Source organism: Parambassis ranga, chromosome 4 (assembly GCF_900634625.1).
Source record: "Parambassis ranga chromosome 4, fParRan2.1, whole genome shotgun sequence".
Lineage (NCBI taxonomy): Eukaryota > Metazoa > Chordata > Actinopteri > Ambassidae > Parambassis > Parambassis ranga.
Window position 1 is genome coordinate 578864 of NC_041025.1, and position 72089 is coordinate 650952.

General features: G+C 41.3%; 2 protein-coding genes across 3 annotated transcripts in view; both read left to right on the forward strand.

Annotated features, from left to right (window-relative positions):
* The window catches only part of herc2 (HECT and RLD domain containing E3 ubiquitin protein ligase 2), a 46945-nt gene extending 27578 nt beyond the window's left edge, over positions 1-19367 (forward strand). For both annotated transcript variants that reach the window (XM_028403232.1, XM_028403233.1), the window contains exons 61-91: positions 1096-1177; positions 1307-1478; positions 1561-1705; positions 1869-2094; positions 7420-7591; positions 7872-8058; positions 8717-8860; positions 9516-9707; positions 9800-9953; positions 10057-10164; positions 10249-10380; positions 10520-10678; positions 10840-10958; positions 11163-11288; positions 11390-11545; positions 11650-11964; positions 12090-12304; positions 12403-12580; positions 12671-12832; positions 13298-13389; positions 13480-13619; positions 13850-14037; positions 14169-14366; positions 14448-14531; positions 14822-14963; positions 15078-15272; positions 15442-15554; positions 17234-17424; positions 17514-17619; positions 17700-17912; positions 18508-19367. In XM_028403232.1, coding sequence (XP_028259033.1) covers positions 1096-1177; positions 1307-1478; positions 1561-1705; positions 1869-2094; positions 7420-7591; positions 7872-8058; positions 8717-8860; positions 9516-9707; positions 9800-9953; positions 10057-10164; positions 10249-10380; positions 10520-10678; positions 10840-10958; positions 11163-11288; positions 11390-11545; positions 11650-11964; positions 12090-12304; positions 12403-12580; positions 12671-12832; positions 13298-13389; positions 13480-13619; positions 13850-14037; positions 14169-14366; positions 14448-14531; positions 14822-14963; positions 15078-15272; positions 15442-15554; positions 17234-17424; positions 17514-17619; positions 17700-17912; positions 18508-18780 — 5079 coding nt within the window. In that variant the 3' untranslated portion in view covers positions 18781-19367. The remainder of the gene's footprint in view (positions 1-1095; positions 1178-1306; positions 1479-1560; positions 1706-1868; positions 2095-7419; positions 7592-7871; positions 8059-8716; positions 8861-9515; positions 9708-9799; positions 9954-10056; positions 10165-10248; positions 10381-10519; positions 10679-10839; positions 10959-11162; positions 11289-11389; positions 11546-11649; positions 11965-12089; positions 12305-12402; positions 12581-12670; positions 12833-13297; positions 13390-13479; positions 13620-13849; positions 14038-14168; positions 14367-14447; positions 14532-14821; positions 14964-15077; positions 15273-15441; positions 15555-17233; positions 17425-17513; positions 17620-17699; positions 17913-18507) is intronic.
* A 5899-nt stretch (positions 19368-25266) lies between these two features.
* On the forward strand, positions 25267-58825 carry oca2 (oculocutaneous albinism II). The gene is made up of 24 exons (XM_028403688.1): positions 25267-25496; positions 26875-27126; positions 30143-30244; positions 30757-30954; positions 31061-31118; positions 31812-31884; positions 32273-32430; positions 32521-32603; positions 32769-32922; positions 33207-33278; positions 34970-35035; positions 35268-35324; positions 35907-36031; positions 36791-36929; positions 41821-41953; positions 43207-43354; positions 43674-43731; positions 43876-43984; positions 50021-50148; positions 50389-50448; positions 51194-51298; positions 52352-52445; positions 53008-53101; positions 57902-58825. Exons 2-24 carry the CDS (start codon positions 26885-26887, stop codon positions 57987-57989), a joined length of 2544 nt encoding a protein of 847 aa, XP_028259489.1. The 5' UTR covers positions 25267-25496; positions 26875-26884; the 3' UTR covers positions 57990-58825.
* Positions 58826-72089: the final 13264 nt, after the last annotated feature.

Consider the following 72089-nt stretch of genomic DNA (forward strand, 5'->3'; position numbering starts at 1 on the left):
TGAGTTCAATATATGAGAGTCACAGCAAAGGGCCTGAGACCCCGTTTACACATACACGGGTATCTGTAAAAACGAAGTTTGTGCCTTTCATTCACACATAAACTGAGTTTTCGCTTGTAAAAACGAATCTTTCTAAAAACTCCAGCAAAAGTGGAGATTATGGAAAACGCTGTATTCACATTTTAATTTGTGAACGTGGCAATCTGAACACTTTTCTGTAGTACGGCTGCCAGAGTAGGCGTTTGCATTTCTGTTGGTGTAAGCACTTTTTATGTGTTTGCATTTGTAAAATACAGCTCCTCCTTCTATGTAGAGGAGCATGTTGGACATGTTGGATCTCGAGTTTCAGCCGGCTATGTGTACGGGGTCTGAATACTTAGGACCATGTGACTACTGGGGCCATATTTACAAAGATTCTTTTGCGCTAAGAGTTCCACTCTAATTCTATTAGAATTCTATATACGTCATAATTCTGAGAAATTATGACATTTCCCCTTCTTTAAACGGGGAGAACATGACGGAACGACAGAGAGGAGAAACGTTCTCCAAACTATGAATAACGCTGAACTCATAAAACGCTACAGATTAGAACGAGCGGGAATAATGTTTGCAGTTGAATATGAAGACTACAAATCTAAGTAAGGACTCTTGTGTTAAAAGTGATTTTTCTGTCAACCAATCACTTCTAAAACAATGTGTCACACGCAACAGGGTCAACCACACTCACTAAGATAAAACTTGTAGTCTGCTCCTTCCTCAGAGTCACTCAGCATTTGCATTTATTTAATTTAACTGGTGTGATATAAGTTCTCATTAGCCATTTATACTGCAATAATCTTAATCGTGTGTTGATTGATTAGGTGTGGACCTTAGTACTAAATGCCATTCCTCTAGTGATATAGCTATACCTAGATAATCCTTCCATGCTTCTCGCTCAATTGACTTTGATATTATTTACAGCAACTTACTTAACACTGTAACCTAACTCTATAAGCATAACTGTAATTTTATTTCCTGCACGATTGAAGTTTGTAAACTTGCTGTAAAATAACTAATTTGGATTTGATTGTATCTGACCGACTATCCATCCCCTAGGTGAAGGTGCTTCTCGGACACCGTGTTATCCAGGTGGCATGTGGGAGCAGGGATGCTCAAACTCTAGCCCTCACTGATGAAGGTAATTTGTTAACCCACAAAAGACCAAGGTTTTGATGATTATTCTGTGGCGTACTTAAGTGAAAAAACTTTAAAATTACCTTTCTTTTCTTGTTTTTTTGTGTCTTGTTGGTCATTTGTGTTTTGTCAGGGTTGGTGTTCTCTTGGGGTGATGGGGATTTCGGGAAGCTGGGTCGCGGCGGCAGTGAGGGCTGCAACATACCCCAGAACATAGAACGGCTCAACGGGCAGGGTGTCTGCCAAATCGAGTGTGGAGCTCAGTTCTCCCTGGCTTTGACTAAGTCTGGAGTAGTATGGACTTGGTAAGATCAAGTAACAATATCATCATATAATCATTCATCATCTGCTCTTATGCTTTCCTGTGACTGCATGCATTGCCAACAGGGGCAAGGGTGACTACTTCCGACTGGGCCATGGCACTGATGTCCATGTGAGGAAGCCCCAGATGGTGGAGGGACTTAGAGGGAAAAAGATAGTCCATGTTGCTGTTGGAGCATTGCACTGTCTGGCTGTCACAGACACAGGACAGGTTTGTAATCTACAGCGTGTAATGTTTTTTTTTTCTCCTCCTGTACTGAGTTGGTTTATCGTCTATCTTTTATACTTCAAATGTATGACTAACTCTGACCTTTCCTCCTCATTCCATTTTATGCACTATTTTGTAACTAATCAATGTTTTGTGCCTCTCTCAGGTGTATGCTTGGGGTGACAATGACCATGGACAGCAGGGAAATGGCACCACCACAGTTAACAGGAAACCCACTCTGGTTCAGGGTCTTGAGGGACAGAAGATTACTCGAGTAGCATGTGGCTCCTCCCACAGCGTGGCATGGACCACTGTGGATGTGACAACACCCTCGGTCCATGAGCCAGTTCTTTTCCAGACAGCGAGGGACCCCCTTGGAGCATCATATTTGGGTAATATTCCTTTTCCAGCCAGACAATGTATATGTGGACAGTCAATCTTAAGAATTAGGTGCCACCTCTGCTGATGTCACCAGAATTTACTAATTTTATTTACTTTCGGCACTTTTATATGCTAGAATTCTGAAGTCACAAAAGTTCTTGTTTTTTGTGGTGCTGTGGTAGGGACTGTATGCATCAGAATCAGAATTCCTTTATTTATCCCTGAGCTGGTAATTAATATAGTATTATAAAGAAGTAAACGGTGGCATAGAATTAAAATATAAAGTAAACATCCCAATCCCTGAGTTTTCTAAAAGAAACATATTTACCACTACACCTTCACATGGTAAAGAGCTTGATTATACAAGAACATACAAGAACAACTATGTATTACCTGTGTACATGTCTGTGTGATCATTACAGTACAGCGTTCTGTAGTTTAACTGTGACAGGCAGGAATGATTTCCTGTATCACTCTGTGATCCAGCGTGGGAGTAGGAGTTACTCAAAGTCAAAAACAAAACAAAGTTATCCACCATGGCCCTGTATTCACTCTCATCACTACCAGTAATACCTCCAACCACTGCAGAGTTATCAGAAAGTGTCTGGAGGTGGAGGGGAGGTGGTAGAGGAAGGCAGAGAGGATAGTCCCCTGTGGAGCCCCGGTGTTGCCGATCAAACTGTCTAACATACAGCACTGTAGGCGTACATACTGTGGCCTGCCAGTCAGATAGTTCATGGGGCATTAACCTGCATCACTGTCAGCTTCACAGCCAACAGACGTGTCAAATACACTTGAAAAATCAAAAACATGACTCTCATAGTCCTTACAGGCTTGTCCAGGGTGTAAACTCTGTTAAACGGATAGATGTTGGCGTCCTCCACTCCGAAATGCAGGGGATCTAGAAGGGGTTGGACTATGGGCCAGAGCTGTGCAAGGATGAGTCTTTCCAGGGTCTTCGTTATGTGTGAAGTCGGAACCACAGGCCTGTAGTCCTTTAGGTCGCTGGGCCACGTCTTTGGAACAGAAATGAGGCATGATGTCTTCCACACCGCTTGGGCTCTCTGAAGACTCAGGCTCGGGTATGAAGACATGGTGAAGCACTCCACTTAGCTGTGCTGGCACTAGGTGTGAACCCCAGGGTCCTGAAATCATTAGGGCCTGCAGCTTTGCCTGCATGGAGTCTCTGCAGCTCTCTTCTCACCTGCTCTGTGGTGAAGGTCAGTAATGTAAGGGGCAGACCCTTTACAAGAGGCACATAGTACGGGGAGAGTTGTCGTGATCTGACCTCACCAGTGGGGGTACTAGGGGTAGAGCTGTAAGCATCCCCTATATTAGCATACAACAGGGCTACAAACTGAGTGAAGGTGGGAAGAGATTTGTTCAGGTTGAAGTCACCCGAGATAGCAATCAAAGCGCTTGGGTGGGTATCTAGGCTCTGGTTTTATAGCTCAGAGCTAGTGGTTTTGATAAATGGTGTTGGAACAAATGTACCTGGCTCAAACTCAGAGAATGGCAAGTTATTTGTGAACATTCTGCTGTGGCTTGCCTTGTGAGTCTCCAAACTACGGTACCAGCTATTCTTTTGTTTTTCAGCCATTCTGATGTAGATTTGCTGCTGTGTTTTGGATCATTGTCTTGTTATAAGACTTAGTTTCCACCAAGCTTTAATTGTCAGACAGATGTACTCACACTTGTCTCTAGGATACTCTGGTTTACAGAGTCCACATGGTGGACTTAATGACTGCAATTTGCCCAGGTCTTCTGACAACAAGACAAATCCAAATTAACACCAAAGACCCAGCAGTGAGTTAGTCAGCCTATTCTACCTGTGACTGTAACTATACCTATCAGCCTTACACACTATAGTTTAGACTTTGCTAAACAGAGGTTTTAAGTCTGGTCTTAAAGGTGGAGGTGGCGTCTACCTCAAACCCAGATTGGCAACTAGTTCCAGAGTAGCGGTGCCTGATAGATAAAGACAAGTAAGCCTGCACTGCGAGATCTGAGTGTTCTATTGGGAATATATGGGGCTAATAGATCTTGTTGATATAATGGAGCTAGTCCATTAAGAGCCTTGTAAGTAAGAAGAAGGATTTAAAAGTTTATTCTTGATTTTATTGGGAGCCAGTGAAGAGAAGCTAAAATGGAGGCTATATGATCCCTTTTAGAACTAGCTGCTGTGTTCTGGATCAGCTGCAGGCTATTAATGGAGTAATGTAGACATCCTGGTAATAGTGAGTTGCAGTAGTCCAGTCTAGAAGTAACAAAAAAAGCATGGACAAGTTTTTCAGCATCACTCTGAGAGAGGATGCTCCTGATCTTAGCAATATTATGGAGGTGAAAGAAGGCGGTCTTAGAGACCTGTTTAATATGAGATAAACGGAGAGGTTCCTTACAGTCATACTGGAGGCCAAAGTAATGCCGTCCAGAGAAAGAATGTTATCAGATAATCTAGTAATCCTAATCTCATGTTCTAATCTGTGTAGCTAGATGCTGTGATCTACGGTGTCAAAGGCAGCACTGAGCTCTGGGAGAACAAGTACAGAAGTCTCTGATGCCATGAGGAGGTTATTAGTAACTTTAACCAGTGCTAAATCTCTTAGATTTTCTTATGAAAATAATAATAATTTTTCTTATGGTCCAAATCTGCTCTTAGGTGTGCTGAATCTGAATATTAAATCTCACTTGATCATGAATGGGATGCGTGTGGCCGATTGTTTGTAATTAGCATATGCAATACCCACTAAACATAAAAGAACAGGTGTTCTTGGGTCTGATGCAGTGACAGATATCAGTAAATCAAGATAATTTGAAAGTTGTTTCAAATTAATCTGCTGAAACATATGTTTGTTAGTGTTGTTGATGTTTGTTACTGCATGTTGCTGAAAAATGAGTTAACTAATAACAAAACATGTCACAGTGTGACTGGCTTGAAATTCCTCTTATATATCAATTAAACAAAAAAAAATAAGATATTTTTCAACCCCAAATTAATGATCAACCATAGAATTAGATTGTATTAAATCTTATTGTCATCATAGTGCTCTCAAACACACACAATTTTATCCTGTTTGTCAGAAACTCCTGATACAAACGGGCAGACAACATTTTTTTCAGGCTTGTCCTGTTCTGGTTGGGATGTCTGCTGGTCTGTGGGTGGTGTGAATCAAAAGTAGATATTGGTCTGTATGTGTTGGTTTCCTGTAAACTCCAATGCTTAGGCACCTGTCTGGTTCAGTGTGAACTAGACAGTCAAGAAAAGCCAGACTGTTGTCTCTGACAACCTCTGGGGGAACTGGATGTTTTTGTCCACTACATTTATGTGTTTGGTGAAGCGTTCCACTTCACTTCTTCTGATCTTAACCCATGTGTTATCCACGTATCTGAACCGGTGGGATAGAGATTTTCCTGGGAAGCTAGGGCACTTGCCTCCACTACTTCCATGTATAGGTGACCCCATGGCACGCACAGCCACGTTTTTGTCTGTAGAATTTGCCATTATATTTGAAGTAGGTAGTGGTTAAGCAGATCACATGTGTGGTCTGGGGTTAAGAGAGTTCTGTCTGTGATTGTGTTGGCCCAGGCCAGCTGTTCTTTCACAAGTTCCCTAGCATTTGTAGTGGGAATGCATGCGAAAACAGAAGTTACATCATATGAGACCATGGTGTCATCTCTGTCTGTTTTAAAGGTAGGGTGGGAGATTTTGAAAACTCAGTGAGAGTCAGCCAGATTTATAAAGTAAACACACGCCCCTTTCTCTCGGAGCTCACCCTGAAGCCACGCCTCCAATCACATGGACATGCATTACCTGAAGACGAGATGCGGTCTGTGACTTCGGCCATCATGCACGTACCTCTCTGGTGCGCGCAGAGCAGGAAGAGAGTGACAACCAGCCCATACTCTGCGCAGGGTCCACCCGGAGGATTGGCTGATGTTTTTAGTGTTGAAGCTTCCACAGATGATTCATATTCTTAGTTTTAATGAGAAACTGCCGAACTAATCGGTTGCTATCGGATTGTAAAGAGAAGTTACACTAATTTAACAAAAAGTGCATCAGAATGAAATCTCCTACCCTACCTTTAATATGTTTAACTTTATCAGCAAAGTCCTGTGAGTTGTGGACATGGTGTGAAGTGTTGTCGACCAGTGGAGACTGGCTTGAAATTCCTCTTATATATCAAAAAAAACCCAAAAAATAAGATATTTTTCAACCCCAAATTAATGATCAATCATAGAATTAGATTGTATTAAATCTTATTGTCATCATAGTGCTCTCAAACACACAATTTTATCCTGTTTGTCAGAAACTCCTGATACAAACGGGCAGACAACATTTTTTTCAGGCTTGTCCTGTTCTGGTTGGGATGTCTGCTGGTCTGTGGGTGGTGTGAATCAAAAAGTAGATATTGGTATTAAAGGTAGAGTAGGAGATTTCATTCTGATGCACTTTTTGTTAAAGTTAAAGTGTAACTTCTCTTTACAATCCGATAGCCACCAATTAGTTCGGCAGTTTCGCTTTAAAACTAAGAATCTGAATCATCTGTGAAAGCTATAAAACAGCGCAGAGTATTGGCTGGTTGTCACTCTCTTCCTGCTCTGCGCGCACCAGAGAGGTACGTGCATGATGACCGAAGTCACAGACCGCATCTCGTCTTCAGGTAATGCATGTCCATGTGATTGGAGGCGTGGCTTTGGGGTGAGCTCCGAGAGAAAGGGGCGTGTGTTTACTTTATAAATCTGGATGGCTGCTAGATATTTAGCCACATTATATGTGACTGAATTAGTACTCCTTACAATAGGTCTACAATACAATATGACTCTGTGGCAATAATGAGGTCAGCCACTGGTGTCTGTTCAGGTGTTACTGCAAAATTGAGACCTTTCACCAGCACCTCTTTTTCTGACTGATTCAGTTCTTTGTTTGAAAGGTTTTTCACCCACTCGCCCAAACTGAGTATCAATATGTCTCATCCAGGTCATGTTCTGTCCAAGAGTTTAAAACAAGGCAACTGGACAGGATTTTTTAAAGACGTTTCACCATGTTTTTCCTCCGAGTGGCTTCTTCAGTTCTGCTTCTGTTCTGGTGGGAAATCTGGGACCGTTTCATGTTTGACTGTGTGTTGAAAAGTCAAGATATGTTGAGTTTGTCTTTTTATTAATGTGTTTTTTTTTGTTTTGAGTGGGGAGTGAATCTTATTTTATTTTAACCTAGCCAAGGAGCCAGCTCTTTACTCAGTCACTACCTGTTGGTGCTTGTATTAACATCTGTATGTCACAGCTGGGTTTTCATGTTATAGACTGAATGTGTCTGAGTTTTGGTTTGTACGCTGCAGGTGTCCAGTCAGACAGTGACTCATCAACAGCAAGCAATAAGATGAGTGGACAGAGCAGTGTGAAGCCTAATCGGCCCTCACTAGCAAAGATTCTCCTCAGTCTGGATGGTAACCTGGCCAAACAACAGGCTCTGTCTCATGTCCTCTCAGCCCTCCAAATCATGTATGCGAGGTAAGCAGTCTGTAGCTTTTGAAATATCTAACTTTTATGACCTTGGAAGACTTGAATGGAAAAAAAAATGCATTTCCTTTTTTCAATTTGAGTATAGTACAGTGGAACAGACAGACTAAATATGAGTTTTGATAATGGTCAACTAAAACTATAACGTCATCTGTACATGACAGGGGCCTGTCATATGTGAAAAATGTGTATGATCTCCAAATAATTTAATGTGTGCACTGCCAGTAGTAGTAGTATTGTTGTGATTCAATATGTTTGTGTTTTTACCTAGGGAAGCAGTAGTTGGTGCTCTGATGCCAGCCAGTATGATCCTGCCAGCAGAGTGTCCGTCCAGCTCACCTGTCCCCCAGTCCGACTCCTCATCTTCATCCAGCATAAGTGATGAAGAGTGTCCTCCTATCCCACTTGAAGCTGAAGAACGGATCAGCCCTAATCCCTGGCAAGACAAGAAGGGAGAGGTATGAACCTTAATATAAAGTTATGTTATTTTCATTTTGAATTCAGAGCATCAGTCTGCGTTTCCTGCATTATATTACTTTTTTTTTATTATCAGCTATTTTTGTTTCTGAAGATGTGCTGTCTTTATATCGACACAAATCCAAAAACAAAAACTGTGTCTTTAATACAAAAGCATGACCTTTATTTTTGGCTGTCTTAAAAGAGGTTGCACTTAGAGACTTACAAGTGATTCTTAATGCAATATATCACAAGTGCATGGGGCATCCAAAACTCCAGCAGTTACACAAATGACAAAAGGTAGAATACAACTTTACAGACATACCCAGCAGTTCAACATCAAGACAACTGGACTCATAGCATAGATTTCTTAAGCTGTTTCATAACCCATCACAAGTGGCTTCATCAGTTCCACATTAGAAAAAGAAAATTACTAAATGATAATTACAAGTTTTCTTCAAGAAATGTACATTATACATTATATAATTCATTTCTATATTTTGTTTTCACCATGCGAGCAATCTGGGGGTAACTGAGCATTATGAAGGCCTTTCTGAGCCTTGCTTTAAACACGCATATCTTATAAGTAGTCTAAGAAATATCATGGCATTGTTGCATTCTGTTCTTGTCCTATTACTGATGTGTGTATTTTGTGAGCAGGTTCCCTCATCAGAAGATGCCATCACCCCATCATCAGCTGTGACTCCCTCTGCATGTGGAGCCTCCTCGCGTCCTTTCATCCCTGTCACCGATGACCCTGGAGCTGCCAGTATCATAGCTGAGACAATGACAAAGACAAAAGAGGTGAGTGTGTCGTAGTGTGATCTACGCTCACAAGCTATTCTTGAAAGAAAGCAGAGGAGTATATTCTAAAGAACATCGTTCCAACAGTCAAACAAGGTTGTGGCAGTATAATGCTGTGGGGATACTTAACTGTATCTGGAACTGGCAATCTTGCCAGGATGAAAGGAATCTTTAAAGAAGAAGACTAACTGAATATCTTGAAAAAGCTACTCAAAGTATACATCTATACTAGGAAAGAGCTAAAGGAGAGCATAACAAACATTATTGACTGGCCTGCACAAAGACTGAATCAAATCAAAATGAAAATCTGTGAGACACTAAAGACCATGGTCCATGCCAGGAAAAATCAAGTCTGGAGGAGCTTGAGAGGTTCTCCAAAGAAAATAGAGTAGGATTCCTCAGGAGATGTGTCTCTAACTTGTTGAAAACTACACCAACCCCCCATGCTAATAGCGTTTGTTTATGCTATTAGCATAATTCTGACCTCTTTAAATTTGGAAAATAATTTTGTTCATGTGCACACAGTAAAATAATATATATTTCCTTAAACTGTATTTGGAAAAGTTAAAATGATCACTGTAATAAACAGAACCTGGGAAATACCTAATAATAAAGTCTCCAACTGTATCTTTTTGTGTTCTATGTTTATCTTCAGGACTCTGAGAGTCAGAGTAAGGTGGTTGGTCCAGAGCCTCAGTACCTGGACGAGTTCACAAGTCTGCTTGTGCCTGATGATACACGAGTAATGGTAGACCTGCTTAAATTGGCAGTGTCGTGTCGCTCTGGGGAAAAAGGTAAAGAGGTGCTGTCTGCGGTGCTGTCTGGCATGGGAACAGCTTATCCACAGGTAATGTAATGAAATTGATAGGTATGCATGTAAGCATTACATTTCTAGGGAGTTAACATTCAACATCTATGGGTTCCTGTGGTGGTGCGCAGGTTGCAGACATGCTACTGGAGTTATGTGTGACTGAATTGGAGGATGTTGCCACAGACTCGCAGAGTGGCCGCCTGTCCTCCCAGCCAGTTGTTGTGGAGAGCAGCCATCCATACACAGATGATACATCAACCAGTGGCACGGTAAAGATCCCAGGTATAAAGAAAACACAGAGCACATTTCAGTTAGAAATTAGGCTTGTAAAAGACAAGGGCCTTTCAGGATTATAGTGGAGCTCGTGAAAATTCTTGTTCTGCAGGTGCTGAAGGTCTGAGGATAGAGTTTGACCGACAGTGTTCAACTGAGAGACGCCACGACCCCTTAACAATCATGGATGGAGCCAACAGGATAGTCTCTGTCAGATCAGGTGATGAGAAGAAGATTCTAAACTTTATTGTCATAAAGACAAGTTGTGCCAGGGGAATCAAAAATTAATGTAGTTGTGTTTTAGGTCGGGAGTGGTCAGACTGGTCCAGTGAATTAAGGATCCCTGGAGATGAACTCAAATGGAAATTTACCAGTGATGGCTCAGTTAATGGCTGGGGGTGGCGCTTCACTGTATACCCCATCATGCCTGTAGCTGGTGAGTACAGTTATATACATACTACAATTCTGTACTTCACATACATATATGTGTACATGCGACTTAATCTGTCACAGGTTAGTTACTATTAAATCATACTCTTTTAGGACCACAACCTTTTTTTGTGTTTCTTCTTTAGGTCCCAAAGACTTGTTATCTGATCGCTGTATCTTGTCATGCCCCTCCATGGACTTGGTCACGTGTCTCTTGGACTTCCGGCTCAACTTTGCATCCAACAGGAGCATTGTGCCCCGTCTAGCTGCTTCCCTTGCTGCATGTGCTCAGCTTAGTGCTCTAGGTGCAGTATGAATGTCTAGATTGCCCATAATCTTTCTTTAATATAGTCCAATTGCAGACAGAATATACAGTACATGTGTACAAGATAAAATTGTAGCTGGACTTTAGATCTGTTATCACTGGTATTTTCTTGAAGCTGAATTCTATTTTTATTGTTTAAAGCTGCTGGACACAGGATGTGGGCTCTGCAGAGGCTGCGAAAGCTTCTGACCACAGAGTATGGTCAGTCCATCAACATAAACAGACTGCTGGGGGACAGCGAAGGCGAGGCTCGCTCAATGGTACAGTGTCATACACTATAATGATACTTCCTCAGTAACTAGATTTAAATATTCATTTTATATCATTCTGGTGTTCTGAATTGCATCCATGTTGTGCATATATGTTTGTTATTTTACTAAATGGAAAACACGACTGAATTTGGATTTTAAAATGTAAAAACTAAATTGAAAAAAAGTATTTACTGATAGTCTGTGATCTTTCAGAGTTTCACAGGAAGTGCACTTGCTGCCCTTGTAAAGGGGCTTCCAGAGGCTTTGCAGAGGCAATATGACTATGAGGATCCTATTGTCAGGGGAGGCAAGCAGCTGCTTCATAGTCCATTTTTCAAGGTATACTTGCAGTTTTTTGTTAACCAACATAAAGGCACCAGTAGTTAATAATTTGTTATTGTTAACTTCTCTGATGCAAATTTTAATTTGGTTTTGTCCAGGTCTTGGTTGCTCTTGCTTGTGATCTTGAGCTTGACACCTTGCCCTGCTGTGCAGAGACACATAAGTGGGCCTGGTTCCGCCGCTACTGCACAGCCTCCAGAGTGGCTGTAGCTCTAGATAAGAGAACATCTCTACCAAGACCTTTCCTAGATGAGGTAGGTCTGCCGGACAGTGTCATCCCTGCTAACCTTCCCTTTTCTTCATTCCTCTTTGACCTAACAACAAGCGGGTTTTCTTTGTCACTGTTATCCCTTTGAAGGTTACTAAGAAAATTCGGGAGCTTATGGCAGATCATGAGAGCATGAATGGACTCCACGAGAGTCACGACTTGTTCAAGCGTGAGCATGACGAACAGCTTGTGCAGTGGATGAATAGACGCCCAGATGACTGGACTCTCTCTGCTGGGGGGAGCGGCACCATCTACGGCTGGGGACACAACCACAGAGGGCAGTTGGGTGGCATAGAGGGGGCAAAAGTCAAAGTCCCCACTCCCACTGAAGCCCTTGCAACTCTGCGGCCAGTCCAGCTTATTGGAGGGGAGCAGACTCTGTTTGCTGTTACTGCTGATGGAAAGGTCTTTATTCAGTTTATTTTATATACCTGTGTGGGCTGCAAAGTTGGCTTTCTCTCAGGATATTGATCAGTGTGGATTTCATTTTCAGGAAAATGTAAAATAATGTATTCTGTCTTGATCCTTAGCTGTATGCAACTGGATATGGAGCAGGGGGCAGGCTGGGTATTGGTGGCACTGAGTCTGTGTCCACCCCAACCCTCTTGGAATCTATTCAACACGTCTTCATCAGGAAAGTGGCTGTGAATTCTGGAGGAAAGCATTGTTTGGCACTGTCCTCAGAGGGAGAAGTCTACTCGTGGGGAGAGGCTGAGGATGGAAAGCTTGGCCACGGAAACAGAAGGTTAGGATCACATCACCTTCAGTTTGTAGTTGAAAGCACACACGTTAGCAATATTAGTCCACGTCACTGTAAAAAGTAATTGCTGCCTCTTGCATTAGTCCCTGTGATCGTCCTCGCGTAATTGAGTCCTTGAGGGGGGTGGAAGTGGTGGATATCGCAGCTGGAGGAGCACACAGTGCCTGCATCACTGCCAGTGGAGAGCTCTTCACCTGGGGCAAGGGTCGCTATGGAAGACTAGGCCATGGCGACAGTGAGGACCAGCTTAAACCCAAGCTGGTTTGTGATCACTTGACTTAGTTTTCTCACAAGACTCAAAATATTGTGCACTCAATAAGAAAGGAGTAACTGTCTGTGTGGTTTATCCAGGTGGATGCACTGCAGGGTCACCGGGTCATTGACGTTGCCTGTGGCAGTGGGGATGCCCAGACACTGTGTCTAACTGATGATGACATGGTCTGGTCCTGGGGAGATGGGGACTATGGCAAATTGGGCCGGGGAGGCAGTGATGGCTGCAAGATCCCCATGAAGGTAAGACCGATTACAAAGCCGTGTGTGCTTAAGGATCAGCAAAGGTTCTACTCCATATGGGAGAGTTCAGTAATCTTTTAGGGACTCTAATTTGTAAAGTATTTATTTAGAGCAATGCTGCAGATCCTTTCAGCATCAAGGGGATGTGTTGAAATATTACAATTTTGAAGTTACATTTGGTTATATAACAGAATGCCACACATTTTCCATTCCAGTTTTATTAGGAAAAATTGTGGTAGTAATTGTGGTGATGGAAAAAATAATTGTCTGTTAAAAAATGACATCTCGGTGTAAGCATGTAAACCTTTACAATTTATCCAAACTTGATTGCAGCAGGAATTTCGAAAAACTAACCGATTGCAGTGTGTACTATATATACATTCTGGTCAGGGGAATGAAATGTAGATTTCATGTGTTTATGAACAGGATTTACAAATGACCATGTGTTGTTGTGTGTGTTTTCAGATTGATTCTCTCACTGGCCTTGGAGTAGTTAAAGTTGAGTGTGGCTCTCAGTTTTCTGTGGCTCTTACCAAATCTGGAGCAGTGTACACATGGTATGTTTACTATGCTCTAGAGGAGTTCTGTCATGGTCTTCTCTTTCAGTGAAGAAATAGCTCATTGATGTGTTGTGTGTGCGTTAAAAGGGGGAAAGGTGACTACCATCGGTTGGGCCATGGCTCTGATGATCACGTTCGTCGACCCAGACAAGTGCAGGGGCTACAAGGGAAAAAAGTCATTGCCATCGCTACAGGGTCTCTGCACTGTGTGTGCTGCACAGAGGATGGTACTAAAACAAATTTTAGTGCATTCCTTAAAAGTTGTGACTTTCTGTAAAAATAAATTATTTTAATATTTCCAAATTGGTTATAAATAGTTATAATTTTTTTTTAATGTAGTGCCTCTTTCAGATAAACTCATTGTACACGTTCTCTTACCATCTTGATTCCCAGCAGTTTACATGATTCAGGTTTGATTACAGCTTCACAAAAAGTTTTGGTGTTGTGTTTGGTTCAGGAGAAGTGTACACATGGGGTGACAATGACGAGGGCCAACTCGGAGATGGGACCACTAATGCTATCCAGAGGCCACGGCTTGTGGCTGCACTGCAAGGCAAGAAAATCAACAGGGTTGCCTGTGGTTCTGCTCACACTCTTGCCTGGTCCACTAGCAAGCCTACTAATGCTGGAAAACTGCCTGCACAGGTACAGCACTCACTATGGAGACCACTTCATTCTTAGAAAAGTGGATAATTTGCTCTCTGTCTACACCTTCCAGTAGGTGGCAGTAAAGTGTCAGTGTCAGCAGTCAATCTCTAAGTGTCTGTGTGTTTCAGGTTCCCATGGAGTACAACCACCTGCAGGAGATCCCCATCATGGCCCTGAGGAACAGACTCCTGCTGCTTCATCACATCTCGGAGCTTTTCTGTCCTTGCATACCCATGTTTGACCTGGAGGGTCGGCTGGGTCAGACAGGCCACGGCCCCTCAGTGGGCTTTGATACACTCAGGGGCATCCTTATCTCCCAGGGCAAGGTAGGAAGTGTGGATCTTGACACTGAAAACAGCAGAAACAGCAGAAGATATAGCTAAAATGTTTTGTTTTTGTCTGCATAGGAAGCAGCATTCAGAAAGGTGGTTCAAGCCACGATGGTGCGGGACAGACAGCATGGACCTGTGGTGGAGCTAAACAGGATACAGGTACAGTTGGAAACACACACTTTAAACACATTCTTGCTCGTAATAGTGGCTGAATCACTGTTCTTCTTTCTAAGTCTTGTGCTGTTTTTACTCCCCCTCTCTCACTGTGAGGCCATGTTCCAGACTGGCTCCTGAGCATTACATGTGATGTCTTTTATAGGAGGATTTTTATCGTGGTGTGTGATCCACACTCCTTCCTGTCTGAAGCTGAGCTGCTGTCACTCCACCCCAACATGTAACTTTAAGTAGTACATAAGTACAGACCAAATCAATCTTTCTTTGTCATGCAGGTAAAGCGTTCCCGCAGCAAAGGAGGTCTGGCAGGTCCTGATGGAACCAAGTCTGTATTTGGTCAGATGTGTGCCAGAATGAGTTCATTCAGTCCAGACAGCCTGCTGCTTCCTCACCGCGTGTGGAAGGTCAAATTTGTTGGTAGGTGCTCTTGTCTACACCACCTGTCCTCGTGTTTTTCTGATGTGCTTTGAAGGTACTGTAAATTTTATTATCTCCACAATTCCCCATTTCAAATGCATTTGCTTTCATCAGGGGAGTCTGTGGATGACTGTGGTGGAGGCTACAGTGAGTCCATTGCGGAAATGTGTGAGGAGCTGCAGAACGCATTGACTCCTCTGCTTATTGTCACACCCAATGGCCGTGATGAGTCCGGTGCCAACAGGGACTGTTTCCTGCTCAACCCTGCAGCCAAGTCCCCTCTTCACATGGGCATGTTCCGCTTCTTAGGTATAATCCAGTTAATCTCTTATTCATGTCTGGTCTGGAGTATTAATCCTAGATAAAACAAAGACTAAAATAACATTTTATTGTACAAAAACAAATTATGCCACACCACAGTGACAGATGATTGTTCTTGTTTGTGTGTGTAATGTGCTTTGTCTTGCTGTGTCTGCAGGAGTGCTCCTAGGCATTGCAATCCGAACTGGAAGTCCTCTTAGTCTCAGTCTGGCAGAGCCTGTATGGAAACAGCTGGCAGGCATGAACCTAACTATCGCCGACCTTAGTGAGGTATGTATGCAGCCATGCTCCATTAAGTGTGAACAATAGCAGTAACAATTCAAGCAGTGGGGCTCAAGCCAGAACCACTTATGCAAACGCATTTGTTATGTTAGTGTCATTGAAGAGTGGTGTCAGAGACCTTTTCTCTGCATTTAATCACATGACCAGAAGCCATGTCTGTGTGTGGGTAGGGGGACGATGAGGTTTAAAGTTTATGGACATTTGTGGAATTAAGGCTTTGAAATCCAACAACCTCAGAGAAATGAGTAGGAGTTGTGATGAATAACTATCAGATCACCCTGTTTGGTTGTCAGTATACCATTAAATAGGCGGTGTCTATTACAAGCATGTGGACGAGTATAGTCCTAGACTCAATGATGAGTTCTCATATTTTGTTACTAGTGATAGGAGAAAACAGAGATTCTGTCACGTGTTTTAGTTTTGTGACAAAGTGCATGCTGGCTTCTTCAACCCATACAAACCTTACCTTGAGGGATTTTGGAAATGGTATATTTTAATGGCAACATTAATTTTATGTACAAATGTATCCAAATATTGACAGGTAAAGAAACTGAATGTTAAGCATAAGCTTAATAAAAAAGCTAACCCTAAAACAAAAATCATGTTGCAGGAGACACAACCCAGAGTTCAGGATCAAATTCCTTGGTTACACCACTTCAGCCTGCTTCCTAACGAGCACTGAAGTCTTTTTTAGTTGAATAAGGTATTTTATATTGCTAAGTGATAATGCACTACTAGCCCCAGTAGCAACATGGTAGGGATAACCTGTTAATATGTACACTTATTTTATTAGTAGTTTATTTTATAATGTTTATAGGTTTTTATCTTATCTTATTTTTTGCTTTATCTGTGCTGTTGCAATAACGCAATTTCCCCATTGTGGGACAAATAAAGGTTTTCTTAATCTTAATAACAGCCCTTTAATCGTATGACAACTTTGAGGCGATAATGCACCTGTAAGCTGGTAGAGAGAGGGGGGGGTACTACCCATGGTTGATAGCAGAATGATCACTCCTGTGATGAACACATGTTTGTGTGTGGACCCATTTAAACATTGTGTACATCCATGCAACTTCATAGGAGCTGTAATTGTCTTTAAACTACCTGAAACATCTCTGCCCTCCAAGAAGAAAGAAAAAAAAGGCAGATATTATGTAATATTTCTAGCCCTCATGGTCTGCATTATAACCTGCAGAAAGAACACATTCTTATACATTCTTCCTCAGATTAAGTCTAAGCCTAAGTACATCAGCTCATTGGTCTCTTGTAGAGCCTAACTCTCCGGACATTTTTGTGGAAACTATACTAACTATTGCACAGGGAGAGAAGTTGTGAGCCACAACTTTAACTTGTTTCTCTCATATAGTAGGTCCAATGCAGCCCTCACGCTCTGATCATGAGCTCCTGAACCATCTTTGGGAGAAAAGTGGAGTGAAGGCTCATTACTGTCACAAAGCTGCTCTTGTTTTGTGGTTTTGCCCTGAGATATTAGAAAGGTTAGATCCGGAATGAATTCAGCACAAGACCTAAGAAGTGGATCTCTGGAGCTCACGGGAACTGTGTACACATGCTCCCGCACAAATAATAAGTGTAACTGTAAACTGCAGTTCGTTATGAGATGAATAAATGTAGTCACACTGAGCAGTTATTGTCTGTGCTCCTCCCAGGTCGATAAAGATTTTATTCCTGGCTTGATGTACATCCGGGATAATGAGGCTACAGCTGAGGAGTTTGAGGCCATGACCCTGCCCTTCACAGTGCCCAGTGCCAGCGGCCAGGACATCCAGCTCAGCTCTAAGTACTCGCATATCACCCTGGAGAACCGGGCTGAATATGTTCGCCTGGCAATTAACTACAGGCGAGGACACCTCCTGAATGCACACAAATAACATGTGTATGATCATGTGCATGAGTTTCATTTGTGCTTATGAATCACTTTATCTGCAGGCTCCACGAGTTTGATGAGCAAGTTTCTGCAGTGCGAGAGGGAATGGCACGAGTGGTTCCTGTTCCTCTGCTGTCACTTTTCACTGGCTATGAGCTGGAAACAATGGTGAGGCAGAGCAGGTTTAAGCTGTGACATTGTCTTCTGGCTGTGTGCAGATTTTACCGGCAGTGTTTCCCTCCCCTCAGGTGTGTGGCAGCCCAGACATCCCACTCCACCTGCTGAAGTCTGTGGCCACTTATAAGGGTGTGGAGCCAACAGCGCCACTCATCCAGTGGTTCTGGGAAGTGATGGAGTCCTTCTCCAACACGGAGAGGTCTCTCTTCCTGAGATTTGTTTGGGGCCGAACACGTCTACCACGCACCATCGCTGACTTCCGGGGACGGGATTTTGTTGTGCAGGTGAATATCAAAATCAAACCATGCATTCTGTGGAATTTTGAATGTTTTGCAGCATTGTTGTTAAAATGGCCCAGCAGCTGGATTCTAAAAGGAATCTTAACATTATCAGACCTGGAGCCAGAAACATTTAAATATGCTTCTGTTATGAGAGGAAAATAACTCAATTAGTTAATACAATTTGAAAAGGTTAACATTTAAAAATTCACTGGTAAATACTGAAGCTGACAGGTGGTGAAGGGTATGAACCTGCAGGTAGCTCAAGAGCTAATATTGGACCCAGTGTAGACCTGTTTTGTAAGGCTCACTTTTCCAAGCTTTTTCCTTTTGGACTAACAGCCTTTGGGGCTGTAGCGCTGTAGAGCTGAACTTATATAAGCCATTGTTGCTTTGTTGCTACATTAAGGTAGCCTCCTTTTCTTAATTTGCTACTCTTCTTAGATACATGCACACTTCATGTTAGCAGTTGGTAAGGTTAGGCCTCCTCTAAAATCCTTGTTTCTCTCAAGAGACAAAAGAACGCTGAATCACATTTTGTGGATAGAATTTTACCTGAGCACTCAAATCTCTTGTGCATTGCTATTTTCTCTGTGTCTAGGTGCTCGATAAGTACAACCCCCCTGACCACTTCCTGCCAGAGTCCTACACATGCTTCTTCCTGCTCAAGCTGCCCAGGTACTCGTGTAAACAGGTGCTGGAGGAAAAACTAAAATACGCCATTCACTTCTGCAAGTCCATCGACACTGACGACTACGCCCGCATAGCCCTGTCCGGGGAGCCCGCAGCTGACGACAGCAGTGAGGACTCCGATAATGAGGATGCAGATTCCTTTGCCTCTGACTCCACCCAGGACTACTTAACTGGACACTGAAGTGTTTCCACAAAGTCACCCATTAATGCACACATTCATACAGGCATCCTGTAGACACAAACGTCTGTGGGGGGGATGATGCAATGAGTTTTAAAAGCATCATAAGCTTAAGAGAGGAACAAACAGGTTTGCTCTGATTTAGTTTCTTTAAAATAAAGTGGGCTGATCAGCTGCACATGTGGTTGTAATGTTACATGACATGTATGTATATCACAGTTACAAAGTTTAAAAAAATAGCTCCAGCCATGTGGTGGATTACTCCCTCTGGTCTGTGTTACCTGTCCTTAGATTGTATATAGAAAGTGATGTGTGACAAAACAGTAGTATGAATTTTGTTTCTTGGTAACAGCTATGTTTCTTTATAATGAAGACATTTTTAACTTTAAGTCAGTGTTTCTCACCGGGCTTGCATCGGAGCCCTCTGAAGGGTCATTTTAAGGTTCCTATATTTACCCTCCACTACGTTTCTGCACTGTCTCCCCTAAAGAATGTATATAATATGATTGTGCCATGTATTCACAAAGGGTCTCATTCCTGCATATTAATGTTAATACATTTCTGTTAATAAATACACAGAAAAAAACTGATGTGTTTTGTAATTCTCCATTACTCTGTGCTGGAGTGAGCATAATGATTTTTTTTTTTCTCCACCATTGTGTGGTGGTAGTTTGTGCCAAAATAACATCATCTAGAAGGTTTGTAGAAAAACAAGCAGTAAGAAGGGTTGCAAAAAAAGACCCAAGTCTGTAGTCTGTGCTAGTAGTTAGCACTTTGTAGTTCAGTGGGATTAAAGAAATCTCTTAATAATACCTCTGTGACGTGCTGTTGTCAGCAATGGTCAGGCACGAGGGGCAGGCACCACCCTCACGTGCTGGGAAAAAAGTGTGTGTAGGGGGATATTAAGAGCTCAGCACAGTCTCACTCACACATTCCTCATACTGTTTTTTAGCTCTAGTAAGTGTGTGTCATCCACTTCTGCTTGTAAAATTGTGCATAGTTCTGAGAAGTCACAAGAGGGGGGGAGGGGGGGGGCTTCATTTTATGAAGGCTTGATTTAGCTTAAAAATCATTAACATTCTTTGAAGACTTAGTGCTTTTTTCCAGCAATAATCACAGAGTACATTATGTTGGTGCGAGTCAGGTGCTTTACACTACAGTCCAGGCTAAAAGGAGAGGGAGCATGAATAATCTCATTCAACTACAGTTATGTGTGTGTGTTTGTTGTAATCATGGATAGTGGAGAATGTATAATACAATTCTATGCATCGTAAGGACATGCAAGGGAGTTCAGGGCTATTTTTTAAGCTCACCTGTGAAGTCAGTCATGTGTAGTTAATAGTGCTTGGATTGCTCATAGTACATAAAAACCCCTCAAACATCAAAGGATAGATTTTGAGTTTGTATCAAGGTGCAAATAAGTCCTTTACTGGATCTCAACTCTCCAAGACCTCTCTGAAGATGTTTTTTTTTTCATAAATCAGCATATGATTTCATCAAGATATTATCAAATGTGCCCAATATCAATGTCTGATTAGTGCTCCTAATGCCACAGAATGATGCAGATAAGATTTCACACTGCAGTAATATAACAACAATGATAACTGAAGCATCCTTCAGTTTATGCATCAAGTTTCCAGTAGTGATATTCTGTGTTTCAATGCATTACACAAAACATTACTTCAAGATTTTCAACATGTGAGTAGAAGTTTCAGCCCACTGCATTCAGATCACATGGGCAGAGGGATGCTGTCCGGCGAAGGTTTAGGCAGACAGAGAGCAGGCGGCCCTGTGTCTGTGGGGCAGCATGTGACTGACTGTGTGAGCGAGACAAAGGAGCAGGATGGTCCTGTGTTTGCAGCTCACTGCTGCTTTTTAATTGTAATGTAAATCCCACTTATCAGGAATGTAAATGTAAAATCCATACAGAGATTATCAGAGTCCCTGCTGAAAACATAACACTGCATTAGCCTCATAAACTGAGAGTCAGGTGAGTGTGCTGGTTTGGGGGTGAGAGGAACAGTCACAAGTGGCAGACCAATATATCAATGATTCTTGGAAAGACCACGCTAATGAGGGACTAGAAACCCAATACTCATAATATTCATGGTATCACATCTGGATTTAAAACACATTTTTTGACATTAAATATCAGCTGTAAGACAGTATTAGGTAGGGTTTTTCTAACATATTTTGTAACATGTGGGCACCATATTTTAAATGCAATAAATGACTTTATCACTGTCTTTAGCGCTCTTTGGTGTAAATGCTGTGTAAGTGCAATGCTGCACAGAGCAGGGACCAGTGTGACTTCAACTAACTACAACTACAGCATGCCGACTTAAAAGGGAGTCCCATTTTTCTCTAATCACCACCTATTTAATTGTACTACAATTAAATCTAACTGTACTTGTTGCACTGCACTATAGCTGATTGGTTTAGCATATCTCAATCATGTATTGTACATAAATGTAATGTCCTGGTTCCAGAAACAGGGACATGTCTCCTCTTTAGTAGACACGTGAAGTCAATGATTTATCAGGATGGTCATCCATCTGTTTTCTGCAGCTCGGTCCATGTTATATACAGTTAAGCTCATATTAATCCAGCTGAATATTTCCATCAGGTCCTGCCCTCTTTAACCGCTCCCACATATATGACACTTAACAGGCAGCAGACTTCAATTTAAATACCAGGCAGGCATGTATGGGCTGGTATGTATTATCTATGGGGTGCAAGGGCCTGTTGGCCCATGGTTGGCCACTGTACTGTCTAAAGGATGACAAATGATGCTGCTGTCAAATTAGTAGGATGACACAATTTAATTCAAATGTCACTATTTTTCTCTGGAGACCCAGCACAATCAATTACAAAAAGGTTTCAGCATCATGGACACAGGGGCCAGTAGGTTCTGGATGAGATGGCTTTCTATTTGTCGTAGCTTGAGCTGGGCTGTGAGCCATGTACCTGAACCTGATGAATTGGCAATGACAGCTCAGGCCTTCAACTATTGTTACTCTCAAAAGGGTTGGTTAGATATCTTCTGAGCCAGAGAGGTCACTGAGTTAGTGGCACATGATACTCTTGCTCTACATTTTACTGAGAAGGAGTAGAGTTAACACAGCACAAGCCCTGCAATTGCCTTCATTCGCAGACTGATCCTCATTAGTCTGCTAAGTGTGATGGTGGACAAACATTAAGTTCAAAGGTTAATCCTCCTAGGAAAAAAACAAGATCTATTAATGTCCACTAAATCATATGATTTTCACCAGAGGCTGTCAGACATTTCTTCTTTTGACTAGTTCACCATGGCTGAGGACGAGGATGGTGGATGGCTATAAAGCAGGGCTCTCAAACTTGCGGCCCACAGGCCTCAAGTATATTTTTTGGCCCCCCACAAGTTTAGTGTTAGTGCAGCCTGCAAATTTTTTTCACACACACTTATTTGCTGAGGCTTGCCCTGTGTTATCACTTATGGGCTACCATAGCTGAGGCACATGACAGCTTCTGGTGGTGTTTGTAGACAAGTTAGCCAACGCGGTTGGAACGTGATCAACTAAGAGGTTCTGAGGTTCTATGTTCTGAAGAACTGTTCATGTTCTGACCTGTTATTATTAAAGATTGAGAAGAGTGGACCAGTTGTACTTTTTTTTGGAATATTTGAAACCCTTCTTTTTGTGGGTGAGACCCAGCCTCACCCAGAGTCTACCTCCAGCAGCCCCCCAGGTAGGTTGAGTTTGAGACCCCTGCTATAAAGCTTGTACATATGTGTTTCTTCTAGTGTGATGCAGAAATGTCTCAAAGCTGTCCCTTGAACAGCTGATGAATCCCTGTGATCCTCTGACTTGTCCTCTGTGGGGTTTGTATGTATTTAGTGGCAGTGGCACCAGTGGGAGAAACATTTCTCTGGGAAAAGAATCGAAATGTATTTATAAGATCAACACAAATATGTATACACAAGTACAATTCTTGAGTAAATGTTCTATTTACATTGAAGTAAGATTTGCGTTTAATTATTTAAGCCTCTGTAGGTCATGCCTGAAGTGCCGCTGACACAATGCTGAGCACCATGCCTCAGAATAATAAGATAATGGTGCATCATATAACTACAAATATTTGACTGGCTGATTTCCAGCTGGCTAATAACCTTTAACATTTAGGCTAGGAGGTTTCCCTTCCCTTTATCTTGACTGACATTGTACATTTTAGCAACATTATAATAAAATTCAATTAATATCAAAATAGAAAAAAATACATATATTTAAAGTAAAGACATCTGGTCATTGGCCAGGACATAGATGTGTAACTAGCTGACCACCAGAGTCATTCCTTTTCCCCATTACAAATGCACAGTGACATGATGACTGCTGCATTTGGTCACTTGGGGTCACATGACTTTGTTGGTATGAACACTCAGTCATTCATCAGGGCCCCCGCTGCTCACAGAGACACTAGCTAATCAAAGCCCCTGGCTTACTCTCCTCTCTCCGTGTTGTCCATGTGATTGCTGTGTTCTACGTACTCTACTCACATCAGCCCACAAGACCAGTGTGCAGCCTGGCCCTCTGGACATCTTTTCTGAGTAGCTTTTATCCTCTGATGTCACAGGCAACCTTGAGTCCATAGCAGGTGACTCCAGTCGCTCAATGGGAAACATTGTCTGAGAATGAAGGAGGAAGATACCACAACTCCACAGACTGCAAACTAAAGCACACAGATCATTTTGGGGAGGAGAATTCATGAGAATATACTTTAGTCGCTGATTTAGTTCAGTTCACTGGATGGATAATTTTCATAGGGGAAAGGCTTCAGTGGTGGGAGTTTCTAATTACTTAGGTCCTGTTAGTGTGGTTCACTGGTTTCTACTCATGGATGGCAGGATGTTAAAATCCTGATCAGCTCAGTTGTGTTGGGTCAAAGGCAAATGTATTAAAAGATTAAATTAAAGATGCACTCCCTGATTTAGGTATGTGTCAAATGGTGTCCTCCAAATCCCCAAATTTCCCACACTCACTGTTTTTTTTAAAAACTATGTCAGCTATCCATGAAACTAGGCTAGTTCTCCTCTGCTGGGACTGAAGAGCTGTACTCCTGGCAAAGTTTTTGATCCACTCTTTTTTGTTCTAAACTTGCCCTTGCAAGTGGTGGAATGTAACTAAGTATTTGTACTTAAGTAAATTTTTACATATCTATACTTTACTTATTTAAAAAATGGTGCATACTTTAGACCTTTACTCCATTACATATTGCAGCTATTATCTATGTATTCTACTCCACTACATTTCTACAATTGTCGTTACATTTTATACATTTACATTTTTGCAATAAGGTCGCCTCGATCTACACAAAAATATGGATTGTGTTGCTACGTCTGAAGTTTAAACCAATCAGGTGGCTCTATCAGCTCCAATGATAGCAGAGCTGGTGTTTGGCAGCAGCACAGCAGCAGACTGTCACTGGCCTCCTGTCCTCTGCAGCTAACCATTGAACATGGATCCAGAGTCAGCCTCCATTGAACTGAGAAACCAGTGAGCGTATTTAAAAGATATTTGTGGTCTAAAACCGATTGGTGGATATAGCAGAGCATTCTGTGTCAACCTCAAAGAAAAGAGTTGCTGATTTACTAGTAGTGACATCTGTAGAGACAGAAGTATCACCAGGAGCTTGATCAACACGGCAGCACCTAGATGTTGAGAACTTACTTTTACTTTTAATACTTACACATGTTTAGTACATTTATAAGTAAGTACTTAAGAATTTCACTTAAATAAGATTGTTGATGTAGCACTTCTACTTTCACTTAAATGTATGCTTTGCTGGGTAGTTGGACTTCTACTTCTACTAGGCACCAAGCTTCAGTACTTCCTCCACCACTGGCCTTTGTACAATAACTTACTGGACATTTGTAAACTAAATAGTGATGTATCTTTGTTATTGTGGAAACAGACTGTTGCTTCAGTTGCTCTGTAGGACAAAAAAATCCTGTAACTCTAAAACCAAGCATATGAATGTCTGATTATGTGGTGAACTGTTCCTTTAAGAATTTACAATTTTCTGCCTCTGTCTGTGACCTGTCTAATCTTTCTACACCTTAAATCTGTGACATTGACCCAATTAGTGTCAGGCTCAGTGGTTTTAAAACGACAGCCCCCCCCCACCCTTCAAGAAAACCCTAAAACATTTAATTACAAAAGTGCAGAAACATTGATATCAAACTCAATAATAACTTTGGTAACCTATCATATACAAATGATAAATATAAATAAAGTCAGTGATTTCACATGCATTAAGGGTTAATGTTGTGTTTATTTAGAGGGGGGGGCTAATAGGCATGGAGAGTTTGGTTGTAAGAAAAATAGTGGGATGAATGGGAAAGCTTTGTGTTAAGCTGTTATTAGTGGAGAGCAAACTGCCACTCCTCCACCCCTCCTCTGCTCCCTGCAGACCCAGGCGGCTCAGGAACACTTCCATCCTTTGCTGGGGGAGAGCACAGGAGAGGAGAAGAAACATCTCGGCCTCTCTCATCTTCAGCCACCTCACTGTGCTCAAATAAAACAAGGAAGCATCCCAGCATCCGTAAAAACTCCATCCTGTCATCATACGTTTCTCCAAAGGATTATTATTGTTCATTTTCTATTCATCTTTCAAAATAACATCATTATCTCATCTTCATCATCAAGATCATCATCATCATCATTAGGTCGACTTCATTTGTCACGGTAAGTTCTTCATCCTTCAGCTCGGTCTGGTTTTGTGTTATAGAATTTTCATTGTCTAAGTTTGCATCAATTACAACACTTTATTACAGAGGAGGCTTTGTGTTGGGACTTTAAGCATTATGTCCTAATACTGTTCTACAGTACCATGGTCCCTTTGTAACAATCCATCATTCTTTTCACTCATTTGTAAATACAGTTTTATGAGGAAAAAAATGCATTACACAATCCTGTAAAGTATAAAGTGAAATGTACTCCAGCTGTCACAGCCTGGTGTGTTCTGGCTGCAGACATTAATCTCATCTACAATTTCATTTTGATCTTGAGGTTTAATGACTGTGAATGTGGGTGGAAAATTTAAGAAAGCAGTTTGTCTTTGCGATCACACACAGCCCGCAGCAGGATGTCTTACACAAAGAATCATTCTGCTTTCTGAGGAGCACATCAGAAGCATTGGAAAAGCATATTATATGAGCAAAATGACACCAGCTGATGAAGCGACATGCTTGTTAATGTTGTAATCGTATGTATTACATACTATTTTCATAATGTAAGAATGTATTCATTTTTATGTCAGTAAATTTGTGCACATGGAATGTACAGATTGTGAGGGTTTAACATTAGGACAGAAACAAATGACTAAGTGTATGCACACTGCATCGGGCTCAGTCACTGCTCAGTCTCTGGCTCTGTGCTGCCTGAAGTTTTGCTCCTCAAAGAGGTATTATCACACAGAGCTCACACGTGAGTTCCTGTTGGCTTTCATGTGAGCAATAATCCCATCGAAATCATGCAGCCTTTGTGTTGATGAGGAGCACATGTCTGCTGTAGCTGACTTCATCTGCTGACCTCATGCTGTGCCGTAAGGATGCTCAGCTCAGCTCTTATAATATATATTGACTTTGACAAACTATGTTTGAATTTACATCACAGAATACATCAGCTGTAGCTCCCACTTACAGAGTGCAGTCTATTTACTAACCTGTGGCTGTAACAGCACTAACAGAGTTGGGCCTTTGCTGTAAAACAAAGCTTCTTGTTCTCCTTTGCTCAGGAAAAGGAAAGTTACTGATGGAAAGCAATGAACCCCCAAACTACAAATCAGTTGTTTTTAACAATGGATCACAAGACTTCTGTGTGTAAATGTATGACATGTTTCCTTCAAACCTCCCTCAGCTTGTAGTTTTGGTATTGTGGCCTGCAGCTTTATGTTTTGGTCTCATGGCTTTCATGGTGTCAGCAGATGATTTTTGAAGACAATGCTCCTGTAGATAAAAACCACAGACACAGTTATCATTAAGCTGCTACGGAGCCAGGTATTTAGAGAACAAAATATAACAGATATGAGTCAGCATCACGTCAGTGTCTTTCTTCCGTGCAGGGGCCTCACCATGTATTTGGAGAACAAAAGCAACCTGGAGATTGAGATGTCTCAGAAATCAGCCCAAGGCCATCAGGGCAGAAGTGGCTTGAGGTCACCAGAGGCAGTTGCGGGGAACTTCGGGGAGCTGCGTCTGCTGCAGGGCATCTCAGAATGCAGAGACACGCAAAAGCTCCAGCAGTCTGCAGTCCTGCCCTCAGGACAATGTGTCATCCATACCGAGGGCTTTGTCCCTGTCCATCAAGAAGACAGGTAAGACATGCATGAGTTTGTGCTTTCTGCGCTTACTGTCTAATGGACAAACATTTATCATTTAAAAGTATCAATACAAGCACTCTGTGGTTTGATTGGCAGAGATCTATATGTATGCCAAAGCTGAGTGGCCTTCCCTGAGCACAAGGAGGCACACCCACTGGAAGTCGTTGGTCTATAAGACCCTCCTTGGTTTCCCATTGTATCTGTGTACTCTTCTCCAGTGAACTATCAGCCACTATGCCTTACGATCCAGTGGCATTTACCACCTGCAGGTTCCTCATGTGCAGACTGAGCTAGGAAAGTGGGCATTTAGCTACTCTGCCCTCCAGCCTGGAACACCCTCCAGACTGATTGAACATTTCTGAGCTTCTCTCATTTAAAACTTTTAATTCTTCGTTACGCATTAGGCAGAAAGCATCCATCCATCAGTGCCTGTGTTTTTAAGATGTCTTTCTTTGATAACTGTCTTCATCTTGTTTGACAACTTTTAGTTGTTGTTCTAATGTTTTTGACGTGTGCTGCTGACCACTTGGCCAGGTCACCCTTGTAAATGAGATCTGGATCTCAATGGGTTTTTTACCTGGTTAAATAAGGGTTAAAAAATATAGTGTGTAAAATAATAATCCTACAGTAGTTGATATCCTTGATATAACTAGACACATTCTCTGACACCTTATCTGTCAGTTCTGCATTGATGTTAGCCTATTAATGCAGGTAAAGCAGTGACCTACTGTGGACATGATGGATAAACTGACCATGAAAATCTGTTCCCTTCATCTTCAGCATTTTAATGTCTTTAAGCTCATTGTTTTGGTTGGCTTTCGCTTTCACTGTACATTCTCAGCACAACCTTAGCAACTAGAGACGTATTACACAAGCCTTCTTGGTTAAATCCTCTGGGGGGTATGTGCATATGCGGAAAAGACGTGAGGTTCCCTGTAAAACATTTGCTTTGAGAATGTGCACTGGTGTGGTAATCTTTTGGCCATGGCTATGACATGATGTCTTTCTTTATGAACTAAGTTGATGTTTTGCTGTGATCAGTTGTTATATTTTTTCTTAGCATTCAATAATCAGACAAAACAACAACAACAGAAGCACTATAATAAAACTGACAGATGAACTTTAAATTAGCTGACAAGTTAACGAGCTCTTAAGTTTCCTGTAGGAGCATCTTTACCGGCTGCCTGTTATATTTTGTTTCTGGTAATAAAAGCTGTGAGGGAGTGCTGCTGTCTAACGTTTGAACATAATTATATCTGACAAGCTCACATTATTTTTCCAGCCACAAAGCTCATTCCTCAAATGAAAGAATGCTTCTGTGATGGGGTAGCTGTCAGGTTCCCGATGACGTTTTAGAGTACTGTAATGTGTTAGATGGGCTTAGGCTGAACTTAGTAGGCTTAAAGGCTACTACCAAAAGGTATCCATCCTTATACCTGCTTTTATTTGTACTTTTATAATAACATTGCATGGAATAAATGAAAAAAGACTCCATAATGACAAATAGTAATATTACAGAAGTAAAATGATAGTGTTTACAGCCAGTTGTTTATGTTTTATGATCCTTTAGGTATATACACATTGATATTCCGAATTTTCTCTCCTTTTGAGCACTTTTCAGTGACTTATGTTACTGTGTCTTTGAGTCAGGTTAGCCACAATACTAATCCCAGGCAAAACTATATTATGATCTAATTTTGCATTCTGTCATCTTTTAGAAACTCCTCAGTAAAGTGTAATCGCTCTGCCACGTCTAGAGGACAGAGCTGAGGGGAGAAAACTGTGTAGACATGCAGTAAATCCCCTCATAGTTGTATAACAGTACTGAAGAGGATTAAAGCAGCAAACTTCCCAACTGTAATCTACTCCTTTATCTCACACCCTTGTCTTGTTCACTGCTTTACAGCCCCCAAATGGTTGTCTCTGTCTGGTAATGTTAGCTCATAAGACACTAACAACACAGACAGCATAAGTAAGGCATGAGTCAGAGAAATGCCTCTCTTATAAAACATGACTAACCTTACAACCAACCTAACTATAACACATACAATAACCAGTTAATCTAAAGTCCAAACAAAAAGCTGGAGTCTGATGAGGAGCACAGACTGTATCCCTTTTGACAGGCAGAGTGTAAAAGCCCCCAAGATTATGGATAAGCTGAGGCAGATCTTTCATTTTCAGGAAGTTTCCATCTAACAGTGTTTACTCAGAGTGCTACTATTCTATATGTAACAGTTGTCAAGAGCTGACAATGGGCTTGATGATTAACCACTGGTAATGTTAGTTGAATTGCTATTTACGTGTTCACCAGCTGCTCAACCTGCAGGTCTGGCAAGCTGCTTCGCTGACTGACAACCAGTGGTGGAAAGTAATTATTTGTACTTCGTTACTGTACTTAAGTAATTTTTTATGTATTTCTACTTTACATAAGTAAAAATAATAGTGCATACTTTATACTTTGACTCCATTACATGTTGCAGCTGTACATTTCTACAGTGTCTGTAGTTCCTTGTTCCATGTGATGAACACAGTGCTGGACTGATGTGAGGTCAGACTCTGCATGGAGGTGGTGTCACGCTGCCAGCTGTGTTTCTATAATGAGCCTCAGTCATGATGCCGGTGCTCTGGCTAACATGAATCATAACATGAATCTACAGCAGGAACACTGACATGCTGAATGCCTGTTTGTTATCAGCAGCCTCTCTGTTCACTTGATGCCCACAGCCTGCCTCATGACACACAGACCTGTCCACAGCTGGCTCTGGGTACTGAAAATGTGAATTAACTACACATGGTCCATTTTAATTTTAATAAAAAAAATAATATAATAAAAAACACATGCTTTGCAATGGAAATCAAATATATGTATTCGGTGCATGAGTACTTTTACTTTTAATACTTTATGTGCATTTAAATTTAAATAGGAAGACTTTTACTTAAGTAGGATCAAAGTTCACAAGCTCTATGCCAATTTTGTTTGTTTTTAACTTGTTTCCCATTTTACTTTCAGTTTTAGGCATAAGCTCAGTGCTGTTAACATTTTACGAGGAAAAACAAACTCAGCCAACCTGACAGAGAGGGCGCCTCTGCTGAGATTCTCTCAAGACGACAGGTGAGTGAATCATCCGACAATTCAGATTCCGTATGAGACACAAAACTATTTAAAAATAACTGAATGAATGAATGAATAAATAAATGAATAAATAAAGATTTTTGTATTTTAATTCAATGAACTTGGTTTGGCTTTAAGCCTGATAAATAAAAATGGCGACATATTTAAATGTGTGTAATATCTGCATCTCTGGAATAAGTACAATGACTACTAAAATACTGATTAAAATAAATGATACAAGTAGTCATTTAAATGTAATTTATGTTAATAATTTTATTACATTTTGTGCTTGTGCTCATGGGCCGCAAGCAGCTTTAGTTAATGAGGTTCTGAGCTCTTGGCACTTTTGTTCAGTGCTGCTCATAATGACAGTGGTGTAACACATGTTGAAATTGTAATTGTGGTCTTTTTGGAACCAGCAGACCTTTAAAAGGTCTGTTGGTGTCTCTGCCAATATTGTGTTATTTTTGCACTGTCCTCTACAATGGCTGACAGTGTTTTATTCTCTCCAGTATAACATACATGACTCTACATGACCCTACCTTTGTGGGAGGAGAAGAACCCTGGGACTCTGGCTCCATGGATTTGGAGAGACGGTATCGGCTGGGCAGTGAGGTCACCAGCCTATCCCTGTCCCGCTCCAGCTCCTCAGAGAAAAACGACCCTCTGGACAACCTCAACCTCAGCTTCAGACTCAGCAGCAATTTGAAGTAAGAGCATTCCTGCTGCCAGCACTGGTTTCACGCTCAGATGACCGCAGGTGTTTTACTAGCACTGTTTCAATCTGCTCTCACTATCTGCTCTTTGTGTTTTCAGATGCTGCTTCAGAGCTTCCAAAACAGCAACTATCTTTGCAATTGTTGTTCTCTGCAGTGTAAGTAGATGTGCTGCTTGAAAGTTTGTAATCCCTTTAGAATTTTCTATATATATATATATTTCTGCACTATAACTATAACATTGCACAAACATTGGATAATTTTCTTAAACAAATAAATATATATTACATACAAATTCATAAAATTTAGGTGAGCAGATTGATACTACTCGTATGTCTCTGAGTTTGACCTGGGAGATGGTTATGTTAGCTTAGCATAAAGACTGGGAGCAGAGAGAAACAGCTGCTCTTACTCACATCTCAGTATCCTAGTCCTGGTGGTGAGAAATCCAGCCACACTCAGACAGGGTTCAATTCCTTCTTCCTGTCAACCGCTTGATATATTCCCAGTCACTGTTATGCTTACATGCTTTTGTTTTCCTACTCACTGCTTTGTACAGTTTTTACATGCTGTATGCTTTGATTTTCTGCTGCTAGTCAGTTACATCTATTAAAAAAAAGTGGTTACTTTGTCCCAAATGGCCAAGCATGCATTTATTCATATGACCACAAGGGGGCACTGGTGTAATCTGGGTTACTTTTCACTCATCACACGATGACATGCCACCTGGGTTCCCTTCACTTGCTGCCTGCCAATATTGTATCTATGTTTGCCTTTTACTTGACAGTGCTGTAAAGACACGTGGCAGGAGCTGAGATACATATATACTGATGACTTTATTCTCTTTTCAGCTGTTCTTCAGCATGTACCCGGATCAAGACAACCCTTGGAGGATGTTGGCAGTGTCTCCAACAGAGAGCTTCTGTATCCTTTCCTGCTGCATTATTGTAAACACTGGTTGCTATTTTGTACCACAATCTGAAATTAGAATCAAAAACATGGACCAGGCAGAGTTTTAATCACAACACAGCAAAGAAGAGTGGGCGGAACATAGTGCAGCTGTGTTTTACTTTGAAAATAAGTCCACATTGGAAAAAAAGGGCCAAGGATTAAACTATACTGGCATGTATTCAGTGCTGCAGGATTAGACAGGTAAACAAGCAGTGGAAGGTGAATTAATAATGTCATCTGCTGTGTTTCTTTAGTCATAGTAATGAAGGGAAGGTCCAGTTTTCTGCATAAGACCTCTTTGAAAACACTGAAAAACACATTCAGCACATCCAGATTTTTCTCTTGACAGTAAATCTCACAGCTGTGAATATGACAGATTTCCAGGACAATGCTTTGCTAAAGTTACAGGTGGCTGGGCCTTTCGCACGCGGAATGGTAGACCTAACAACCCAGGAGTACATCCTGATCCAGGTAGAGCAGACAGAGCAGCCGGGACAACGGAGAAGGAGGAATCAGCAGGTAAAAGCCTCTGAGATACAGATGTTTCACTGTGAGGAGTCAATTAATGAACCGCTAACCCACCTCTTACCTCCTGCTGTTTGAGAATAGGTGATCCATAACTGGACCATTCCTCTACATGCTGAACGAAGTGATCAGATTCAGCTGACAAAAACATTTGAGATGCTTAGCAGGTACTAAGAACACTGTGCTCATGTCATAGTGTGGGGTAAAGTCTATTTTTATGGAAAACATCATCCGTCCAAGAACCAATATTCCTGTTTGGTGACTGCAAACATGCAGTTAAAGGCAAACATTCACACCACGCTCTCTGCCATGCTGTTTTGTGTCTGGCACAGTGACCCCATATCCATCACCATCCAGGCCTTCCTGCAGGATAATGAGGTGGTGCCGCTCTCCATGACCCACCAGGCACTGTACGTCAGTGTGGAGACTCAGGTGGCCATTGCTGGAATCATCCTAGCTGGGGTCTATGTTCTCATCATCTTTGAGGTAAACAGCCAGCAGGATGTTGATTTTCTATGGATGATGAAGGGGTTTGTGCTTTTGATTTTAAATACATTTTAAACGAATGAATGTGAAAATAAAACAGACTGAAAATGTCATTTGTAAATAAAAAGACACAAGGTCATCACACAGCAACACAATGAACATCAATAACTGTATTCCTGCATATGTTAAAACAAATAGTTTAAGGTTTTTGTCCTCAACTTAGTTTAAAAATGTCAATGCACTTTTAACTGTGTTTAAATGTTGCTTGCCTCTTTATTTTTCAGATTGTACACCGCACTCTGGCTTCAATGCTGGGATCTCTCGCAGCCTTAGCCGCGCTGGCTATCATTGGTGATGTAAGACTCGTTTGCTCTCTTCCTCCCTATTGAATTTAAATAATGAATGAACCGAATAAAAAAGGTGCTTCTCACATTTCTGCAAGGCAAAAACCAAATATCAAAAGACGTACTGTATTTTAAGTAATTGTTTCTAATAATATATGTCATATAATGCCTTCTCCTCTTGCCAGTCATTGCCTTAGCTTTTTCCTTTTACCCCGTGGTCCAGTGCATCAGCCTTCGCAAGCTCCTGTTTTCTTCTTGGGGGACATGCCGCAACATGTTAAAACAGGCACCATTAAATATAGGGATGAATTTCTTACAGTCTAGATAGATATATAGATAGATAGAGGCATAGATACTTTATTGATGAATTTATATATAACCTATATATGCCCGTCTGGGTTTGCACATCTTCTTAGAGCTGGCTCAGTTAGCAACTGTTTGCTAAATGAGGGCCTTGAAGTTGAAACTGGCCTCTGACTCTGACTGCTTTGGGTCTTTATTTTGGATTTTCGTGAACTCACTTAAGCTCTCAGGGGGCTATAAACCCATAACGTCATCCACCTAACGTCAACCAACCTAAGGCAGTTTTTGGTCCCTGACCATCAGGTTGATAGGTGAGATTGTAAATCAGGTTTTGTCTCTTTCTGAGGTTTCCTTTTGCCCTTTCAGTTTACTAAACAAACTTGTGAGATGCCCTCTTCAGGCGTCTCAACCTGGTATGATGTAATGGCCAGAAAAGAAGTCTTAAAGTTGCTTGTTCCATCCTTGAGTGCTATGAAACAGTTACTTGTATGTGGGAGTCATTAGAAAATTAGCCCACTTTAGCACCAACCAAAGTGCAGTACAAAATCCATGGTGAATGCATTTCTTCTTATCCTGCTGTGGCAAAGAGGAAAACAAAGGCCCCAATCAAATAATTCCTGTCTAGGGATAGAATCCATGGGAAGGAGACAAAGTCCTTGGCTGCCTGACACATGCGATGTACAAAGCAGCTCCCTGGTCCTTAACACTGTCTTTGTTGATCACAGCCAGGCCAACCCTCCAGTGACCGCTTCATCCATCCTTAAAAGTGCAGTTCCATCTCTTCCTCTCTCCTTCAATGGTTTCAGGCAACCCATATGTTCTTGTGCCATTGTCAGAGATGTGGTACTTAATACAATACTTATTCATTTAAAGATCACATGTTCAAAAGGTTGTAGCTCATAATTGTATATTTTTTATATTTTTCATTGTAGTGGACATATAACTAGAAAACAACGTCTGGCAAACGACAACATGACAGGAAACCATTAGGCCTACTTCAAGTTATGCTGGTGTAATGGTGTATCTACAAGATATTTAATCGTGGTGTGTTACCCACATGTTATTTTTTCTTTTTGGCTTCAATTTTGCTAAACAAATAATGGTACTGTGATAAAATTGAGGATCCAGTTTGGGTACAGGGCCTTTGTGACTCTGATAGACACTTTATTACTGCTCCCACCTGTGCTCTACAACAGATTAAAGCATCATCAGCAGTATGGCACCCAGAGCCAGGATCTGGGTCATGGAGGAGTTATAGTAGTACATTTCTTACAGCTGTTTGCCAAATCTCCACTATAAATATAGTGATGAAAAAATATTAACTTTTTTATTTTTCAAAACAGATGTGGATAATTATAAGTAAATCCGTGGAATATAATCACTGTGTGTGTCCCTTGCAGCGACCCAGCCTTGTTACTGTGGTAGAGTGGATTGACTACGAGACTCTGGCTCTACTGTTTGGCATGGTGAGATGTTCTTCACATGTTCATTTACTTAAAGAACACAAGGAGTCAATCATTCTTCTGATCAGGGATCCTGACATCACATTTTGTTTGTAGGGAAAGAAGTATGTCATTAACATGAGAGGCTTTCTGTGAAGGTTATAAACTGAATGACAACATGTATTCCCTGCTGACCACCATGCTTTCCAAGCACCAGATCGTCATCTGTGCTGATTATGTTTGTCGCTCCCTTCAGATGGTGCTGGTGGCCATTTTTTCAGAGACTGGCTTCTTTGATTATTGTGCTGTGAAGGTGAGTTTCCTTCCCAGATTTAGTAGAATGAACTGAGAAAGTCTGACATTCTCATCATGAATGTGTTCCTTTAATAGTGCCTTGTTTGCATGTCTGTCTTTGTGTGGGATTCTGAGTAATAGTAATGTGTGAAAACAGCTGCAGAAACTTGTCCACAGGCGTTGGGCCTTTGTAAAATGTTATATTAGTGTTTAAATGTTGCCCATCCACATCTGTCCTACAAATTACTAAGTTATACTGCTATACCTAAGACTTCATTTCACACCATCAGAATTACTGCAATGAGACTCCTGAATGTTGGCTGCATGCTGAAGGACAGAGAATACCTTTGTCCTTCAGGTTTAGTGAGACTTGGAAAATAGGGGGACCAAACATTTTAAATGTGAGCAGGCACCTCAAGGTCGTCTTCCTGACCTACAATTATAGGGTTAGGACTTTGTAAATTCATGTTGAGCCTCAGAATGAGTATGTGAGTCTGTATTGTTGGATTATATTTTCTCTTTGCATGGTTCAGTTGCTTTAGATTTGCTTGCTAACACAACAGCTGATATATGTCATGTCATTATTTTCCTCACTCTGCAGGCTTACCAGTTATCCAGAGGAAGAGTGTGGCCCATGATCATCATCCTCTGTCTCATAGCTTCCATTCTGTCTGCTTTTCTGGACAATGTGACTACTATGATGCTTTTCACGCCTGTTACCATCAGGTGCAGTATAGATGAGGGCAACAATATCAGATTCATCATAAGTATTATTTGAATCAAAAACTCACAATAAGCACATTACTAAATGGGATAGAGCATGTTGTGGAAACAAACAGGCTGGTTTACAGTCACAAAAAAGACAGTAAACAGTGAGGTCAAATGCTGCATAATACTTTAGCTCTGTAAAGTTTTAGGCTAAAAAAAGCTCTATTATCTAGGTAGAAGAAAGATTTCATTCATTCATTCATTGATACCAGCAATTCCTCTCACTCCACAAAATGGCACATAAACCAATTAGCTTGTTATGTTAATGATAAATATCACTGTACTGATGGTTATGACTAGCTCTTCTCCTTCTAAAGCCTATTATATTCCAACCAAAGTTAACATACTTTATAACTGTAAACATGAAGATTACAGAAAAGCTGGTAGTACCACCCACATCTGTCTCCTTATCATTGTTATCACACTGAACTATTATCAAGTTCTGACATAAACATCAGCTGACAGGAGGCCACAATATAGATGATATTTGACATGACAGAAATGACTTCATCAATACTCTACACACAAACCCAGATAAAGCTGTGCCAGCGTTTATTACCAGGCCAACAGCAGTGTGGATACTCTGCTCAGCCATGATATGAAAGGACCGTGCATTTATCTACCAATGTCCTGTTTTTTATATTCCTGTATTTATTTCTGTCACCCACTGCAATCTAATCATAGCTAAAGGGCTTTTCTCTATATCTGATTTTACAGGTTGTGTGAGGTGCTTAATCTAGACCCCAGACATGTCCTGATTGCTGAAGTAATCTTCACTAACATCGGAGGGGCTGCCACAGCTGTCGGAGATCCACCCAATGTGATTATAGTATCAAATCAGGACCTGCGCAAAGAGGTAGGCACTTTCACTGCTCTACTTAAACATGTATGTATGTATATACTAGAACAGCTCTGTGTAATCTGACACATGAAGCAAACTAAAGAAAACACAATGCACCTTTTGGCTGTGTATCACACAGTGAAGGGTGCTGTACAAGTGATAAAGTGTACTGATTATTATTATGTTATTTGATGTTTCATTAGCTCTTTATTCTTCTTGTTGGGTTAATTTGCCAGATTAAATTATTATACTTTATAGGCAATGAGGTCACTCCCATGATCAAAATATTTCCCCTCATGAGTTATTGTGTTTTGTCTTAGCTTTAGCTTTCATCCTCTGCCCTGTCTACCTCTTCGTCTCCTCCATCACCTGGCTGACTGTCAGGAAGGTTCTCCTTATGAGCCAGGTCCCGTTCAAGGTTTCTTTCTTTTAAAGGGAGTTTTTCTTGCCACTGTTGCCCTTAATGGTTCTTAAGGTTCAGGCTCTGTGTCTGTGTGAAGCGCTTTGAGACAATTCTGATTGTAAAAAGCTATATAAATAAAATTGAATTGAATTGAATTAACCCTTGGCCTAACAGGGAAGACTGGCTCTAGTGAATATATGATGAAACAAGACACAGTACCTGTAAGTCTGTACACATAGTACTGTATATATCATCATGTCTGGATAGTTAGTACTTTACTGGTTAATCCAAAAAGTGTCTGTTTGTTTTATAAAAGGCGCATCACAGTAATAAATGCAGTCAGTTATTCCAGCTGCTGTGACAGATATAGATATACTGATAGATATACTGCTGCAGCACTTTAAAGCGCCATTGGTAACATGATGATTAACATTAAGTTAACATCAATCTTTGTAAGGTAAAAGGCTCATTGTGGTCAGTCAATTTGAAGCTACATTCCACATGAATGAAGTCCATTTTAATGTTTGTTGCTTTGTTGGTTTACATATAAATCATAGGTCCAAATGTTTGTGACACAGGTTGGAGAGCTGGTTTTCCCTGGCAGTTTGATCCCTCACACATAAACAGCTTGCCTACACCAGGAAAAGGCCATAGTGGCTGAACAAGAATGAAGGATGTTTACATACCTGTCCTTAAAAACCATTTTATAAGATAAACACATTCAGTTTTTTGTAAAGGTTTCTCCCTTAGACCAATTCTCTCTGCTGAATGTATTTCTCTGTGTGGGGGTTAGGTGCATGCCCAACCAGCTACTCCACTGACAGGAAATAGACTGAATGCACTTTATTTATAGAGCAGATATCTTGTAGAAATTGAAATGTGCTCTTAAAGAATATAGTGACAGTGTTCTTGTAAGTATTACATAGAGCCTTCACAAAATAATTGCATTAGAGAGCCAGTGTACATAAAATATTAGCCCATACGTGGTGAGAATTTACTGTGAGTACAATCATCTATTACACTTTACTTCAGAAATAATATTATGATTCCACTAAATATACAAATATATAACAAAAGTACATGCAGTCATTAGAAGCAGCTCCGGTTCGCATCGTTCCTCACATCTAATCATTTTTTACAGTAATATCCTTCATCTTCCTTTGACACACTCAGCAGCAGAAGCTGAGGCTCTGGTCAGAGGAGCACACTGGAGACCTTGTCTTTGGGATTAGTGTCTGATTAAAGTTTTAAAGGGGACAGTGTCAGTCTTGATGCAATAGTGTGTGAAAACATGTAACTGATTGCCAAGCTCTTTGTCAGTGATAATGGATGATGTACGTCGCACCGTTCAGAGTAGACTGAGGATGATATAATGTTTTAACCATAGACATGCGGTTCCATAAACCACAGTTTGTTAATGGCATGCATTTTATGACACATTTGTTTCTCTAATTGAGTTTAGGGTCAGATTGAAAATGACTTTACAACACTCCTATATTATTTATTACCTCGTGATATTTTGGAAACCCATTAAAGAGGCAAGTTGTGACAAAGAGGTGAAATCAGTAAAACAGCAGTATGAGAACATTTTAGTGAGCTAATCAGGCCAGCCTGTCACTGTCTGAAAAGGACAATGACTTGTGGGCACTTCACATAACCTTCTGTCTTTGTATACTCAGAGGGGGACAAACGCTACATGTCTAGAAGATATGACATTTCCCAAGCTGCTTGATGTGGCATCTGTTCTGCGTCTATGACATTTTAGCCTTTGCTGATGCAGCAGTACGTGGCCTCTTCTGGTGTACTGTAGCTTCTGCCACAGAACGGCTGCTGTGGTCCGCGGCCCAGTTTGTCACAGCTCGATTTCCCAGGTGACAGAACCGCAGGGACAGAGGCGGTGCTTTCATTCGGTCAGGTCGGGCCTCTGATAAGCACATTTTGTGCGAGCTTGCATGGTGTGCTGCCTGTTTGTATGGAGGACATAGTTGGGGGAGAATTCCACAGATAGCAAAAATGGCACAGCGATGATGTGTGTTGAGGTGGCTCTGCCCTTTATCAGTGCCCTTGGCTTTGATTTGTTGCAGAAAAAGATAGCTTTATGCACATCAACTATATAATCCCATCCTTTTGGTGTGACATTACTGAGAGACTTTGCCAAATAGAACTCCACCAACCAAGGTTGTTAACCTTCCCTTTAAAGCATGAACACACACACACACACACTGGGAACCATGTATAATACTGTTAGATTCCACATATTCTGAGGTGCATGTTAGGTGGTCTGACGCAGAGTGAGGGAGCAGCTGTCCCTGGAGGCATCAGTGGAGTTGTAGTCAGACCTTCACTATGAATGAGGAGATGAGGTGACCTAGTGACAACATTAACACTAGGTGAACCTGCACATATTCTGTACTTTGGACGTGAAAATATCCTGCTTTGTGTTTGGTTGTGTCACTCCCTGGTTTTTCTGTCTCTCTCTCTCTCTCTCTCTCTCTCTCTATATATATATATATATATATCTATATATATATATAGATATACAGTCATGTGAAAAAATTAGGACACCCTTTGAAAGCATGTGGTTTTTTGTAACATTTTTAATAAATGGTTATTTAATCTCCGTTTCAACAATACAGAGAGATTAAAGTAATCAAACTAAACAATGAAAACTGAAGAAAAGTCTTTTCAAGATCTTCTGTAAATGTCATTCTACAAAAATGCCTATTCTAACTGAGGAAAAAGATAGGACACCCTTGCCCCTAATAGCGAGTGTTACCTCCTTTGGCTGAAATAACTGCAGTGAGACGGTTCTTGTAGCCATCTACCAGTCTCCGACATCGGTCTGAGGAAATTTTACCCCACTCCTCAATGCAGAACTTTTTCAGCTGTGAGATGTTTGAGGGGTTTCTTGCACGTACAGCCCTTTTCAAGTCACCCCACAGCATCTCAATGGGATTCAAATCTGGACTTTGACTTGGCCATTCCAGGACTCTCCATTTCTTCTTTTTCAGCCAATCTTTGGTTGATTGACTAGTATGTTTTGGGTCATTGTCATGTTGCATGGTCCAGTTCCGCTTCAGCTTTAATTTTCTAACTGATGGTCTCACATGTTCTTCAAGCACCTTCTGATACACAGTAGAATTCATGGTGGATTCTATGATGGTGAGCTGACCAGGTCCTGCTGCAGCAAAGCAGCCCCAAACCATGACACTTCCACCTCCATGCTTCACAGTTGGTATGAGGTTCTTTTCTTGGAATGCTGTATTTGGTTTACGCCAAACATGTCCTCTGCTGTTGTGTCCAAATAATTCAATTTTGCACTCATCTGTCCAAAGCACATTATTCCAGAAGTCCTGGTCTTTGTCAACTTTATCTCTGGCAAATGTCAGTCTGGCCTTGATGTTTCTCTTGGAAAGCAAAGGTTTCCTCCTTGCACACCTCCCATGCAAGTTAAAGTTGTACAGTCTCTTTCTGATTGTAGAGGCATGTACTTCTACATCAACAGTAGCCAGAGCCTGCTGTAGTTCTCGAGATGACACTTTAGGGTTTTTGGAGACCTCTTTTAGCATCTTGCGGTCTGCTCTTGGGGTGAACTTGCTGGGGCGACCAGTCCTGGGCATGTTGGCAGTTGTTTTGAAAGCCCTCCACTTGTAGACTATCTTCCGGACAGTGGAATGGCTGATTTCAAAATCTTTTGAGATCTTTTTAAATCCCTTCCCAGACTCATAGGCTGCTACAATCTTTTTTCTGAAGTCCTCTGACAGCTCTTTTGCTCTCACCATGGTGCTCACTCTCACTTCAACAGTCAGGAGCACACCAAACTAAATGTCTGAGGTTTAAATAGGGCAAGCCTCATTCAACATGCAGAGTAACGATCTACTAATTATGTGCACCTGGTGTGATATACCTGTGTGAGATCTGAGCCAATTTAAGAGGGAATACATGTGAGGGTGTCCTATCTTTTTCCTCAGTTAGAATAGGCATTTTTGTAGAATGACATTTACAGAAGATCTTGAAAAGACTTTTCTTCAGTTTTCATTGTTTAGTTTGATTACTTTAATCTCTCTGTATTGTTGAAACGGAGATTAAATAACCATTTATTAAAAATGTTACAAAAAACCACATGCTTTCAAAGGGTGTCCTAATTTTTTCACATGACTGTATATATATTGCAACTTTAAATCCTGTAGAGGTCACTGTTAACCAGTTTTACCATTGAAAACATGCTGCTGTATTCTACACTGTGATGTGTAAGAAGTGTAAGGAAGCATGAATCACCTTTAAATGTAATGGAACTGTAACATACTGCACTGATATACAATTTGCTGTCATCCTCTTGCAGAGTGATGCATGTAATGTCTCACGCTGTGGTCAGCTGCAGTGTGTTGTCTACTGCCTTATTTTGTTACACAGATCGACATGATGTCTGTTTTCAGTTAATCTTACTTAAAGGATGTTCAAAGCAGATTGTGTATATGTGAAACATTTTATTGTGTCTTACAGGGGATTGATTTTGCCAGTTTCACGGGCTACATGTTTCTTGGTATATGCCTGGTTCTCTTCACTTCATTTCCTTTCCTGCGGATGCTGTACTGGAACAAAAAACTATACAACAAAGAGTCCATTGAAATAGTCGGTAGGTGTGAGGTTAATATGTTACAATGTTCACAATCTGTACACAATCTGTACATGTTACAATCTGAAATGAGTTATGTGGTTTTTAGATTTTTAATATGTATGGTATAGACATTTATGCTCATTCTACCTTTTTAGGGGAAGGTCTTACCTCATTCTGTGGACAGTTCATTAACAGGCATTAAGACCTCAGCCTCTAACGTTAACATATGTCTGTGTTATTTCCATTGTATAGCTCTTTGTTGTTGTTAGGCTTATAGCCATGTTTTGAAGTTTTAATGGTAAAGTCAGATTACTTAAAATGCTCTATGATAGGTTGGCCTCATTAAGTGTGTGCGTGTGTGTGTGGAGGGGGGGGGTTGGTCAGGCTAGTTAGCAGTAAAAAAAACAATGACAGTAAAAACAATTGCCTTTTTAAAATGGTGCTATTTGTAAACTATTCAGCTTATGTGGCACACCACTGCTACTTTGCTTTACTTACTATATCTTCTTATTAAGAAAATTAAATTAAGAAACCTTTATTAGTCCCACAATGGGGAAATTGCTTAAGGCAGCCCAGCATTAAAACAGAGACCACCAAGTTCCTGGAGCTGTACTGACCCCCAAGCAGACTGAAGGAAGATGTTGCTGATCACTGCATCAACCATTCAATACAGGCTCGAGTGCCCATCTGTAAATCCCACCCTGCAGTTTCTGCCTCCCCATCCATCCATCCATTTCTGTGGCCAGGTTGCGGGGGCAGCAGTCTAAGCAGGGATGCCCAGACTTCCCTCTCACAAAACACTCTTCCGGAAGGATCCCGAGGTGTTCCTAGGCCAGCCGAGAAATATAGTCTCTCCTTCTGTGCCCAGAACGCCTCCCCAGGGAGGTGTCCAGGGGGCATCCGAAACAGATACCTGAGCCACATCAGCTGGCTCCTCTCGATGTGATTATTCCTCCTCCTAGGAGAGAATATGGTTAAATAATCCAAACACCCCTGCCACAGCTGTCACAGTGCAGATTTGTTTACAGGACCGTTTTTAGTGCTAGTTAGATCACCTAGAATCCTCCTATAAAAAGGATAGCACCTGCTGATGTCTAAACAAGGGTCCATCTCCCTCAGGTTTCAGCATTGGCTGTTCCTAAGTTGCTCAACATGTGCACCGCCTGGTTGTATTAGTACCACTACTGGAGGTTCACATAGCATATTGTCCAAACTAACTTTTGTATGTGTTTAATGTGAACTAAACAGTAAATTTATGTTCTACCATTTAGAACTCAAGCATGAGATCCTGGTTTGGAGGCAAACAGCTCAGCGCATTAACCCTGCCAGCCGAGAGGAGACAGCTGTAAAATGCCTTTTGATGCAAAAAGTCCTCAACCTGGAAAATCTGCTACGCAAGATGATGAAAACCTTCCAGAGGTTAGAAGAAAAGCACTCTTTTTAAGAACGCTTTAAGGGCCTCTCACAGAAACAAACATCTATAGGCTCCTACACATACGGTGCCTTCAACACAACATGAAGTAGGACACGTTTGGTTCCATTTAAAGATAAAAACACATGAAAGTACAAAAATATTTCTACCTGTCTTCTGGCCCTGGCATACCAATTACAGCAAGTCCAAAATGCCTATTTACAACAATGGATAAACAGCTAATTTGGCACATTCTCCATGATTTCAGTAACATTTTCTTGTGTTAGGAAAGAAAAAAAATGATATAAATGTTCCTGTGTCTGACAGACAAATTTCTCAGGAGGATAAGAACTGGGAGCAAAACATCCAAGAACTGCAAAAGAAGGTAGGCATTGAATCTTCACCAACCCACTATGACTGAGGTGCACTGATGTTATCCTAATAATGAAGTTGGTCTGGTTTTTAAAAGTTCTCCAAAAACAAACAGTGTCAGTTGTGTGATAAAATCAAACATATTTTTCCTTCACAGCACAGAATAACTGACAAGATTCTCTTGGTGAAATGTGTGTTCGTCCTCGGCGTTGTGATCTTCATGTTCTTTTTAAATTCCTTTGTTCCCAGCATTCATCTTGATCTCGGTAAGCAGCACCGTCTCATTATCACACTCTTTTTACTGGCCATTCCGGAAAGTTATGGGGTTCTGTCATGTAATTATGAAACACAGCTTCCTCTGTCCTCACAGTTTAAATGAGTGCAAATAATGGGCTGACTAGCAAATGCAACCAATAAATTACATGGCTAGGGAGCTACTTTTAGACCCGTCACATAACATGTATTCATGTACTACAACTGTGAACAAAATTGTGTTTTTACACCCCCTGACTCCATACAGGCTATTTTTTTGAACATTATGCTATTTTAAAGATTCGTCTTTTCTTTACAGGTTAGACATGTTGTTTTTGCTTCATTGTGACAGAGCAGCTTCCCATAAAGTTCAAGTTTACTTTAATCTGACATTGCAGAGCTTCTCGTTCTTTGAAAATCATCAGACCCAGACTTTTCTTTTATTAGGTCTGCTCATAGCAGCTTCTGTAATGTAGGCAGTTTGTTTGGTTTCTGTTTTTCTAGTAGTTTCTGGTAGTTTGGTGTTTTTTTGTTAGTTTCCTTTGATTCATCTTAGAATTTCAAGTGTGATGTTTAGTTTGAATTGTTGATGTGCTCTAAGACATCTTGCTGTGGACTGATTCCAAAATAGCTGTGTTTTGTAAATCATTTTTCTACTCATCAGCTGAAATAGTTAATTGGTTCTGTCAGTGTCCAGGTTTAGCAGAGTATAGTAAAGAACATGAAGACTCCTCACTGTGGAAGGTTCCACTTTCTATTACAGTATGCTGTGTATCTTACAATAGTATGGTATGTGACCAATATACAGTACTTTTTATATTGTATACTCTTTTCCTTGATCAGGTAGAAGTGTAGGGGTCTGGATGTCAGGGTAGCTGCTATTGCTTTCTGGTGATTTCCATTAGAAACACCCAGACTTTTCTGCCCTTCATGTCTTTCTTCCACGTTATCTGAATGTGAGGACAAACGCTGAGGAGGGAGGGGGAAGACTACTTAGGTTGCTAACAATGCCACCCGGGGAGGTGGGGACCTCAAACCCAGGAAATAAGAAAAAGGGCACACACGGGGCAAGGATCGTATACCACAAAAGATTTTTGATTACAAGAAAATTTAAATTAGCTGCAGACAATGTTTAAAATCAATTATAAAATGTGTTGAGGCTCTAAAAACTAAACATACTGACAAGGCTGTCCCCGGATTTATACCGCACGCGAAAGCGCAGCGTGGCGCTGTACAGACGTAATCGCCGTCTGTCTCACAACATTTAGCGTTTCAGAAGCGCCGCGCTGTGTAGCGCTGCCTCCACACTGTCGTGAGATTCACAAAGTCACGTAGTAGCAGTAGCAGTTACTGAAAACTCAGTTTACTCCCTCAACACACAGGGCAGCTCCTCACCTTCCATCCGAGAACAGCTGCTGCTTCTCTCCCTGCCTTTTCCTTTCTGATGTTGTCCTTATAAAAAGCATGTTCTATCATATAAAATGCTGTTTCTCTACTTTTCAAACGGAATCTCTCCTCATACATGGCTGTGGCTGTTTCTCTGCCGGTGGCGATGTTAAATCAGCGAGAGTTCAGGCTGACATCGTTTTATTTTGAAAATCTACCGGAATGTAGTTGGTGCAAATAGACGCATGTTGGGCGCGATACATCTCCAAAATAGAACTGCCGCGTATCACTCGCGGAGCAGCGCGCAGCAACGCCGGTGTAAATACTCTCATTGAGCATAATGGACGCGTTCACAGCGCTTGGCGCTGCGCTGCAGTTACGCTACGCTTGCCGTCTGGTATAAATCCGGGGTGTGGCTCACCAGGGGCAGAGGAACAAACCAACAAGGGATCAAACTACACACCCATGACGCTACACTCCAAACGAAATGACGTGAAGAAAACTAGGGGTGGGCGATACTGAAGATTTCAGTATCTATCCGATACCAAGTAAATCCAGGGCCAGTATCGCCGATACCAATACCGATACCGATACTTTTACTTTGAAATTCACACCTTGTAAATTGATCAGTGCATTCACATTCACAAGTTCTGTTCTCAACTTATTTGATCCAATTGTCAATGTTCCAAATAACACAGCAAACAGCCTCTAATGCAGACCTCCAAATGTAATTAAATCCAAGCCTAAAAAATAGCTCAATAAAGCAGCTGCCCTGAAACAGAACTAGAAACCATGTGTGTGCTGCTTGTTGGGTATATAACATCTTTTTGCCTTAGTGGAGACAAAACACAATAACCCACAAACAGAGCTTAAAAAACAACAACAAACTTTGTATATATGTATATATAGCTTCAATCCTCATGCAAAAAAGGAACTAGAAACAAAGTTTAAAGAGACAAATCGTTTTGATTTTAAATGTTAACATTGCATACAGTGGCAACAAATAAGGCATTGTGTTAATCATTAACAAACCATTCCATGGAAGTAAATGGCAGCTGCATGTGGATCAGCATTAATGATGACCTTAACAGAATCTTATTACTGCTAACGCTATCCCTAAATAAAGACATTTTTCTCCATACACGACACATTATCCCACAATCCCCAGCTCCCTGCTATGGCCTTTCAGTCACCAAACACACTCAGTTAATTACAGGCGCTGCTCAGGTTACCTCTCTGACATTTATTAAATGAGAATGATCCTACAGCAGCATGTTTTCTGTCCTTGTGGAGGGAGAGGGGCCTGAACAAATACAGTCCTCAGCCCTGCATGCAGGTCAGAGAACAGGTATGATACAGCGCCAGGCTCAGTCTTATTCATTCACATGTGTTTAAAAATTGAGCCTCATTAAAATTTCATTAACTTCCTTCCATCCCTCTTGACTGCTATACTGCGATCCACAACTGTGGTTGGGATGGAACCTGTGCAGAAATCAGCACAGTGTAGCAATGGATAAAAGCTGAAAACATGAAATACTTTGATTCTTCAGAATCTGCTCAAATTCCAGTTTTATATTATAGTTCCTTATTGATATACAAAAAGTCATTTTCTGTGTTCTTTTACCTTTTGCTGTGTACCTTAAAAACAAAACCAGTGAGGCATTTTTACAGCACGCTTAATGTGATAGAGGAGACGGTCATAAACTGCTCAGCCTGACCTGAAAGGTATTTTTAATTGGAGACCTCTCTAAGTTTGCTGTCTGCAGCTTGTGAGGAAATCAAAGGTGTCCACATAGTTTTTGCTAATAGAACGTTGTTTAATGAGTTACTACTTTTTCTAGGGTTATTGACTTACTGCTAAAAGTATTCAAGGACACACAAAATAATACTATTTTTAAAACTTTAATAAGTTATGTGTTTTTTTCACCTAATGATCCTACACTCATGGCCAGAGGATTAACGCTGCAGACACAAATGTTACTGAGCTCTATTTTGGGTGTAGAAGCTGTAACCTTTGCTTTTGGATGTACAAATAAAAACATGGATTTTGCTTACAAATACCTGCAGACAGCTTTTATAGGAGACAAAACTAAGACTTTCAGGCATTCATACAAGCATGGCATTGAAAATAAAATCAATAATGATGAAGACAGACTTCACTACCTTGAGATATATACTGGTGGCCATCCCAGGGAACTAGAGAGGAGCTGTTTTCAAATGAGACCATATGAAATATGGCTGCAAACCAAAACATGTTGAAACCAGAAGATTTAAGTAAGAGAAGCCCAGTTGCATCACTTGAGCAAAGTTATCTTAGATTTGTAAACAGTTGTGGAAGACCTCATGGTGCCCTGGTGATGGGAAAGTCCCAGGTGACACCCCTTAAAAGGATAACTGTTCCCCTTCTTGACCTTACAGCAGCTAGCTTAGCAGTACAAATTGATTGGCTTCTACGACCAGAATTACAGGCACAGCTTCAACCATCCACTTTTTGGACTGACAGCCAATCTGTGCTTAAATACATTGGTAATCAAAACAGAAGATTCCACAGATGCATGATCTATCAAATGTGACTCAGTGGAGGTATGTTAACTCAAAACAAAATCCAGCAGATGATGCTTCTCATGGATTAAACATTGAGGCCTTCTTAAGTCCAAAAGATGGCTCCACAGACCAGCATTTCTGAAAGAGGAAGTATCACAAATATGTGACACAAAGTATGGCCAAAGAACCCTGACCGAATGTCAGAGTCTTCTGTCTCCAGATGATCCTGAAGTGAAAGGGGATGAAACTTTCAACATGATTAATATTGAAGAAAAAACATCTAACCAGTAAACTGATTGAGCATTAGGCCTACTCTAACTGTAACAGCCTCAAAAGGACTGTAGCATGGATGCTGAATCTGAAACAGCTTCAATTAGAGATTGCTCGAAAACAAAAGACCCCGTCTGATACACTGCAGTGTCAATGTCTGTGTAGTGTACTAGAAGCATGTAGTGTTGCAACATGTTTAACTTCTGATATGTTAAAATGTTATCAGGCTTTTCAGAGCAACCTTATACCTTACCACAAAGAGAAGCATAACTACAATGAAATTGAAATGCAACAGTAAGCTGCTAGCTCACGAATATGCCAAGGAAAGGCTGCAGTCATGAAAATTCAAATTCAAAGTTTAAATCATCATTTGAAAAAATGATTGCTTATTGTTAAATGACTCATTTTAGATTCATTCTAGCTTTACAATTCAATACTATACAAATCCAAAATCCAAGTCATTTTTACGACATAGGTACTGACTGTCAGGACACAGACAAAATTTGTGACTACTTAACTGTAGACCAACAACAGTCATCATATCAATCACAAACAGAGCTAAGGTGCTAGGTTTTTCTGTGTTTGACATTTATGTCATGTCATTTACAAAAAGGAAATAAATTATACTTCTTCTGTAACATTTCTGTCCACAAAACAGCAAAATACCCTAAATGCCAATGAATCCCATTTGAGATGTACAGTGTGGGTGTTTTTGTGAGGCTTCATGTCAGGCCATGACTTTTTTACTGCACCTTCATGCTATGTCTTGGTGAGAGTTAGGGAAGGATCAGTTGATGCTAGATCTCAAAATGTCAAAACAGTTAGTCACCCTAAATATCAAACCATTGCTGTTGTTCTTCAGGTGAGGATGAACTGATGTATTGTGTTGCAGCTTGTTGGTAGACTTTCATTTCCTTGTTCCTGCCTTCTTTCCATGTACCAAGTCTTTTCCAACATTTCCTCTGGAATCATTGCCTTCTGGGTCAATATTAGAAAAAACAGACTTTGTTGAATTCTGGCCTGAGACAGCCCAGCAGGTTTTTAGCATGTAAACAAGCTAAGTAGCAACAATATATTGTTATGTTATGTTTGGATCAGGAACTCTTCATCAGTTGTTCTGCACCCCTCTGTCACTCTTGTTTGTCCTGCTCTTATATTGCTCTTTTTCTCAAATTCCCTTGGTTGGAAAATATTTTGCCGAGGCAATTACTGTTGCTCACCTGTAATCAGGCTTTTTTTAAGTGGATATGAAGTATGCTCTTCCCCCTGTCAAACACACATGCACTCTGCCAATGTTCCTGTTGTCCTACAGACTAGAATGTGTAGGAATGACATGTCATAATTAATGCTTACTATAGACTTCCATCACAGGATCCAGTGAGTACCACTTACTGCTATGATGCTGTGATCATAGTGAGGGTCTGTGTAGGTAAAGGAGAAACATGGGGTGTTCTGGTTATCAGAGTAATAGTTCTTTTATGTATCACCTTCAGCCTGAACACACACAGTCCTCACGTCCTCCTCACATATGCTCACATGTATGTTTGTTGTAGCATCTGTAACCTAACCCAGAAAGGTTTTTTCTTTTAGCTCAGTTACTACATTTATTTACATATTATTTATTACAATATTAGTACAATACATGTACAGAAATAGGGCAGTACTCCCTCTACTTGATCAATTAAAAATTTGTAATCCTTTAAAAAGTGACTGTGCCCTTTTGCATACTGTTGTGTTATAAATCTGCTATCCCTGGCTTGGTGTCTATCAGATGATAAATGAAAGAATGTGGATATGTGTCTTATTACTATAAAATGCAATATCAGGCATTGTTTCTTGTTGTCTCTCAGGATGGATTGCTATCCTGGGTGCATTGTGGCTTTTGGTCCTGGGTGACATCCAAGATTTTGAGATCATCTTGCACCGAGTGGAGTGGGCGACGCTACTCTTTTTTGCTGCCCTTTTTGTGTTGATGGAGGTATTTACCAAATATTTTTATGCCTTTTGACAAAAGAAGAAGAAGATGTTATATCTGTAAAGCTTCTAATTATTGCTTCAGTTTGAAATAAAATTAAGAATAAATGTGGGGAAAAGTCCTCAAAAAAGAACCAATAACTAGAATAGCTTTGGCTATTTATTTAATAGACACTAAAATAAAGACAAATTGCTTTTCTTCATTTCTTCTCCAATAATTCTAACCTTCTCTTCCTTTTTTCAGGCTTTAGCCCAGCTGCAGCTCATTGATTACATTGGGGAACAGACAGCACTTCTTATAAAAGTAGGTTTCTCTGATTCTCATGAGACTGGTATAATTGATAATTGCATGCAGGTGACATGATTTTGCATTTCATGCATATTGATCCTTTTGTTCTGCACTCCCCGGAATTCAATTATTTTGTTTACATCTGATTCCCGCCAGCAGTTGAAGGGGTCTGTGGTAATTTTCACATATATTTATGCCTCTGTGCATCATGCAAGCGAGGTGTCTCTGTGCAGAGAATTGCACCAGTAATAGGTATGTCAGCTTGTGTTCAGTGTGTGGGTCTCTATAAGCCTAATAATCACACATGACAGGGAGTGTGCTATTCATGGTTTCAGTGTCCCCAAACAATGGACAACATGCTGGCTAGAACTGTATCGCCTTACTTCTTTGATACAACTGGAAGACTGGTAAAAAAGTGGGTGCTGGGGTGCTGGTTTATTGTTTCACTTAAACCTGTCCATGCATAACTAAAAAGGAATACAAAGACACATACAGAAACATCATGTCTGTTGTGTCAGGTGAAGAACTGTCCTCTGCATGTGTGCACAGCAGAACTGGAGATAAAACTCCAAGCCACCACCTGTGGTCGTGTCACATGTTCAAATAGCTTCATCCTCTCAGCACCTTCTCTCAGACGGGATGTTCAGTGTCAAAGACTGAACATAGTAATTGCTGTGTTTGATTTAAATCACTGACGGGCTGAGGGAGGGATTATGTGAAAGTAGCATTTATCTGTCACTCTCATTATCTCCCCCCACAGGCCGTGCCAGAAGACCAGCGCATGGCTATAGCCATTATATTGGTGATGTGGGTCTCAGCACTGGCTTCTTCTCTCATTGACAACATTCCCTTCACTGCCACCATGGTAAGATGTTTCAGCATAATTAAACAAGAACACACACACATGCCAGGAGCTGATTACATGATTTATTAAAAAAGCAGCAAAGAGTGCTGAGGTGGTCAATGTTACAAAAACTCATCAACACCCAGAGTGTACTCACTGCCTTTCTAGGCCAGAGATACATAGACCAGATTTATATGAATGAACCCTGAAGGCATTTGTGGATAACAAACTCCATATGGTTATGATAAGAAATATGTTTTGCATGTCAGGAGACAGCCTTAAAGAGCATAGCCTGCAAGCAATAGAGTATTAACCACAGCAGGTCTGACTGCAGCCCTATAAGCTCTGACCCTCACTGGCTCCGTATGCGGCTGGAGGGAGCCAAATAACCAATTTCAGTCCTATTTATGATCAATGAGAGCCTTTGGAAGGATCGACAGGCAGGCCACTGTGGTAAAGCTTTCAGTACTGCTTGTGTTTATGTGAGGAATAAACTACACTTAAAGCTACAATACAATGTTCTGTGGGTTCCTGCACTGCACAGAGTTTCATATTGTGAGAGACTAAACAAACAGATAACAACAAATTATGTCTCACCACTTTTGATGTCACCTGTCTGTTGTGTTGAAAATGAAAATGAATAGATTGTTATGAGATCAATGTTTCAGAGAAGTGAAAGAGCATGATCAATTAAGATGATGGTGAGAAAAAAAATGCTATCCACTGACAGAATTGCTTAAACTTGCTTAACTAAAGCATCAGATATAAAGCCCCCACCCCCACCCCTCTCCCTTGCATGTCCACAGTGTTTCGAACACCTCCTTTCCCCTCATGCAGCCTTTCCTTATTACAGCTCCATCTGAAATGAGGGGAACATCAAGTGTCAGTTTTCAATTCAGTGCACAGCTGATAAGAAAGCATGTCACAAAAGACTGAAGTTGAGAAAAGATTTGTTTTTGAGTGTTTAGAAATTCAATCAATTGGGACAGCCTTTCATTTCCAAAGAAGTAGGAGAACATTTACATTTGATTTGAACTGTTTTTAATAATTCAGAATTGTTACTGTTGCTTTCAGATTCCAGTATTGATCAACTTGAGCCAGGATGCTGATGTGAACCTGCCGATAAAACCTCTTATCTTTGCTCTGGCTATGGGAGCCTGTCTTGGTGGTAAGTCTTAATGCACACACTGCATTATAAAACACACGGCGTGAAGCTGTTGAAATTGGCCACAATAACCTTCCAGACTCCCTTACAGACACCAGGGACTGTCTAGTTTATCCCACTTTGAAAGGTGTGGATCTTTATTGATGGCCTCTGCCACAAGGTGACAGTCAGACTGTGTCACTCCCAGGGGACCTTGGGCAGAGCTTTTTTTTGTGAGCTTCTTCAAAGCTCTCAAAAGATCCTTATTCAGTGTATGCTACATGCTAGCTGCTGGCCCCTGACAGTGGGTCTTGGTTGGGTGGGAGAGACAGAAACAGAGTAAGAGAGAGCTGTCACAGTGTTTCATTTTAATCAACTGCAAAGTGACAGGCCTCTATTGATCAGCAGTTTGGATGAGGCCACAGCCCTACTCCATCCCTGTTCTGGCACTTTGTGAGGTGTGAAGTTGCAGCAAAAACCTGAAAACTTCGTAAAAGTTTAAAACTGAAATATTACCAAATAATAAATATATATATATAAAAATATATAATTAACTGGTTTCCTTAACTGTTTTCTTTCTGTTTAGGAAACGGCACATTGATAGGCGCATCAGCCAACGTTGTGTGTGCAGGAATAGCTGAGCAACATGGATATGGCTTTTCCTTCATGGAGTTCTTCAAGTAAGCCCCTCTGTCCCTAAACAGCTTGAGTTATAACATTTAAAGCAATTGCAAAAAGGTCAAATGCATCATGTTTGAAAAGTTTCTCCTGGGTCAGACTGTGCTTTACGGGGAATCCTCTACCACAGGCTGTTCCTCCTGAAGGCCTACTTACACATTAATGTGTGTCATATGTTGTGATAGAAATTGCCAGCAATGTCTGTGACATGCCTCAGAACATTTAGAGAAAAACCCAGCCACACAGAACCTGCAGTGAGAAAGAGTGTGGAGGAAACAAAACAATAACACACACCCACAGTTAAACACGTGTGTGACTTAAATTGATACTGAGTGAGACCCTCATGGAGTTTCATTTCAGAACTCAGGCTGGGATTAAGTAGGCTGCCTCCCAGGTGCCACCTGCCCACTAATCATTTTTAGTTTGGTGATGTAACAACCAGACATACATTGCAACCTGCTTGTTGGAGAATCAGAAGTGGTCAGCGATGTTGAAAGACGAATGACTATGAGGCTTAATATGCAATCACTTAGACATAGCATGTCATCAGATTTATGGGCCTCTTCTGGGACTGTATAGCAGATTTGAATCAGAGGCTAATATCTGCAGGTGAGATTTACAAAAACCTCTGCTCAGACATTCTTCACTGACACTTTAAAACCACATCTGGCTGCAGACTTATGTCTTTGAATCAGAAAGAGGTTAGTGGATGAAGTGACACGCTCTCATTATTACTGCCACTAATTTCTTGGATGACTTCTCCTTTGTCTTCAGTCATTGCAGTGACATTTTAAGCAGATACGTATGATGCCCCTCTAGTGATAATAACTGGAGTGCCACTATGAGGTGGTGTTGGCATTTTCTGGTGTAGGTGACGGATGTTACAAATTATGGTCCAAATACAAATATATTTTCAGCTCACACATTTATTGTGAGATCAATTGTCTGTCTTGGATGCTATGACCAGTTATTGGAGAAAATATAGATTTTTGCAATCTTCCAATTTCAATAGATTTTTGTGTGTGGAATATATCTCCTCACACAAACAGTCATAGTATGCAATGTATGCCTTTATATATATATATATATATATATATATATATATATATATATATATTTTAAGTATGTCTGTCTGCATAGGATTACTAAAATGGACAGAAACAGCTGCAGCCCACCATCTCTGTTTCTCCCATTTCTCTTAGCTGAGCACTGCTCGTTATATAGGCTGTTTGTAGCAGGGGTCACAGCTTTCAGAGAGACAGGTAAAGGGGTGAAGAAGTCTGTCTGTGACTCCAGGCAGCTAGGAATTTCTCATGCTGTATCAGGTAGGGGCCAGATGAGCCCAGAGGTACATAAATGCCTTTTTGATAGGCCATCACAAAGGAAAACGAGTGGATAGTTCAGCAGTTAGTTGGTCCCTGTTGTTTCCTTTATGTCTCCTTATCATCCCCCTCCCCTTAAACATTAACCCAGGGAACATCTGCGAGCTTGACAGCTTGCAAAAATGTGGAAAATGGCTGTAGCTAAAACATTTGGTAGAGGAAGCACTACACACTAACAGTTTAGTACACAGATATGGATTTACAAAGAAATACACACACAATGTATTAACTGCACTTCATAATTGTACCTTTACAACCATGTAAAGAATTAATGAGTGTTAAGTTGTGTGTTTGCTTGTTTGGACTGGGGGCTTTGACATTTTTCACTTTTAGTAAAGAGAACAAATGTTTGGTTGAAAAGATTATTATTTTGGGGGGTTTATAATGGTGTAGGAAATTTAAAATGGTAATAGTTTAAAATCTGAATGTAAAATAATTAGCAAATGTTGACATGCTAACAGGCTAAAATAAATCCCAGAGGCCTGCCAGCATGTTTGTAATCAGTTTGTTGACTGAGCTGAGAACAGGTTCCCGAACAAATGCTTCAGAGAGTAGAACTTCATTCAGTTTCTCCACACCTTGTGCTCCCAACATGTGATAGAATTAAGATTTGTATCCACTGAGCCCTCAGGATCTGCAAAGGAGGCATAAAGAGTATTTTCTGTATCTGTCCATGACCTAAACCCAGCAGATTTGTGAATTACCCGAGTCACATTGAAGAGAACAGGTCAGCCATTGTGACAGAACTGTTCTGTCGTACAGTCAGAGAGCACATCCCCCGGGTTTATCTAGAAAGAGTCTTTGAGATTGCATCAGGACTTTCAAAGAGCTCCTATCGTATGCAATTAAGCCAAAGTGTGGGATCACACGCTGGAAATTTTCAGACAAGGTGGACCTGGTTTCTCTGTATTATTTTTCATCTGCCCCTGTCCCTGCATGCTGTGCTGTGATGGGGGACTAGGTATTGCTCAGCAGAAAGGGATTTATTCCTGTAGAGGTGACCTCTGCCTCTCTGACTATGATAACAGTTTAGATTCCTCCCTCCATCCATCTTAACTGGACATTCATTCCACAAAGATATAATCACAAAGCTCTCATGTTAATGGGTTATTGAAAAGGCCTTGTCCTTGTACAGCATGTTTTGTCAGCCAGGAAGACCTCTAGGAAGTATGAAAGCCAGGTCTTTAATTATTTGTTTGTATAATGGTAAATACTTGTTGAGCCAGATATGATTTCATTTTGCTGTCGTTGTTGCAGGTTTTCCTCTGATCAGACTATAGGGGTGTAAATGAAAACGATGTTTCTTACTTGCGTCAGCTGCCTTTGATATCATTATTAATGAGCTTAAATGCTTGACTAGACCATTAATATCCAGTTCAAGTACTAATCCGACATTTCCACAAGCATATTACATTGAAACCTAATCATTTATGCATCTGATTGAAAAAAAGAGGACTGGTAGTAGCAATAAAGAGCAATTCATTGACACATAATTAATAGACCTGCACTCTAACACACATATACACCATTTTAAAATCAAATTTTATTTTCCATGCAGCCATCAAAATACTGTATGTAAATAATTTTAGATAGGTTAAACCTGGTCACTACATTTCATATTGATAGTGGCCACACAGTGTAACCTCTCTCTCTCTAACTATCTCTCTAAAAATCAAGCTGCCACTTTTTTAGATTTTTTTTATCTGTTTGCAAAAGCCCTTTCAGAAAAGAAATCAGCATAATGCTGCTAACACTACATGTTGACTAAATGGTATATAGATCAGTGCTGTAATAATCGGCCATGACTCAGTAATAACTAAGATATTCTGTCATTAATTTCAATAGAAGATAGCCAAGCTGCAGGTTTATGGCAATTTTCTGTCTTCTTTGGCTCTGTCATTGACTCAGCTTCCTGTGCCACTCCGCTCCATTACACCATGTACAACATTTGCTCTGAATGATATTTTAGTGATATGGTCCCTTCATTTTTCAGCAGAAGTAGCTTTGCTGCCTTGGCAGAGACTGATCACCAGCATACTTATTATACATGTAGCTGAGCTTCTCTTTTTGTCCTCCTAAACTGATCACTGCCACAGACTGGTTGGCAAACAGATCTCTGGCCCACCGAGCAGCCATGTGTCCATATAGGACATGGTAGACATCCAAACCATCTGCAGTTCCTCAGTCATCTAAGGACACAGTTTAAATTAACACCTCTAAATCAGGAGTGATGGCAGAGATCAATGCTGTTTTATGATGAGGATAACTACTTAAACTGTGAACAGGGCTGGTTTGAAAGGACTGACAGAAAACCTCATTCTGTCTGTCTGTTCAGACCTCCGGTGGCCTTTTAGATGGTTTTGACAATGTGATTTAATTGGGCATATCTTGGAGCAGCAGGGTACTCAGAGAGACACTAAGACAAGCTCTCACTTGCAGACAGATGTGTCCTTGAGCAAGATACAGAATTTGTACTTGTCTGAGGTGCTATGCAGCTCTGACCTGTCTGTGATTAATGGTTTTTCCCGAAAATCATTTCCACTTGTGACTGTCTGAAGCTGCCAAACATCAAAATGATCCCAACTTCAAGTAAAACAAGCACACAGCTGATAGGGATTGTGAGATGGCAGACACAAATGCAGACTTAGCCGGAGGTGAAAACAAACTCAGTTCCTTTAATACTAGCCAGGGTTCGGTACACGGGTGATCAGTCAGCGTGGCAAAGGTGCAAACAACAAAAGGCAAAACCGTAGTCAAGAATCCAAGCAGGGTCAAAACACTAGAGAATCCAAACACAGGGCTGAACACTGAAACACTACAAAAACGCACGAAACCCGACAGGCTGTAGAAAGGCTGGAACACTTGGATTACTCACAAGACGAACTGGCAACAAGAGGGAGGAAACACAAAGACTTTATACACAGGAGGGCGGGAAGACATTAGGGCGGAGCAGGTAATCAACAGGAGGAGGGAACACACACGAGGAAGGAAGTCAAAACACCAGAAACAAGAGGGAACGAACCTGTTAGCTGTCTGCTAAAATAAGTCCATCTTTTAATGACAGGCTTAACATTAAACTAAAGGAAGGATTCTTTGTTTGCTGTCAGCTAGTTTATCAGTTAAAACACACGGTAAAAATGTGTAATTTTTAAGTGTGGTATGCAAGTGTAGCTGCATTAACAACCTTTGTTATATTATCCTGCAACAATAGCTGCAGACTAACCTTGTTCTCCTGATGTCTGCTGTTTCAGTAGGTCAACTTGTACATTAATAGGTGATTGTTGAGTTATAATTCAGCACAGTTTTGGAAACCCTGGCACAGCACCTATCATTTTCTACTACATAGTTTTGAATGTACATTACTGCAGAAAACATCAAGAATAAAATGCCAATGTGCTGATGTCTTCTTGCTTTTTACAGGTTGGGATTCCCCATGATGATAATGACATGTATGATTGCCATGTGCTACCTGCTGGCCACCCACATCGGACTGGGATGGAACATGTGAACCACAGAGCCAAAGAGATTGTGTGTGTGCTTGTGCGCAAACGTGTATGTGTGTGAGTTTCTGCTCACAGTAGCCTGCCTTACCAATCAGAGTTCAGGTACTGAGTGAAACATTGTAGCCATATTTTCAAAGCCTGGACGAGGGTCTTTCTTTAAACCATCCAGACCATCAGGGACCAGATTTATAGGAGCTTTCACCAAAATATTAAATCAAGGAAATGTGTTTTTACCTAAAAAGGCTCTCCATAATGGTGTACATGGTGCTACGCCCTCTGCGGGTAAAATAACTGATGTAAATGATAACAGCTACATCTCTGTTGGAAATCCATGTGATATGTTTACCAAAACAGCAAATGATTTCTCTAGATATATATATGTATATTACACTGATTTGCTTTTAGAGACATTTAGAAAACTATTAGAGAAAACAATGATTTGTTTTAGACAGACATTTAATCCATGGTTTACCAAAATTTGTTGATATGTTAAAGGAACCACACAACCCACAAAGGGATTTTATAACTGTTTGTCAAATATTTCTTTGTTGATTCTTTAATTTCAATGGCAGAAAAACAAAAGCAACATCATTTGAATTGAAAACGAAGAGACTGCCAACATAAGCAATGTAAGCTATCTGATATGTTTTGTACACAGTGATCATTAACCTCACTGATAAAATTCTGCTAATCACACCTAATGTAGTAGTAGCAATCATGTAAAGACTTACATGGAATGGACAACATGTTTGTTCCTTTTCCAACAAATACTGTAAACTGTATTTATTGTACAGCCCAACCACCTAAACAGCATCTATGTTCAATAGATGAACCTTACAGAGATTGACCTAAACAATAAAGTTCATGATGTTTCTGGGATTTTTTTTCATTTGGGATTTTTTATTTAAATACTTTATGTTCCTCTTCTGAAAATCCTGATTTTTCGACCAACTTGATATGTAGATATGTATTTTTACAACATGAACCCCTGAGCAGCCTGTTTTTGGGCAGTCTCACTCCAACTAGATCTCATCAGGTTTTGGCATCAGGTTTCGACACAAACACAGCCCAGCAAACTTACATGGCAGTCTTTCAGTGATATGAAAAGACGCCATGAGACAATTATTTGAGATGATTACGATCATATTGTAAAAGTGGTTGTAACAGTGGTAATCCAAAACGTGTCAATTTTTCTATGTCTCAACCAAATCAAAGAGAGTTTGAATGCAATCTAAACCAGCAGGACAAAGCAAAAGTAAGCACTGAGTAAAAAAGTGGTATAAGACCTGATAAAACCAAACAGCCATGAAAGGAAAGTCTTTCGTCCTGTAGTTCCTTAAAACAGTAACTGAGTAAACAAAGTAAAAACACTTTGTACTCCATTATAAAGGAAATGAGCTATTGAAATATTATGTTGTCACATGCATATTCTATTGGAGGATTATCCCAATTAAAAGATAAAGCAACAAAGTATTCTTTATCACTATGCATCCGATAATATTTTGATTTATAATAACATAAAACTCAGCTGTCACATCTTGTCTTTGCTGAAAATGTGTGACAACTGTCCACCCACACATCCCCACTTGAGCTGTGGGAGGTCATAACATCTCATCATGTTATCACCAGAAAATGAGTCATTCAGTATGTATGGAAACTGAGTGTGGGTGTCTTCCTGTCTGTTAAAAGGTTTCTGGCACTTAATATCATTTCCTTTAAAAGTACCCCTCCTACCAGAGTCACACCACACGCCACCATTTACTTACATTTATTATCTATTTATTTTTTTTTTATTTATTTTAGATACTGTATTAAGTAATAAGTTACGGCTGCTGCACAAGCACAATGACTAGCAAGGCGCGCCACAGGCTAGGGTGAAGTGTCTCAACAGTGACTAGGGAGGAGTTGGGATTGAACCACCAACCTTCCGGTTATTGGACAACCCTGCTATCCCACTGCGCCACTGTTGTCCCCAAAGAGCTCAAGGTGTGTTATAGCCAGAGGAACTATCTTTTTCATTTTAAATAGGAGAGACCAAGTAACAGAACATACAAATGTATTCAATTATGTACAATAGGATGTACTTTGGTGTATATGATGTGGCAATATTTGAGAAGGGGGAAGAAAGGGAGGTGAAGTCAATAAAGATAGAGTACATTCCTGGTGGTGGTGGAGAGAAGCCAGGTGAAGGAGAGGATCAGAAGCTGACCTGGCCTGGGCTCCTGACCGGCAGTGCCTGGGGAGGTGCTTCTATTAACCAGCTGACTAAAGCAAATGAAGTATGAATAGAAAAGGAGGGAGGGAGATAATAGAAGGAGTGAGTGACCCAGGAAGTTGATACAAAAGTTGATACAAAAGTGAGGCATATAGAAGGTCTTGCTGACTTGCTGACTAAGCTTCACATCTACTTTGTCACAAAGAATAAGAGTTTATTACAGCAGAAGAAATCTGCATCACCACACATTAAAACTGATGATTATGTATTTGCTGTTTCCCTAGCTAGGAGCTCGACCTGCTATTTTATCTCTCCATCTCACACCATTAGTTTTACTTTGGTCATCACAGTTTGCAGACATTATAGATACAATCTCAGTCTGTTTGTTGGTAAATCTGCTCTTATCAGCTATTTAATGGATCATTTTGGACATTAATTGTTCCAACAAGATGAATGTAAAGAAGTTACCTCTAATACTCTTCAGTAGCTCTTTTAGCAAATGTTAGTCATTAAAGAAAAAAAGGGGTTACCACTGTGACACAGTACAAAAGGTTATTTACAGTTGTTTTAATCAGGAGAGACTTAGGTGACTGAATGAGAGTGAATTTCATTGCAATATAACAAGTTGGGTTGTACTTGACATGAATATCACATCAAAAAGGGGGAAGGGCAGGAGGAGAGGCCACTAGAATCAGATGCCCCCCGGGGTCTAGACCTGGTGATGGTGAAGAAGCTGGAGAGTGGGAGAGGGGAGGACTGAGGGGAGTGTTTTCTATTAATCACCTGACAAAAGTAGGAGGATAGAGAGAGGGGAAGTGAGAGAAGGGCGGAGAAGAGGAGATGTAGAGGCAGAAAAAAAGATTAGCAATTAGTCTTCTCCCCAGCAATGATGATAAAGAAAACAGTCTTCCTGATTTTATTGATTTCTTACTGCTTATGGTGGGTTATCATGGCTGCAGCTTGACAACATCAGCAACCTGCTATGTTTGTTCTCTGTAATGTATGATGTTTGTGCATGTCTCTCTTTCATCGTCTCTGTTCTGTCTATCTCTCTCTCTTACTATTGTTGATGTGAAAGTGCATGCCTTTACATTCAGAAAGAGACTCCACAGGTTTAACTTTTATTGGAGGTGTGCAAGGAGGAAAAGCCAGAGTGAAGTTTGCCAGAGAAAGGCCAGGACTTCTGGAATAATCTTCATGGACAGTTGAGTCTAAAATTACACATCTGATGATGATTACACATCTTAAAATAAAAAATAACAATATGTACAAACAAATTATAAAGGTACCCAGTCAAGTCTGTGTGTCATGGGGCAGGCTGTGGACATTAAGTGAAGACACTGCTAAATGGATGATAATAAGGCAATAAAAAACAACAATCCCTGTTTTCACTGGGTTTTAACTGATAAAACTAGCAGACAGCAAGCAAAGTGCTCCTACTTTAGTTTAATATTAATCAGCTTGTCATTGATGGACGGACTTATGTTAGCAGACGCTAGCTAACTAACGAGCCAGGCTGCAGTCCTCTGTCTCTCCGGCCACAGCATTTAGCCATCTGACGGTTTGTTAACACCACCCAAAAACATGTCCCAAAGATCTTGTATTAACGCTAAGAGCTCTCAGTCCTTCGATCCTTCACGCTACTACATACACACAAACACGCAATGACGCAGGCGATCAGGACAGAGTGAGACATCTGTATTATAAAAGATCTTTGAGGTACCATGAGGATAGATCGCAGACTAACATTAAAATAAATGCGATCCACCCGCACAAGAAGATGAAGAGCTGCCTGTGTCAACATCAGCCTGTGTTTGTGTGTCATCGTCACTTCAACCTAAAATGCAGGGAAAACCGGGAGATGTTTATATGTAGCTTGGCTTTATTAACCTTCGGAAGTCTGGGCCTATTCTGGCTGTTTATGAATGCTTTTGGTTTTGTCTTAATATCCCACATTGAAAATATTACCATACCCATGTTTGGTATCCTTTTCAGCACAACCTCACCTATAAGATCTGATCATTATTTTTAGGTTTAACCTACTCTATTAACATATTGGGCCCCAAAACAAACAAAAAGTCACTAAATCTGAATGGAAAAAAATACTATTTATCTACTATTTATATCTGACCGACTTGTAAAAAGACCAAAATTGACGAGTACGGCGAGAGAAATCCAACGCCTGCCGAGCGCTCTGATCACACTTTTATGCTCTGACAAATACTCGAACTAAAACATATCGTATCTCTGGTTTTACTGGGTGTATCAACATAAAATAAAAACTGGGTGAACGTTCGAAATCTGCACTTTCCAAAGATGGAAAGATCGATGGAAAAGATCAACAGCATTGTAGATGGCAGGGTTTTTCTGTTACGACGTGTTGAAAATGTCACGTAATACAATCACGCCGGCGTGATCTGGGACTTTTCTACTAAAAAAACTGCGTATGCTGCTTGCAGTTGCAAGGTGACAGTATGCTAATGCAGGATATTATTTTATTTTTTTATTTAACCTTTATTTAACCAGGTAAAAAACCCATTGAGATGCAGATCTCATTTGCAAGGGTGACCTGGATATTATGTGAAGATCGGAGTGGAGATTTGACCAGCACTCCGCAGGCAGTCGAACATATGACGTCCGAATTGGAACAATTGAGTTGTTGCAGAGAGTGTGACGCAAATGAACCGCGGCACAAAATTTCAGGAAAACGGAAAACAGGGAAATGATACAATCGTTAAGTAGAACTGATAATGTTGGAGGTGCACAATTCCAACATGCCTGCAACATCCTTCAGCATGACCGGTTGGTGGTGGGTCAGTAATGGTGTGGGGAGGCATTTCTTTGGAGGGCTGCACAGCCGTCCATGTGCTAGCCAGAGGTACCCTGACTGCCATTAGGTACCGGGATGAGATCCTCAGACCCATAGTGAGACCATATACTGGTGTAGTGGGCCCTGGGTTCCTTCTGATGCAAGACAATGCTAGGCCTCATGTGGCTGAAGTGCAGTGGCGGTTCTACATTGAATTACTCCCCTGGGCGAGACCCAGGGCCTGAACCCCCTTAAGAGCCCCTTAAGAGTGTCAGGAAAAACTCCCTTTTACAGGAAGAAACCTTGAGCAGGATCTGGCTCATAAGGAAGAACCTTACTGCTGACAGTCGGCCGGGATGAAGGAGAGAGAGGAGAAGAAGAGGGAGACAGGAGAGAGAGGATGAAGGAGAGAGAGGAGAAGAGGGTGACAGGACAGAGAGGATAAAGGAGAGAGAGAAAACAAACATGACAGGTTGCAAAATGGATAATATGATGATAAATGGTATAAAAAATAAATTCCCCATTGTCTATATTTTTTTTAAATTACACTAACATCAGGTATGTAAACTAGAGCACTAAAATTGTACTGGATCAAACATATGTCCTTTCTTATTCAGACAAAACAAAAATATTTCACTGTACTAAAACAGGACTGCATTTTACACATAAATATAATTCTTTGTTATCAATGATTGTGCTTTCAGATTTTAATAAGCAACATAAAGGTTGTAATTGTGTACACACTTTGGGCAACTAGTCATTTTGATACCTGTGTGATGGTCCAGGCTGTGGGCATCAAGTGAAGAGAGGCTGAATGGATGATAAATATGGATGAAAAATAATCAGTCCCCACTTTTACCCTGTATTTAACTCATAAACCAGTGAGCAGTATTCTTACTTTAGTTTAACGTTAATCACCCTGTCACTGATGGACGGACTTATTTATGGACTTAACTTGCTAACCGACGAGCCAGAGCAGCATCATGGATGGACGTTATAAAAACACAGCGCGCAGCATCAAACTCTCAGTCCAGCATCAGACTACAGTCCTCTGTCTCTCTGCCTGCAGCTCTGCTGTCTGTCCAGTTTGGCCCCAAAACTTCCGTGTTGTTTAACGATCTTAACGGTAAGATCTCTCTCTCCTTCGATCATTCACACTGCTATACACAAACACGCAGTGACGCACGCTATCAGGACAGAGTGAGACCTCCCTCCTTCACTCCCTGTCCGTTCTGTTTGAAGACCCAGAGGTGAGCTGTCCCCTCCTCTCACAGCTTCTGTGCGGCAGCTTCTCAAGGAGGGGCGCCTGCAGCTGCAGATGATATTTTTTCAAATTGCTCGTGCCGCCCGGCCTGCCCATACCCAAAACCGCCACTGCTGAAGTGTGTCACCAGTTCCTGCATGATGAAGGCATTGATGCTATGGATTGGCCTGCCCATCCATAGCACATCTGGAACATCAGGTCTCGTTCCATCCACCAACACCATGTTGCACCACAGACTGTCTGGGAGATGACTGATGCTTTAATCCAGGTCTGGGAGAAGATCCCTCAGAACAACATCCGTCGCCTCATCTGGAGCATGCCCAGGTGTTGTAGGGAGGTCATACAGTCAAGTGGAGACCACACACACTACTGAGCCTCATTTTGACTTGTCTTGAGGAACTTCCACTCAAGTTGAATCAGCCTGTAATGTGATTTTCCACTTTCATTTTGAGTATGGTTCCAAATCTAGACCTCTATGGGTTAATACTTTTGATTTACATTAATCATTTTTATGTTATTTTGTTCTCAACATATTCCACTATGTAATGAATGAAGCTTTTCATCATTTCTCTTATTGAGACCTAGGATGTGTTATTTTAGTGTTCCCTTTTATGTTTTTGTTGTGGAATTTCTGTGCGGTGAAGCTAATCATTTCTCCAAGGACTGAACTTGAAATGCATGTGTCTCACTCTCAATGCCCTGCAGCCGCACCACTTAAGAGGAATTCAAGAGGCAATGTTACGCTAAAAACGTAGTGATTTACATTAGCCTGCTGGTGCGACTTATCTATGGTTTTTACTCTTCATTACGCATTTTTTGGCTGGTGCGACTTATACTCCGGTGCGACCTGGAAAATACGGTACTCTTGCTAGTCCAGTATGAACTAATGCTGTGACCTTGCCTTATATAAATAATGATTGCAGCCAACATCGATGTGAGTAATAGGTCTGTGTATCAGAAAACCTGTGTGGTGTGCAAGAACTTGAATTTCAAACTTTATATAAGAACAAACATTGCACAAATCCACAGCAGAACAATGCCAGCTTGCTGACCAGGCAGTTTCCTTGCTGTGACACATGCCACTCGAGCCATGCTGGCCTGAACAAACAGCTTGTGTGTCCAGAATGCAAAACAGGCTGTACTAATAGCACAGTAAACAATGGAGACACACAGTATCTGTGATATGGTCCAAATACAAATGAGACTGTCCAGATTGTGCCAACACTTCGTAGTTGACCAAAGACGCTTTAATCTTTGTCCTGAATGATGAGCACATGACATGATACATACCAGTAAATGTTTTCTGTATTTGATGCTGCTAGAATTCAGGCAAACGTGCTGCTGTCTGATCACATCATCCTCAAGCAGAGGAGGATTTACGTCCAGATGCAAATGGACCCACTTCAGTCAAAGCTCAGTCATTCTCCTTGATAGCAGTTTTAAGAATCAGCTGAATGGATCCATTTTTCTCTATTGAAGAAGGGGGAGAAAGGGAGGTGAAGATACATTCCCCCTAAGAAAGAAAGGATGGAGAGAGAAAAGAATTCACAATACTCATAAATGGTATAATCTCTTCAGGGCCTTGGCCACCTCCACATGCATGTTGAGTTGCATCACAGAAAATGTGGATTTCCCACTTACTGACTGCATGGTCAAGGACTGGGCTCATGAAGCAGCGAGGCAGTTGGATGTCGTCCAGGTATTGCAACTCGTTTTCCCAGTCCTGTCATGCTGTGAGTAACTCACCCCACAGCAGAGGGTCATCCCACTCTCGTTTCTTGTCTCATAGCTGCTAAACAAGCACTTTGGCTTGCATAATATATGGCATGAGGAATCCTGTGGGGTCATATTGGCTGGCCAGTACCCGGTAGATGTTCCTCATAGTGGCAGGGGGAGTGCTCCAGGGGTTGTGACTTATACCGTACCATACATGAGTAACATAACCAACGCAGTGCCAGGGCAGGTTCTTGTGGGTCCATGTCAGTGTGGTTTAGCAATTGTTCACTGCTCTCTAACCTGATCTCCTTGGGCAGGTGGCCAATGAAATCTGGCTTGCTGCTGGCCCACTGTCACAGTTCGAAACCTCCATTCATTAACAGCTCCCTTAGGCTTTCTGCGACATCCTTGGCCATAGCTATAGTTTGGGAAGCACTGTAGCCAGTTGTCCACATAGAAGTGGTTCTCGATGGACCCAGGCACTGCATCTAATGGATGATCATGTACATGCCTCTGTAGTGCGTATATGGCACAGCATGGGGAACAAGTACCGTATTTAAGTCGAACTTCTTTTCATCCTTTGGCTGGGTGTGCAACTTATACTCAATATAGTATATACTAGTAGCTGGTCTGTCCCTCTCCTGATGGTTCTCTTCCACCTCCAGCTTGTCCACACTTTGCATTCCGAGCATGGAACATGTGCTTGCATTTACAGGATATTTATAGGAATTTCTGTGCAGTGAAGCTAATCATTTCTCCGCCTGGTGAAACAATTCCTTTATGTCACTGCTGACAGTGATGGAATGTTCCATCCAGGTTTTATGATCTCTGCCTTCACTTGGTCTCTGCTAAGCCACCTTTCCATCCTACGTAGGCTGGGGAGTACTGCTTCAGGTTGCGCTGCAATTATAGGCATGTTACTGACCCACAACAGCATGGTGGCATATCTGACAACTCCATCTACCTCATCTCTCCTAGTCTTTGCCTCTAGAAGGTTAATGGCCTCTTGGTCTCTCCGTGACCTAGTTCCCAGCTTCTGAACTCTGTATGGCAGAGTATCCAATTGCCAGATTACCTAGTTCACTTGCAGTGAAGGCCCTCTCAAACATAAAAGTCTTTGTTGGTTGTCCAGTAGGGGAGATTTTACACGTCATGGATGAGCCATGTATAGTTCTCGCGTCTCGTTCTCAGGGTGAGGTTCTCTGGAGTTCCCTGAAGCTGCAGCCCCTGTAAGCCTCATCAAGCAGCATCATACTTCTAAAATGATGGCTCAGACACCTAAATGATGTCTCCAGAGCGCGATCTCTGTTACACAGTACCACCTTACTAACCTTCAAAAGAACCTGATTGCAGCCAGCATGCCGGTCCAGGTATAAAGCATTATTGCATCACAGTGGCCTGATAGTGTCTGCCACAGCGCTAGCAGCAATAGTTGGCCTTCACCCAGGTAGTCTTCTGTTCCTTAGTCAGTTGCTTGAAGTTCAAGCACTAGTCCAGGAAGTGCTGCGTATTGCTGCAGTAGGGGCAGTAAGCTTTGGGTTTGTCAATAGTCTCTTGGTGATCTGATACTTCAGCTTGACTTGCTTGGGGGGTTGTCATGGGTGGTACCATGCAACACGTTCATGGGTTTCCTAGTGGCTCTCTTATCCTTATCACACTAATTCCTCTCCCCTTTTCACTTCTTGAGGTGGTTGCAGACAACTTGCAACATCTCTGCTCAGTGGAGTCACTCTTAACAAATCGACACCTGAGTGTTCTATTACCTTGTTCTAAGTATTTCCTAGTGTGTGTTTTAAAAAGTTATTTTGATTATGGATGTGGACAACTTTTCAGCTAGTTCTGAATAGCTTTTTTGCCAGAATAATTAAAGGCCTACCCCAAATAGTCGCCTGTCGCAAATATAAGCAGGGGCAATTTTGCGATTTAGGCAAATAAAGGCGTTTATTATTTGAAAAAGGCTATTATTTGAAGTTTACGGTATATATATAGCGTAAAACATAGATATATATATACACTACCGTTCAAAAGTTGGGGCACTTGGAAATGTCTTTATTTAAAAAAAATAATGAAATATATATAAATATATAGTAGTATTTTTCTTTTCTTTGTTGCTCTTTGTTTATAGGTTTATACATGTTAGCATTTATTTACTTCTCAATACTTGCCGTCACACCAGGCCACAATAAAGTTTGTGTATTTCTGAAGTGCACATTTATTTTGGTAACTTGCAGCTGTATTGTTCATCTGATCATATAAACTAATTAATTATACCAGTTCACTAGGAAAAGTCATTTAATTACTCAAAGAAGTCTCCTTCATCTACAACTAATGCTGCTATTCATCAAGAACGGATTATTAAGCAAGTTCTGCTCTCTATAATTAAGAGCAGACTGTGCGAGCTTAAGAGAATTCACTTTAAAGTGTATTTAAAAAAGCCTACAAGCGAAAGTAATATGATATAGACCAAAATAAACATTTCCTTCTTTGATTGCTCTACTACTAGGAAGGGTAGGGTACTAGGAATGACCCTACAGAAGGGCTTTCATTTTAATTAAAAAGGGTGATAAAACAACACTGTGTGATATTGATCATATTCTGGACCAGCCTCTTAGATAACATTTCAATCATGAGAGACTCAGCGGACTGAATGAGAAAGAATTTATTTATACGATAATTGTAAATGTGGATTGGCGTCCTAGACCCCGTCGCGAGGACCACGTCCGAAAGGGGGAAAAGCTCGAGCGAAGAGGCCGCTGATCAGAAGACCCCCCGGGTCTAGACCTGGTGGTGGTGTAGGAACAGGAGAGGGGAGACCTTGAACTTCATGGATCGGGAGGTGCTTGGGGTGGAGGAAGGTTGCTGGATTCGATCAGAGACAGCTGGAGAAGAGACAGAGGCTTTTAACTTTCTTGCTACACTATGATTGGGCAGGAGAGGGACGGATCGACAGCTGATTGGTGAAGGAGGTGCCATCTATTAAACACCTGACTGTGTGGGAGGTCCCTAGACGGAGTGCAGTGCAGTGAAAGAGAGTGCGAGGATGGTGAAGAGGGAAGCGGATAGAGATAAGAGGTGGATGATGTGAAATAGAGTCTTCATGACTGAACTTACGCTGAGAGCTACATTTAGTGATTAAGACGTATCAAGCAATGAAAACTGCCTTTGGAGCTTAATGAATATACAGTTAGGCATTATTTGAACCCTGTTGATTTTGTAAGTTTGCCTAACAAAGAAATGAAATGAAAGTCTATAATTTGGTGCTTTAGTACTTGGTGGCAAAACCTTTGTTGGCAATCGCAGAGGTCAGATGTTTCTTGTAGCTGGCCACAAGGTTTGCACACATCTCAGGGAGGATTTTTTTCCACTCCTCTTTGCAGATCCTCTTTAATTCATAATGTTTATTGGCTGATGTTTGGCAACTCAAACCTTCAGCTCCCTCCACAGATTTTCTATCGGATTAAGGTCTGGAGACTGACTAGGCCACTCAAAGACCTTAATATCAAAGATGGCGCTGTCTCAGACCAGCATTCCGCTGTGTTTTTCAAACTTTTTAGTGTTTAGTGTGTTTATGTACATCTACTTTTGTTTGTGTTTTGTCCCTAGTTGCTTTTTTAAACCACAGACTCAATTGTGACAATCCCTGGCTTCCAGACAGTGCGAACGGACCGAGACACCACTGCGGCCGGTAAGAAGAAAGGAGGGGGGCTTGCTGTGCTAGTTAACAACAGGTGGTGCAAACCGGAGAATATCCACGCCAAGGAGCGAGTGTGCAGTGGAGCTTATTGCTATCGGACTTCATCCACTTTATTTGCCATGGGAGTTTACAAACGTTATCGCCGTATCTGTCTATATTCCTCCGACTGGTAAAGCAGACACGGCCTGTGACGTCATCCACTCGGTCACTGCCAACCTGCAAACTAAACATCCCGGTGCCTTCATCTTCATCACAGAGGACTTCAATCACACCTGTCTCTCCTCCACTCTGCCTACATTCCAGCAGTATGTCCAGTGTCACACAAGAGACAACAAGACTTTGGATGTGCTGTTAATGTCACCAATGCATACACTTCCACTGCTTTTCCTCCACTGGGCAAGTCTGACCACCTGCTCTTCCCATCATACTGCTGACATCATGACCTCGGCTGTACCAGCAGAGGTCGGGAGGCGGAGTATATGAGTGTGGTGGACAGCTTTGTGGAGTGGTGCGGACAGAACCACCTGCAGCTGAATGTCACAAAGACAAAGAGCTGGTGGTGGACTTCAGGAAGCACCAGACACTCCCAAACCCGGTCAGCATCAAGGGTACCAACGTGGACATTGTGGACAGCTACAAATACCTGGGTGTCCACATTGACCACAAACTGGCGCTAGATAATCATGTCAGGCATCGCTGTCATTCCCTCCACTGGTCTATATTTATCTTTACTTAGCACCTTACATCTCCATATTTGTATCCATGTATCATATATTGTGCTCATACTGCGTACTGTACTCTTATTTTGGATTATAGTGACACTTATACTCTTATACTCTGTACTTAACTGCATTTAATGTAACTTGATACCTCTGGCACAAGAATTTCCTTCGGGATTAATAAAGTTTTATCTTATCTTATCTTATCTTATCTTATCTTATCTTATCTTATCTTATCTTATCTTATCTTATACACACCTGTGGTTCAGCAGCAACCAGTCACTGTGAGGACTGTTAGGAAATGGTCTGATGGTGCCATGGACTGTCTCCGTGATGCACTGGAAACCACCGACTGGTCAGTTCTGTATGAACCACATGGTGACGACCTGGATGGACTAAGGACCGTGTTTCTTATTACACCAAGTTCTGCACAGACTACTCCATCCCCACCAAGAAGGTGCGCTGTTACCCTAACAACAAACCATGGGTAACAAGTGACCTGAAGGCCCCTCTGAATGAGAAGAAGAGGGCCTTCATGGCTGGGGACCGCGCTGACCTCAGAAGAGTTCAGAAGGAGCTGAAACACAGCCTGAAGGAGAGTAAGGATGCCTACAGGAGGAAGCTGGAGGAGAGACTGGAGAGAAACCAGAAGGGACGTGTGGAGTGGGATCAGTGCAATCACCGGCTGTATGCAGTTTGCATATCAGCCCAAGGTCGGGGTTGATGATGCAGTGACATACCTGTTGCAGAGGGCTTACTCCTCCCTGGACAGACTGAACACCACAGTGCGGGTCATGTTCTTTGACTTCTCTTCTGCCTTTAACACCATCCAGCCGAGACTGTTGAGGACTAAGTTAGAGAAGATGCAGGTGGATGCTCCCCTGGTCTCGTGGATTGAGGACTACTTGACAGGCCAACCACAGTTTGTGAGACTGCAGAGCTGTGTGTCTGACACCCTGACCAGCAACACTGGGGCTCCTCAACTGTGCTGTCTCCCTTTCTATTCACCACCTACACAGCTGACTTCCAGTACATCTGATTTGTGTCACCTTCAGAGGTACTCGGATGAAACACCCATAGTTGGGTGTGTGGAGAACAGACAGGAGGATGAGTACAAGGGCCTTGTGGAGTGTTTTGTCAGGTGGTGTGGAAAGTATCACCTGCAGCTGAACGTGGCCAAGACAAAGGAGATGGTGGTGGACTACAGCAGGGGTAAGCCCCCACCCTCCCTAGACTGTATCATTGGGAAAGATGTGGACATAGTCTCACCTTACAAGTTCCTGGGTGTCCAACTGGACAATAAATTGGAGTGGTCCACGGACACTGAGGCTGTCTACAAGAAGGGCATGAGTAGACTGTACTTCCTGAGGAAACTCAGGTCGTTCAATGTATGCAGCAGGATGCTCCACATGTTCTACCAGTCTGTCATGGCGAGCACCATCTTCTTTGCTGTGGTGTGGTGGGGAGCAGGCATTAAAGCAAAGGACGCCAACAGACTGGACAAACTCATTAAAAAGGCAGGGTCTGTTGTTGGCTTTAAGCTTGCCAACCTGGAGGAGGTGGCGAGGGAAAGAGTGCTGGCTAAACTGCAAATAATCATGGACAATCCCTCCCACCCTCTCCACAACACTGTGCACAGACTGAGAAGCAGCTTCAGCAAAACAGACTCCTGCTGCCCTGCTGCTCTA

What these genes read in the sequence shown, in the direction of transcription:
- oca2 (XM_028403688.1), top strand. Translation starts at nt 26,885, where the DNA reads ATGTATTTGGAGAACAAAAGCAACCTGGAGATTGAGATGTCTCAGAAA. An exon ending in CCTGTCCATCAAGAAGACAG is followed by an intron (nt 27,127 to 30,142) that starts GTAAGACATGCA and finishes TTTTACTTTCAG; the next exon opens with TTTTAGGCATAAGCTCAGTG. An exon ending in TCCTTCATGGAGTTCTTCAA is followed by an intron (nt 53,102 to 57,901) that starts GTAAGCCCCTCT and finishes TGCTTTTTACAG; the next exon opens with GTTGGGATTCCCCATGATGA.